Genomic DNA, 72,089 nt, shown 5'->3' on the forward strand with positions numbered 1-72,089 from the left:
TGTCAATATTAAACTTTTGTTTTGAATCTTATGGATATGAACATTCATGCCACAATGAAGAAAATTACATCGATAAATATGTTAGGTAGCATTCCACATCAAAAATTCTGTTTTTATCATTTACCTATTCGAGGACGAGCAGGAATTAAGCTTGGGGATGCTTGATACGTCTCCAATGTATCTATAATTTTTTATTATTCCATGCTATTATATTATCTGTTTTGGATGTTTTATATGCATTATTATCCTATTTTATATTATTTTTTGGACTAACTTATTAACCTAGAGCCCAGTGCCAGTTTCTGTTTTTCCTTGTTTTTGAGTTTCACAGAAAAGGAATACCAAATGGATTCCAAACGGAATGAAACTTCATGATGATTTTTCTTGGACCAGAAGACACCCAGGGGACTTGGAGTCCAAGCCAGAAGAGCCATGAGGTGGCGACAAGGGTGGAGGGCGCGCCCCCTACCTTGTGGATTTTTTCTGGACCAGAAGACACCAGATGGGCCAAGAAAGTATCTGAGGGGTGCTCTGAGGGGAGCACAACCCACCAAGGCATGCCTGGGGGCCCAGGCGCGCCCAGGTGGGTTGTGCCCACCTCGGTGGCCTCCTGCACCGCCTCTTTGCTCTATAAATACCCCAATATTCCAGAAACCCTAGGGGAGTCGATGAAATTCTATTCCAACCGCCGCAAGTTCCAGAACCACCAGATCCAATTTAGACACCATCACGGAGGGGTTCATCATCCTCATTGGTGCCTCTCCGATGATGCGTGAGTAGTCTTTTGTAGACCTACGGGTCCGTAGTTAGTAGCTAGATGGCTTCCTCTCTCTCTCTTTTGATTCTCAATACAATGGTCTCTTGGAGATCCATATGATGTAACTCTTTTTGCGGTGTGTTTGTTGGGATCCGATGAACTTTGAGTTCATGATTAGATCAATCTTTTTATCCATGAAAGTTATTTGAGTCTTCTTTGATCTCTTATATGCATGATTGCTTATAGCCTCATATTTCTTCTCCGATATTTGGGTTATGTTTGGCCAACTTGATCTATTTATCTTGCAATGGGAAGAGGTGCTTTGTGATGGGTTCGATCTTACGGTGCTTGATCCAGTGATAGAAGGGGAACCGACACGTATGTATCGCTGCTATTAAGGGTAACAAGCTGGGAGTCTATTTCTACATAAATAGATCTTGTCTACATCATGTCATCGTTCTTATTGCATTACTCCATTTTTTTCGTGAACTTAATACACTAGATGCATGTTGTATAGCGGTCGATGTGTGGAGCAATAGTAGTAGATGTAGGCAGGAGTCGGTCTACTAATCTTGGACGTGATGCCTATATAATGATCATTGCCTGGATACGTCATGATTATTTGAAGTTCTAGCAATTGCCCAACCGTAATTTGTTCACCCACCATTTGCTATTTTTCTCGAGAGAAGCCACTAGTGAAATCTACAGCCCCCGGGTCTCTTCTTTATTATATTTGCCTTTGCGGTCTATTTTTATTTGCTTTTATTTTCAGATCTATTAATCAAAAAATACAAAAATACCTTGCTGCAATTTATTGTTATTTATTTTATCTCGCGTTCCCGCGAGATCTATTTATCCAATCTACTGCAAATTTATCTATTCTTTTAGCCGTGAGGGATTGACAACCCCTCTCTTACGTCGGGTTGCAAGTATTTGGTCTTTGTCTGCAGGAGCTGTTTACGTGGTGTTGCGTGGTTCTCCTACTGGTTCGATAACCTTGGTCTCATCACTGAGGGAAATACCTACCGTTGATGTGCTGCATCATCCCTTCCGCTCTAGGGAAATACCGACATAGTTCTAGCAAACATCAAAAGGAATTTTTGGCGCCGTTGCCAGGGACATCATCAACATCTACCAGGTTCCTAATCACAAATCTCATCTCCTTGCAATTTACATTATTTGCCATTTGCCTCTCGTTTTCATCTCCCCCACTTCACAAAAAATTTCCGTTTTATTCACCTTCTTTTTCGTTCGCCTTTTTCTCGTCAGCTCTCTTGTTTGCTATCTTTGCTTGTGTGCCATGAGTCTTCTATTTGCTTGTATCTTTGCTTGCTAAAAATCTATTTATATGGATCCTCATCCACTTGCTAATCTTTTCAAAAGATCCAATTATGATGAACCAATTGCTAGTGAATTGAGTTCACTAGATTATCTTTATGAAGTTTTGCTTGAGTTTTATGAATCTGAAAATTGTGATGAAGTGTTAAACGAAGAAATTTATAAAGTGATTCATGATAGATCCTTGAATGAAAAGCATGATTGTAATGATCTTATTATAAATTCTATTAATGTCAATTGTGTTAATGATATGCAAAACCCCAAGCTTGGGGATGCTTGTTTTGTTATGTCCACTACTTATTGCAATGATCATGATTGGGGTGATAATGATTCTTATGATCTTAAAAATTTATTCAAACCTCATGATGAATATGCTTGGGATAATATTAAAAGTGGGTTTGGAAGAGTGTCAACTTTAGCTAAAAATAATCCCACTATTTTGGAAGAGTGTCAACTTTGCATGCATGTGGATCATGAAGAGAATATTTTATGTGATAGTTATATTGTTGAATTTGATTATGATCATACCTGTAATTATTATGAGAGAGGAAAATATAGTTGTAGAATTTTTCATGTTACTAAATTACCTCTTGTTATGTTGAGATCGTCAATGTTTTATTCCTCTTCTTTGCATATGTTAGATGATAATTTGTTTGCTTATAAAATTCCTATGCATTCCCGCGAGATCTATTTATCCAATCTACCACAATTTGATCTATCTTTTTACCCGTGAGGGATTGACAACCCCTCTCTTACGTCGGGTTGCAAGTATTTGTTCTTTATGTGCAGGAGTTGTTTACGAGGTGTTGTGTGGTTCTCCTACTGGTTCGATAACCTTGGTCTCATCACTAAAGGAAATACCTACCGTTGCTATGCTGCATCATCCCTTCCTCTTTGGGGAAATACCGACATAGTCCTAGCAGACATCAGAGTCCACAAAAATACTTTACTGAAGGAAATATGCCCTTGAGGCAATAATAAAGTTGTTATTTATATTTCCTTATATCATGATAAATGTTTATTATTCATGCTAGAATTGTATTAACCGGAAACTTAGTACATGTGAATACATAGACAAACAGAGTGTCCCTAGTATGCCTCTACTTGACTAGCTCGTTAATAAAAGATGCTTAAGTTTCCTGACCATAGACATGTGTTGTCATTTGATGAATGGGATCACATCATTAGAGCATGATGTGATGTACAAGACCCATCCGTTAGCTTAGCATAATGATCGTTAAGTTTTATTGCTATTGCTTTCTTCATGACTTATACATATTCATCTGACCATGAGATTATGCAACTCCCGAATACCGGAGGAACACCTTATGTGCTATCAAACGCCACAACGTAACTGGGTAATTATAAATATGCTCTACAGCTATCTCCGAAGGTGTTTGTTGGGTTGGCATAGATCGAGATTAGGATTTGTCACTCCGAGTATCGGAGAGGTATCTCTGGTCCCGCTCGGTAATGCACATCACTATAAGCCTTGCAAGCAATGTGACTAATGAGTTAGTTGCGGGATGGTGCATTACGGAACGAGTAAAGAGACTTGCCGGTAATGAGATTGAACTAGGTATGATGATACAGACGATCGAATCTCGGGCAAGTAACATACCGATGACGAAGGGAATAACGTATGTTGTTATTGCGGTTTGACCAATAAAGATCTTCGTAGAATATGGAGGAGCCACTATGAGCATCCAGGTTCCGCTATTGGTTATTGACCGGAGATGTGTCTCGGTCATGTCTACATAGTTCTCGAACCCGTAGGGTCCGCACGCTTAACGTTCGATGACGATTTGTATTATGAGTTATGTGTTTTGGTGATCGAAGTTTGTTCGGAGTCCCGGATGAGATCACGGACATGACGAGGAGTCTCGAAATGGTCGAGAGGTAAAGATTCATATATTGTAAGGTAGTATTCGGACATCGAAATGGTTTCGAGTGGTTCGGGTATTTTACCGGAGTACCGAGGGGTTACCGGAACCCCCCGGGGAAGTATTGGGCCTACATGGGCCCTAAGGGAGAGAAAGGGAAGCCCGCGGGGGGGGGGGGGGGGTGGCGTGTGCCCCCCTCCTAGGGAGTCCGAATAGGACAAGGAGGAGGGGCGCGGCCCCCCTTTCCTCTCCCTCTCCCTCTTCTTCCTTTTCCCTCCGGTGAAGAAAGGAAAAAGAAGGGGGGCCGAATCCTACTCCTAGTAGGACTCCCCCCATGGCGCGCGCCTCCTGGCCGGCCTCCTCCTCCTCCCCTCCTTTATATACGGGGGCAGGGGCACCCATGGGACATCAATTGTTCTCTTAGCCGTGTGCGGTGCCCCCTCCACAGTTTACTCCTCCAGTCATAGCGTCGTAGTGCTTAGGTGAAGCCCTGCGCGGATCACATCACCATCACCGTCGTGCTGATGGAACTCTCCCTCGACCCTCTGCTGGATCAAGAGTTCGAGGGACGTCATCGAGCTAAACGTGTGCTAAACTCGGAGGTGCCGTACGTTCGGTACTAAGATCGGTTGGATCATGAAGACGTTTGACTACATCGACCGCGTTAACCTAACGCTTCCGCTTTCAGTCTACGAGGGTACGTGGACACACTCTCCCCCTCTCATTGCTATGCATCTCCTAGATAGATCTTACATGAGCATAGGATTTTTTTTGAAATTGCATGTTGCGTTCCCCAACAGTGGCATCCGAGCCAGGTCTATGCGTAGATGATATGCACGAGTAGAACACAAAGAGTTGTGGGCGATAATAGTCATACTACTTACCACCAACATCTTATTTTGATTCGGCGGTATTGTTGGATGAAGCGACCCGGACCAACATTACATGACCATGTTCATGAGACCGGTTCTACCGACGTGCTTTGCACACAGGTGGCTGGCGGGTGTCTGTTTCTCCAACTTTAGTTGAATCAAATTTGACTACGGCCGTTCCTTGTTGAAGGTTAAAACAACACACTTGACGAAAAATCGTTGTGGTTTTGATGCGTAGGTAAGAACGGTTCTTGCTAGAAGCCCGTAGCAGCCACGTAAAACTTGCAACAACAAAGTAGAGGACGTCTAACTTGTTTTTGCAGGGCATGTTGTGATATGATATGGCCAAGACGTGATGAGATATAAGTTGTTGTATGAGATGATCATGTTTTGTAGAAGTTATCGGCAACTGGCAGGAGCCTTATGGTTGTCGCTTTATTGTATGAAATGCAATCACCATGTAATTGCTTTACTTTATCACTATGCGGTAGCGATAGTCGTAGAAGCAATAGTTGGCGTGACGACAACGACGCTGCAATGGAGATCAAGGTGTCAAGCCGGTGACGATGGACATCATGACGGTGCTTTGGAGATGGAGATCAAAGGCACAAGATGATGATGGCCATATCATGTCACATATTTTGATTGCATGTGATGTTTATCTTTTATGCATCTTATTTTGCTTAGTACGGCGGTAGCATTATAAGATGACCCCTGACTAAATTTCAAGGTATAAGTGTTCTCCCTAAGTATGCACCGTTCCTACAGTTCGTCGTGCCGAGACACCACGTGATGATCGGGTGTGATAAGCTCTACGTTCACATACAACAGGTGCAAGCCAGTTTTGCACGTGCAGAATACTCGGGTTAAACTTGACGAGCCTAGCATATGCAAATATGGCCTCGGAACACTGAGATCGAAAGGTCGAACATGAATCATATAGTAGATATGATCAACATAGAGATGTTCACCATTGAAAACTACTCCATCTCACGTGATGATCGGACATGGTTTAGTTGATATGGATCACGTGATCATTTAGATGACTAGAGGGATGTCTATCTAAGTGGGAGTTCTTAAGTAATATGATTAATTGAACTTTAATTTATCATGAACTTAGTCCTGATAGTTTTTGCACATCTATGTTGTTGTAGATCAATGGTCCGTGCTATCGTTCCCTTGAATTTTAATGCGTTCCTAGAGAAAGCTAAGTTGAAAGATGATGGTAGCAACTACATGGACTAGGTCCATAACTTGAGGATTATCCTCATTGCTGCACAGAAGAATTATGTCCTGGAAGCACCTAGGTGCAAGGCCCGCTGCAGGAGCAACTCCGGACGTTATGAACGTCTGGCAGACTAAAGCTGATGACTACTCGATAGTTCAGTGTGCCATGCTTTACGGCTTAGAATCGGGACTTCAAAGACGTTTTGAACGTCATGGAGCATATGAGATGTTCCAGGAGTTGAATTTAATATTTCAAGCAAATGCCCGAGTTGAGAGATATGAAGTCTCCAACAAGTTCTATAGCTGCAAGATGGAGGAGAATAGTTCTGCCAGTGAACAGATACTCAGAATGTCTGGGTACCATAACCACTTGACTCAGCTCGGAGTTAATCTTCCTGATGATAATGTCATTGACAGAGTTCTTCAATCACTGCCGCCAAGCTATAAAGGCTTCGTGATGAACTATAACATGCAAGGGATGGAAAATACAATTCCCGAGCTCTTCACGATGCTTAAAGCTGCGGAAGTAGAAATCAAGAAGGAGCATCAAGTGTTGATGGTTAACAAGACCACTAGTTTCAAGAAAAAGGGCCAAGGGAAGAAGGGGAACTTCAAGAAGAATAGCAAGCAAGTTGCTGCTCCCAGGAAGAAGCCCAAGTATGGACCTAAGCTTGAAACTGAGTGCTTCTATTGCAAAGGGACTGGTCACTGGAAGCGGAACTGCCCCAAGTATTTGGCGGATAAGAAGGATGGCAAATTGAAAGGTATATTTGATATACATGTTATTGATGTGTACCTTACTAATGCTCATAGTAGCGCCTGGGTATTTGATACTGGTTCTGTTGCTCATATTTGCAACTCAAAACAGGGGCTACGGATTAAACAAAGATTGGCTAAGGACGAGGTGATGATGCACGTCGGAAATGGTTCCAAGGTCGATGTGATCGCCGTCGGCATGCTACCTCTACATCTACCTTCGGGATTAGTTTTAGACCTGAATAATTATTATTTGGTGCCAGCGTTGAGCATGAACATTATATCTGGATCTTGTTTGATGCGAGATGGTTATTCATTTAAATCGGAGAATAATGGTTGTTCTATTTATATGAGTAATATATTTTATGGTCATGCACCCTTGATGAGTGGTCTATTTTTGTTGAATCTCGATCGTAGTGATACACATATTTATAATATTGAAGCCAAAAGATGCAAAGTTAATAATGATAGTGCAACTTATTTGTGGCACTGCCGTTTGGGTCATATTGGTGTAAAGCGCATGAAGAAACTCCATGCTGATGGGCTTTTAGAATCACTTGATGCTTGCAAACCATGCCTCAGGCAAGATAACTAAGACTCCGTTCTCCGGAACAATGGAGCGAGCAACTGACTTATTGGAAATAATACATACTGATGTACGTGGTCCGATGAGTATTGAGGCTCGCGGCGGGTACGTTATTTTCTGACCTTCACAGATGATTTGAGCAGATATGGGTATATCTACTTAATGAAACATAAGTCTGAAACATTTGAAAAGTTCCAAGAATTTCAGAGTGAAGTAGAAAATCATCGTAACAAGAAAATAAAGTTTCTACGATCTGATCATGGAGGTGAATATTTGAGTTACGAGTTTGGTATTCATTTGAAACAATGTGGAATAGTTTCACAACTCACGCCACCCAGAACACCACAGCGTAATGGTGTGTCCGAACATCGTAACCATACTTTATTAGATATGGTGCGATCTATGATGTCTCTTACCGATTTACCGCTATCATTTTGGGGTTATACTTTAGAGATGGCTGCATTCACGTTAAATAGGGCACCATCTAAATCCGTTGAGACGACACCATATGAACTATGGTTTGGCAAGAAACCTAAGCTGTCGTTTCTTAAAGTTTGGGGCTGCGATTGTTATGTGAAAAAGCTTCAACCTGATAAGTTCGAACCCAAATCGGAGAAATGTGTCTTCATAGGATACCCAAAGGAAACTATTGGGTACACCTTCTATCACAGATCCGAAGGCAAGATATTTGTTGCTAAGAATGGATCCTTTCTAGAGAAGGAGTTTCTCTCGAAAGAAGTGAGTGGGAGGAAAGTAGAACTTGATGAGGTAAATGTACCTTCTCCCAAATTGGAAAGTAGTTCATCATAGAAATCAGTTCTATTGATTACTACACCAATTAGTGAGGAAGCTAATGATGATGATCATCAAACTTCAGATCAAGTTACCACCGAACCTCGTAGGTCAACCAGAGTACGGTCCACACCAGAGTGGTATGGTAATGTTGTTATGGAAGTCATGTTACTTGACCATGATGAACCTACGAACTATGAGGAAGCGATGATGAGCCCAGATTCCGCAAAATGGCTTGAGGCCATGAAACCTGAGATGAGATCCATGTATGAGAACAAAGTGTGGACTTTGGTTGACTTGCCCGATGATCGGCAAGCCATAGAGAATAAATGGATCTTCAAGAAGAAGACTGACGCTGACGGTAATGTTACTATTTACAAAGCTCGACTTGTTGCGAAAGGTTTTCGACAAGTTCAAGGAGTTGACTACGATGAGACCTTCTCACCAGTAGCGATTCTTAAGTCTGTCCGAATCATGTTAGCAATTGCCGCATTTTATGATTATGAAATTTGGCAAATGAATGTCAAAACTGCATTCCTTAATGGATTTCTTAAAGAAGAATTGTATATGATGCAACCAGAAGGTTTTGTCGATCCTAAAGGTGCTAACAAAGTGTGCAAGCTCCAGCGATCCATTTATGGACAGGTGCAAGCCTCTCGGAGTTGGAATATACGCTTTGATAGTGTGATCAAAGCATATGGTTTTATACAGACTTTTGGAGAAGCCTGTATTTACAAGAAAGTGAGTGGGAGCTCTGTAGCATTTCTAATGTTATATGTGGATGACATATTGTTGATTGGAAATAATACAGAATTTCTGGATAGCATAAAAGGATACTTGAATAAGAATTTTTCAATGAAAGACCTCGGTGAAGATGCTTATATATTGGGCATCAAGATCTATAGAGATAGATCAAGACGCTTAATTGGACTTTCACAAATCACATACCTTGATAAAGTTTTGAAGAACTTCAAAATGGATCAGTTAAAGAAATGGTTCTTGCCTGTGTTACAAGGTGTGAAGTTGAGTCAGACTCAATGCCCGACCACTCCAGAAGATAGAGAGAAAATGAAAGTCATTCCCTATGCCTCAGCCATAGGTTCTATCATGTATGCAATACTGTGTACTAGACCTGATGTGTGCCTTGCTATAAATTTAGCAGGAAGGTACCAAAGTAATCCAGGAGTGGATCACTGGACAGCGGTCAAGAACATCCTGAGATACCGGAAAATGACTAAGGATATGTTTCTCGGTTATGGAGGTGACAAAGAGCTTTGTCGTAAATGGTTATGTCGATACAAGCTTTGACACTGATCCGGATGACTCTAAGTCACAAACCGGATACGTATTTATATTGAATGGTGGAGCTGTCAGTTGGTGCAGTTCCAAGTAGAGCGTCGTGGCGGGATCTACGTGTGAAGTGGAGTACATAGCTGCTTCGGAAGCAGCAAATGAAGGAGTCTGGATGAAGGAGTTCATATCCGATCTAGGTGTAATACCTAGTGCATCGGGTCCAATGAATTTTTTTGTGACAATACTGGAGAAATAGCCTTGGCGAAGGAATCCAGATTTCACAAGAGAACCAAACACATCAAGAGAGACTTCAATTCCATCCGCGATCAAGTCAAGGAGGGAGACATACAGATTTGCAAAATACATACGGATCTGAATGTTGCAGACCCGTTGACTAAGCCTCTTCCACGAGCAAAACATGATCAGCACCAAGACTCCATGGGTGTTAGAATCATTACTATGTAATCTAGATTATTGACTCTAGTGCAAGTGGGAGACTGAAGGAAATATGCCCTAGAGGCAATAATAAAGTTGTTATTTATATTACCTTATATCATGATAAATGTTTATTATTCATGCTAGAATTGTATTAACCGGAAACTTAGTACATGTGTGAATACATAGACAAACAGAGTGTCCCTAGTATGCGTCTACTTGACTAGCTCGTTAATCAAAGATAGTTAAGTTTCCTGACCATAGACATGTGTTGTCATTTGATGAATGGGATCACATCATTAGAGAATGATGTGATGGATAAGACCCATCCGTTAGCTTAGCATAATGATCGTTAAGTTTTATTGCTATTGCTTTCTTCATGACTTATACATATTCCTCTGACTATGAGATTATGCAACTCTCGAATACCGGAGGAATACCTTGTGTGCTATCAAACGTCACAACGTAACTGGGTGATTATAAAGATGCTCTACAGGTGTCTCCGAAGGTGTTTGTTGGGTTGGCATAGATCGAGATTAGGATTTGTCACTCCGAGTATCGGAGAGGTATCTCTGGGCCCTCTCGGTAATGCACATCACTATAAGCCTTGCAAGCAATGTGACTAATGAGTTAGCTGCGGGATGATGCATTACGAAACGAGTAAAGAGACTTGCCGGTAACGAGATTGAACTAGGTATGATGATACAGACGATCGAATCTCGGGCAAGTAACATACCGATGACAAAGGGAACAACGTATGTTGTTATTGCGGTTTGACCGATAAAGATCTTCGTAGAATATGTAGGAGCCAATATGAGCATCCAGGTTCCGCTATTGATTATTGACCGGAGATGTGTCTCGGTCATGTCTACATAGTTCTCGAACCCGTAGGGTCCGCACGCTTAACCTTCGATGATGATTTGTATTATGAGTTATGTGTTTTGGTGACCGAAGTTTTTTCGGAGTCCCGGATGAGATCACGGACATGACGAGGAGTCTCGAAATGGTCGAGAGGTAAAGATTCATATATTGGAAGGTAGTATTCGGACATCGAAATGGTTTCGAGTGGTTCGGGTATTTTACCGAAGTACCGAGGGGTTACCAGAACCCCCTGGGGAAGTATTGGGCCTACATGGGCCCTAAGGGAGAGAGAGGGAAGCCCGGGGGGGTGGCGCATGCCCCCCTCATAGGGAGTCTGAACAGGACAAGGAGGAGGGGGTGCGGCCCCCCTTTCCTCTCCCTCTCCCTCTCCTTCCTTTTCCCTCCGGTGAATAAAGGAAAAGGAGGGGTTGTCGAATCCTACTCCTAGTAGGATCCCCCCATAGCGCGCGCCTCCTGGCTGGCCTCCTCCTCCTCCCCTTCTTTATATACGGGGGCAGGGGGGCACCCCATGGGACATCAATTGTTCTCTTAGCCGTGTGTGGTGCCCCCCTCCACAGTTTACTCCTCCAGTCATAGCGTCGTAGTGCTTAGGCGAAGCCCTGCGCGGATCACATCACCATCACCATCATGCTGACGGAACTCTCCCTCGACCATCTGCTAGATAAAGAGTTCGAGGGACGTCGTCGAGCTGAACGTGTGCTAAACTCGGAGGTGTCGTACATTCAGTACTAAGATCGGTTGGATCATGAAGACGTTCGACTACATCAACCGCGTTAACCTAACGCTTCCGCTTTCGGTCTACGAGGGTACGTGGACACACTCTCCCCCTCTCGTTGCTATGCATCTCCTAGATAGATCTTGCATGAGTGTAGGATTTTTTTTAAATTGCATGCTGCGTTCCCCAACATTTACCACCGTCGCAACCTTCTGTTCCCGTGAGATCCCATCTTGGGGCCTTTTCCGGCATCCTGCCGGAGGGGGATTCGATCACGGAGGGCATCTACATCAACTCTATTGCCCTTCCGATGAAGCATGAGTAGTTTACCCCAGACCTACGGGTCCATAGCTAGTAGCTAGATGGCTTCTTCTCTCTCTTTGATTCTCAATACCATATTCTCCTCGATGTTCTCGAAGATCTATCCGACGTAATCTTTTTTGCGGTGTGTTTGTCGAGATCCAATGAATTGTGGATTTATGATCAACTTATCTATGAATATTATTTGAATCTTCTCTGAATTCTTATATGCATGATTTGATATCTTTGTATTTCTCTTTGAATTATCGGTTTGGTTTGGCCAACTAGGTTGGTTTTTCTTGCAATGGGAGAAGTGCTTAGCTTTGGGTTCAATCTTGCATGATTTTCACCCAGTGAAAAAGTAGGGGTAGCGAGACACGTATTGAATTGTTGCCATCGAGGATAAAAAGATGGGATTTTCATCATATTGCTTGAGTTTATTCCTCTACATCATGTTATCTTACCTAAGGCATTACTCCGTTCTTTATGAACTTAATACTCTAGATGCATGCTGGATAGCGGTCGATGTGTGGAGTAATAGTAGTAGATGCAGGCAGGAGTCGGTCTACTTGACACGGAGGTGATGCCTATATGCATACTCATTGCCTTGGATATCGTCATAACTTTGCGCTTTTCTATCAATTGCTCGACAGTAATTTGTTCACCCACCGTATTATTTGCCTTCAAGAGAGAAGCCTCTAGTGAAACCTATGGCCCCAGGTCTATTTTTCATCATATTTATTTCCGATCTACTATTTTGCAATCTTTTATTTTTAGATCTATAAACCCAAAAATCCAAAAATATTTAGTTATTTTTTATTTAGTTTTATGTATCTCTATCAGATCTCACCTTTGCAAGTAACCGTGAAGGGATTGACAACCCCTTTATCGTGTTGGGTGCAAGTGTTTGATTGTTTGTGTAGGTGCATCTATTGGGGACTTACGCGTTTCTCCTACTGGATTGATACCTTGGTTCTTAACTGAGGTAAATACTTATCTCTACTGTGCTGCATCACCCTTTCCTCTTCAAGAGAAAACCAACGCAAGCTCAAGAAGTAGCACCCCTCCCCTGCTTGCCGGAGAACCTTCCCCGCTAGTCAATTTCAGTTGCAACTCTACACCGGACAGTTCCAACTCCACTGTCAATCGGTTGCAACCCCGGTCGTCGACACTCCATGGTTGCAACCCCTGGGGCACCGCTGCCGCCACTCACCGTCGACGCTCGCTGCACGGGATTGCGTGAATGACGGCCACCAATAAATGCCTTTGAATGGCTGTAGAAAAAAAAACATCGCCCGTAGTAGCAAAATCCAACAACGATTGCAGCAAAAATACGGTCGTCATCGTCGTGGTGGCAGCTCTGCCATGTTGGATGTAGCAAAATCACTCGTTGGTAGTAGCAGAATCCGACGACGGTTGCAGCAAAAAGTCGCCGCTGGCACGGGGGCCGTAGCTCCGTCGCAACATGGACGTCACCGGATCAAAAACGATGGTAGCGAAAAAAGGTGCTGGTTCCAGCAAAACACAAAGCCAGTAGTAGCAAAAAAAAAGGAGGGGTTGGTTTCCAGCAAAAAATGACACCGGATGCAGCAAAAATCCCCGCCGGTTCCAGCATACCATGCAGCTGGTTGCAGCAACCTTGCCCCATAGCTGCAGCAAAAAAAAATCCATGGCTGGGAGGTGGCCTCCCTCGCAGCGTCTTGTGACCGTGGTTCCAGCTTTTTCCTTGGCCGATCCAACAATTTTCACCACGGTTGCAACAACCACTTGCTCTGCCTTGTGGATATCAGCATGGCGGGGAGGTCTTCCCACACAAGGGCCCCGCCGCCGATGAGTGAGCTTTGTGGTGGTTCGCGGCAGCGCGGGAGGAGGAGGAGAAACGCGTCGTTGAAGACGAAGACTGGAGGTAGGGGATGAAGTGGTGGAGAAGATAAGGTATGATAGGGCCAGTCTGCACGGGCCCCGCCGTATAGACACGTCTCAGTAGAGGGCGGTTTCATGGGTGCGCAAGGCCAGCGTGGCACAAAACCGAGGGAATTTTCGTCCGGCGCACCGTACATAAGCGTTTCCTTTTTGGAATTGGCAAGCAAAATCTGAAAACTCCAACAAATATTTCCGGATAGAGGGAGTACCTATTTAATCCTCCATCCCAGTTCAGTACAAGCAAACATGTTGATTTTGGAATTGGCAAAGCAAAACCCATGAACTCCGATGACGGGTGCCAAAATGCCAAACATCCCTTCAACCCGATGGACTCTAAGTCCAGCAACGGCTGGATGTTGCATCGTATCAAATCTGACAAGGCATGCTCGTACGTGTAGTAGTTTCGATCCGTTATCTGGTGCTGTCCTCTCCGCCCCACCCTCCCCCGGCTTCCATCTCCACAAACACGCACAAAAAAGGGGCCAAACTCCACCAGGAAAAGGGTAAAGCGGGGGAAGCCATGGCGCTCTCCAGCTGGAGCATGCGCCTCCCCTACAGCCCCTCCCGCCCCACCCTGAACCCTCGCCGCAGCCGCCTCCTCTTCAGCCCCTCCGTCCCCATCCTGAACCCTCGCCCCAGCCGCCTCCCCGCCACGTCCCACGTGGCCGATTCCGGCCGACGCCGCTGCCTCCGCCTGGGCCGCCCGCCCCATGCGTACATCTCGGCGCCGGCGCCCGGCCCCGACGCCTACCAGTCCCCCTCCTTCGACGCCGCAGAGGCGGCTGCCGATGTGGCCGCCGCCATCTCCTCAACTGACGCCATCACCTGGGCTGGCGTCTGGGCCCTCCTGTCGCAGCACAAGGCCCGCTTGGCGATCTCCCTGGCCGCGCTCCTGGCGTGCACGACCAGCACCCTCTCCATGCCGCTCTTCTCAGGTATGGTACATATATATGCTTCAGCCTTCAGCCCCCCTCCGTCGATGGATGCGGCCTGTTTCTGAAATGTGGTGGTTGGATGTTCACAGGGAGGTTCTTCGAAACCCTGATAGGGAGGGGGTCCGAACCCCTAACGAGGCTCTTGTCCAAAATCGCGGTATTATACACACTGGAGCCGATATTTACCATCGTCTTTGTGATCAACATGACGGTGGTCTGGGAGAAAGTGATGGGGAGACTGCGGAGCCAGATATTTCGGAGGATTCTGATCCAAAAGGTAAATGTTGGAACACAACGCTGTAGTTGCTGCTGCCAAATTTGCAGGTGGAAGTACTTCGCATGACATCTTTGATTGCTTGGTGTATCGCTGTTATGTTGTTATCGAACTTAGCTAAGCATGTTTGGTGTGCTTTTATAGCTATTGCAGTAGATTTATGTTTCCGATTTTGTTAGGTTGCTGTTGTTATCACTTCTGTGGTCTGTGCAGCTGATTTAGTTCGTAGTTGTGCTGAATTGGAAGCATTAAGTGCCATTGTACCAGTAGTGTTTTGGTGATGAGAATTTTGACCACTGCTAAGGGGCTGGTGATTCCAGTACATATGCAAATATGTTGATTGTTCACTATTGCTGCCAACAGATTTGTTTGACATTCCTTTGTTACTTTAAACATCTAACACAATAACTATGAAATTATCTTAGCATTATGATGAAATGGTTCATGAATGCTATTCCATTCCTAGGCTGAACCAGCTCTTAGTACGGTTTTACTGCACCATTTGATGCACTTTAGAGGTGGCAGCAAGCTAGCTGCAAGTATTTATGTTGAGTCAGTCGACTCTGCTTTAGGCATTGTAAACGATGGAGTTATAAGGACTAGAATTGACACAGGTGCATACTGTGATGTGATATGGTTTTATCTGTCTATAGCCATGCACCATGAAGTGTAATAAACTAATTAATCTGCACGGAAGTGATACATTAAGCTCATAACCTGCTAAACTCCTTTGCTATGCAGTCTCATTGCTCCTTTTCTTTTGGTCAAATTTATACTACTTCTCATATGCACATTATGTTATTTAAATGGTAATAAATGCCCTTTTCTTTTCTTGCAGATGGTATTTTTTGATCGTCACAAGGTATGCCAGTTGACATACAATGTTCATGATTATTAGTTGGAGAAAAACATGTCAACCATAAATTTCAAGTTTCCCATCCAATTCAAAAACTTTGTAGTACTGTTAAATATACAATGGGAGGAAGTTAAATGTCGCTTGTTCATATAATATCTGGTAAGATGTTAAATTTTGACATGTGACTATTATTCAACCATGAAAGTAATAGAATTAAATTTAGGCTGTTCGGTGTGTGTGTATGTTAAAGCATGATACACGGTTTATTGAAGATTATTGAAGATTAAATAAGAACCACATTTCAGTATAAAAAAGGTTACTGAGCAAATGTTGCATCGGATTTTTCACTTTATTTGTTACACATTTTGTGAATATATCTTAGGAAAGAGAAAATATATTGTTTATTTATGTTTAAAAACCATTGTACAGTGGCATGATTTAGTTTGGTCTGTCATAAAATTGTACTGTCTACTCTTTTGTAGAAAGGCATACTTCTCTTCAAATTATGTCAACCAAAAGATGTCTTGATAGATGCACACCTATGTTCTGAGTACTAACAAACTAGTTAGTAGATGCCAAGAAGCTATTCCATTATTTCATCTCTAGCAAGTTATACCATGATGTTTTTATGGTTTTGTGTTACTTGACTTTAGTGTCAGTCATAGACACTTATTTCTATGTACCTTCCAAGAGAGCATAGGAGAACGGTGATATATTGTTGTGGTTGTCTCAATAAATTGGCAGTTATTAGTCTGCTTCATGTCTTGGTGCAGATATCTTAATATCATTTATGGCAGGTCGGCGAGTTAACTGGATTGTTGACATCTGATTTAGGTTCTTTGAAGGGTGTAGTAAGTGACAACATATCAAGAGATCGTGGGCTAAGGGCATTCTCTGAGGCAAGAAATTTTACATTATGAGAATGTAAGCTTGATGCTGCTAAATGTTAAGAGTTTGATCGGTATAGTATAATTATATAATCTCTCAGGGCTAATTGTAATGCTCTTAACTACTCCCTTCAGTTCTACCCATTGTTTACATGTAGCCTACTATTCCATTCATATCATGTACTTGATATTAATTTAATGATCTTACTTACTTGCACTCTGTCTCATGCTGGCCTCATAAAGCATTTTTCTATTCTATTTTCAGATCACTGGTACACTGTGTATACTTTTCACATTATCCACTGAGCTTGCTCCTGTTCTAGGACTCCTCATAGTCTCTGTCTCCGTAATAGTTGGTAATTTTCTGAAAGCTATATGCGTGGGGCATGTCCTTTGTTGTTTATACTGTGTATGACATTTCCTTCAGATTGCTAGAGTAGTTTTCATCATTTGGAAATGTTAAAGCATGTGTTGAAAATGGGCTATTATTTGTGGTAAATAACCATAACAGGTTTGCTAAGGACCTATGTTTGGAGGATGATCCCTCGTATCCTATACCTTTTTAAATTTTGTTTCGAGCCTCTGAAGAACCTGAATATAATCTTGGTATTAGATTTGTGATTTCCCTTAAAGTAACATGTATGTCTTATGCTCAAAGCTTGAATGTCCTTTGTGTTCAGCTAATGAAAATTCTTTCTATTTATGTGTTCCCTATGAGTTCTCAAACCACGTTAATATAGAGCTCCAGGTAAAAAAAAAACGTTAATATAGAGCTTTTGTTAGAATCATGAATAATTGAGTGCCAACTGCCAACTGATCGTGCATTGAATTATTTGGTTTTTAAAAACAGCCACGAGATAATTTGTGCCTTTGAAATATAAAATTGTCTTTTTCTTTTGATGTTTGTGTTTATCTTTTTGTTAATAATTTATTTTTTGTCAGAGATGATCACCACATTTAATAGGCTTCCAAGACTTTGCTTCTTAGGTCTTGAATAAGTGAATTTGGTTTTCTAGGAAATTAGTTGTATTAAATAATTTCGAGTTCTTTTCCCCAGAATTTTTTCCCTAGGGTTGTAATTAGGCGATTTGGTTTTTGAAAGATTTATTACATATCGCCTTTGACAAGGTAATTTTTCTAACCAGCTATTTTCAAGAGGTCAACTGTCCCCACCTTTAAATCTTACGGAATTGTCCAAGCTCATATATCAGACTGCGTGTCAGAAACATTTTCAGCCATCCGTACTGTGAGTACCCTTTGTCAGAATGCTTATTTGAACTTCTGTTGAACTTTAATATGGTTCTGTTAGACACATGCTCAACTGTTTGGATTATCCCTGTTTAACGCAAACGTACATATGCAGGTTAGGTCATTTGGTGGCGAGAAACGACAAATTTCTATGTTTGACAACTTGGTATGTCACGTCACTTATGGACTTCTTTTTTCTTGGAAACAGTGGGGAACGTCATTATTCTACCGGCCGTAGTTTCTTTGTATCAGATTCCAAAGAAAGGATCCAAACAGAAACTACAGCCCGTAGAAATAATGACGTTCTCAATGTTCCTTTTGCCAGTTCTATATAATAGATAAAATTACAAATTACAAATTACAAAGGAATGATCCGGGCGAAAACTACAACCATAAGAATAATAACTCTCTAAATGTCTGCTGTTAAGGAAATAGTAACTTGTATTTACAGGGGGCCAAAGGCCATTATCTATATACAATGTACAGGTGGCAAATATGCAGGGAGCCCCTTATATTATGGGGAAACTATACAAGCTACATGGAAACGTAATATAACTATTAACACCCCCCCCCCCCCCTCAAACTGAAGGTGGATCCACAACACTGAGTTTGAAGAGATGAAGTCCATGCTGCGCTTTAATCTGGGCCTTTGTAAAGAAATTTGCCAACTGTAACTCGGAAGGTACATACTGAAGAGCAATAAAATTATCATGGAAAATAACGCACACAAAAAAAAAAAATGCATGGTGAGCTCATGCTTCACAGGGTCACGTGCAATACTAATAGCACATGTACCATCTGACAAGAGCAGGGTAGCTGTAGTGACAGAAACGCCAAACTACTAGAGTAACCACGGTAACCAAGTCACCTATGCCGTCAAAAGAGCCATAGCTCACAACTCAGCCTCTGCACTCAAACGGGAAACTGCAATTTGTTTCTTTGTCTTTCAGGCAATGAGAGAACCACCAAGAAAAACATTAAGCAGAAAGTGAACGGCTATCCAAGGGATCACTAGCCCACGTAGCATCCGAATAGATGTGAAGCTGTGACAAACTGGAGTGGGGAAAGAAAAGACAGTGAGAGATCGTGCCATGATATCGGAGAACACAAAGAAGGTAACTATAGTGAACCGAAGTGGGTGCAGAAACAAACTGACTCAAAATATGGACATGATAGGGGATATCTGGACGAGTGACAGCTAGACTGACAAGACTCCCAACAAGATGGCGATAACGTGTCGGATCATACAAGGGGTCACCATAAGAAGCACAGAGGTGAACATTGAGCTCCATGGGTGAAAAAAAAAATACTTGGGGGCCAATGGCCAGTGTGTATATATATATATGCAAGGAACCCCTTATACTGTGGGGGAAATATACAGGCTATACATGGAAACATAATATAACTCTAACAAGCCAAATGGTAAATTAGGCAAAAGCTGGTGGGCAATCGGGATTATGAGAATCAACCACAATTTAATTGCAACTGGTCCTAACAGTTATAGCCCACCTGCAGGTCTACATAAGACCTTGGCACATTCAATCCCCTCCAAAGCATCAACCGTATGCACTGTCCCAAACCCACTAAGGCCAGCATCAATGGTTCACATCTCGCAGCACGAGGGCATGTCTGGGGGCAATGATCCCATCTCCTGTTGTGTACTATGAGGAGATGCACTCGTGTGTCCTTTAGTCAGTATGAGGCTACTCCCAGCCTCGGTTTATGGTGCACTGGTTAGTGTGTCGCACCAATGGGGGCTTATGCAAGTTTGCAAGTGGGCCTTGGTTGTCACTTCTTAGGACCCATTACAATGAAAAAGAAGGTTAAAACTAGTAAGTTCTTTGATTCAAAATAGTGGTAAACTGTAGCTCCTTGAAGTAGTCTCATACATATACAAACTATTTATAAAATCTAGTAAAACTGTGTATAGAAGGTAGTAATTCCAAAATGATTTTTTTACTAGTTAAGTCACTAATTACTATATTTTGTACACTAGTTTAATATATGTTGTGCACTTTTTACTAGGGTTATAGAATAAGCTATTCTACACTCATGCTTAGAATAGGGTTTCTATGCATATGTATGCCTGATAGTTTGTGAAAAGAGTTACAATCCTCGAGGAAATGAGGGTCTAACCTCTCCACCTCTCGCGACCGCGTTGCCCCCGCGTGCGACTGGCCGCGCGGCGACCTCTCCTCCTCCAGCCCCCCCTCTCCCCTTCCTCCCCGCCGTCGTCGCTGGCGCCCACGGCCGCCCTGGCCCCGGGGACGCTGGTGGCGGCAGCCCCCTGACCTTTTCCTCCTGGTGGCACTCCAGCCTGGGGCGGAGCTGCACCGGGGGGGTGCTCCTAGGCGGTGCGGCCTGGCTGGCGGCGGGGTTCCTCATCGCGGCGTGGGCGGGCGGCTGGGCGGCGGCGCTCGGATCTGGGCCTGGGCGGGCCGGCGGCGGGACGGTGCTGCGGCGTGACTCCCGGGAGGTGGGGGAGCGGCGATGAACGGCGGGGGCTGGCGGCGCCATCGCCAGCTTGCTGCAGCGTGGCCGGCGGGGCTTAGCGGGCCCGTTTCGGGCCTGGCCGGGCCAGGGGTGGCCTTGCATGCCCCGCTGCCGTGTCCGGACGGCTACCGTGACGGTGCCGGAGGCCCGGGCCTCTCGCACGACGGCGGTGGAGGTGGTTTCCTCCCGCTTGGCCTTGGTGCTGCTGCTCCCGTCGCTTGGATCTTCTCTCCGGTCTTCTTGGCCTCGTGGTGGTGCTCGCAGCGAGACGGCGTTGGTGGCGGCGCAACCGTGATGGCGCATGGTGTTGGGCGGTGGTTTGGTTGGTCGGCTCCGGTTGGACGGTGGGGTTTGGAGTGCGGGAGAAATCCTTGCCGGTTCGTCCAGCTCCGATGCGGTGACACCGGCGGGTGCCACTATCCCTTCTTGGAGGGTGTCGGTTGTAGCTATCCCCCACCTCCCTCCGCGTACTGGGGGAAACCCTAGGACTTGTCCGGGCAGCAGCGTCGTTGGCGTCGCATCCCTTCTTGGAGGTGCTGCTTAGTTCGCGGTAGATCGGAGCCTCGGGCTGTGGTGGTTTGTTTGGAGGGCGCAGCGGTCGCGGGTCTTCAGCGCTTTGTTGAGCTGCCGCTGTTGGCATTTATTTCTTCTTCTTTTTCTTTGGGCTTGATGTGCTGCTCGCCCCAGCATTGCGATGTGTACAATGGTGGTTTTCTTTGGAATACAAAGCGGGGGGAAACCCTTTTTCGGTAAAAGAGTTACAATAATTTCTAAGTGAATTTACGATCCAAAATTCTACAGCAGAAGTTATGATTTTACTATCCACCATCACATTTGTAAAATTACGTCTGCTTCTACAAAATTTACGATCTACTTAACACAATCTTAGGACCGCATGCAAAATAACTCATTGTACTCAGGCCCGTCCCTGGGGCAGGGTAGCTAGGACGACCACCCTGGACCCTAAACCTCAGGGGCCCCAACTGAGCTATCTCTTAGAGCCCAAGGGCCTATTTACTCAAGTGAAAATGACAGTGAATCGGCAGCAATAGCTTTGCTCATACAGAACAAAGGTCACCTCGCCCGCTCTTCTTTTTCTTTGCAAAAAATAACACGCACATGCCTAGATAGAGCATAAGAAAGCTTCGGAGCACTTACCACCGTCTCTAACAAGAGGGGTTCTTCTTCTTTTATTGAAAAAAGACTCATACTGGCGTGAGCAATATGTCTAAAAATTAAGTATCATACCATTTATTTTGTGGCATTTGCACACTAAAATCAAACATAGCTCCCCATTTTTTTTCATGCATACTACAATCACTTTTTTCTTCACATGAACTAAAAGACACATAGTTCCTTCTATTATTTAGATGCATTATTATTTTGTTTTTTGGATTTTTAAATTTGTCCTTTGCTACTTTTTAAATAAAGGGAGCACACGTTACTCGGACCCGGGTGTACCAAAACAACACCCACACAAGCCTCGCCTAAAAGCCTAGCGACAGTTTCTCAGGTTGTCACAACTATAGAAGATAGGTGAATGGACTAACTAGCCTTCTGCAAGAGCATTATTTGAAGGAGGAAGTGATCGTTAAGACTACGATTGTTTTTTTTACCAGGTTAACTTATTATTAGAGTTTGTTTATCTACCTTTTTCCAATGTTTTGTGACTACCAACTTCTATGGTGTATAAATGGATAGTATTTTTACAGTTCATAGGGATGGCCTTGAGTTATTGTCTTGCCCTGGCCCCCTGATATGTCAGGGCCTGCCCTGATTGTACTTGCAGTCGCAAGAGTAGAATAGCAGATATTAATTTGAAGACTGAAATGATCTAATGAACCTAAACGCTGACCAAACTTCCCTAAGGAAAAGCCCTGGCCAAACTCAAGAAGCATAGCGAACAGACTTCTCAATGGGACTATAGAGTGTTTCTTTTTCAGAGTATTGCAATGTTCGATTATTCCTTTTGGTGGTTATATTCTTATACCGATGTTATGCTGGTCACACAGGCTTTCTTACCTTGTTAACACTTTTTTTTTGTTTGATAGGCACTTTCTTTTCAAAATAGCGGCACAAAGCTAGGAGTGCTGAAAGCTGCCAATGAGTCATTGACTCGAGTGGTAGTTTATGTTTCCCTAATGGCGCTTTACATTCTTGGTGGAAGCAAAGTCAGTGCGGTAAGCCTCTGAATACATTGTGTATAAGATACTAATTACAATTGCCTGACATGCAATACTCTTTTCTAAAGATTGCAACTGCTGCTGTTTAGTTATGTACTCCCTCCATTCCTAAATGTATGTCTTTTTAGAGATTCCACTACAAACTACATACGGATGTATATAGACATATTTTAGAGTGTAGATACTCATTTTGCTCCGTATGTAGTCCATAGTGGAATCTCTAAAAAGACTTATATTTAGGAACGGAGGGAGTAATAAAGTTAGATGCAACGAGATGGAACGTCATGGTTAGATGCAACGAGATGGAGTGGTTCTGTCTCAGCATTTGGTTGGGGAGATAGAATAGGGTGAATTTGATTCAATTTACCTTTCGTATAGGAATGGTGAGGTTATCTCTGTCGTATATACAAATTTTCACATTAACTCACTTGCATTTTTAGCTGCAACTTATTCGAAGTTTAGTTATATTTTATTTGTATTCAACACTTGATCATAAGTTGCACACACAAGAGCAGTAAACGGCCAACGTGTGTATAACATGCGAAAGACATACGTACATTCTATCACAAAATAGATAATGTCACAAACTTAATCAGCCAGGCACCGAACAATGTGTTACATCCATCCTGATCTCGCTAGCTTGCCCTGCTCGCATTGATGATGTGCGCCAGAATCACCACCACCCAGCAGCAGTCGCCCACGACCTGCCACAACCAACGCCGGCTGTGCCCAAGCTCTAGCTGCTGCCACTTGAGAGACAGTGAGGGAGACGGTCTGGCCGACACTGCTCTGCTCTGGTCCCCGTCAAACCGGTCCCCGCCAACATGTCGTTGCTGCTTGGCGCTGCTGCTTGGATGGTGGAGATTCTGAACTAAGCCGGAACAGGTGTCACTGCCTGCTGCTGCTGCTGCTTCGCCGTGCATGATTTGATCCGCCACCTCCTTGCCATTTTCTGGCATGATGTGCTTTTTGCTCTTATAACATTTAAGGTCAAAGCTTTGGCAGAGGGGTTTATATTAGACACATGTACAGTTTTATTGGCTGAGGATGTAATCCAGCCACTTACCGTAGACCTTAGGATGTCTAACTTCTTCCTGTATACAACACTAAATCATCTACAACATTGAAGCCTACTACATAGCTTGAGTTGTTTGCATTGCACTGTTTTTGTTACTGAGTGGTTTACTGCTTACCAGTAGCCACTAGTTTGTTATAAAGAAAGAAAGAAAGGAAAAGACATTTTACTATTGAGCGGGTTACTAGTAGTTTGGAACTTTAGCTAATCTCTTTGACACCACTGTGACATCCTAGCTTAAAGGACTGATAGTACTGCTCATATCAACAAGACGGATCATCTTTTCTGGAAGCTCATCTCCTAAGAACCTCTGAGTTAAACATGCTTGGCTCGGAGTAATTTGGGGATGGCTGACCGACCAGGGAAGTTCCCCTCTGTGACCAGTCTAGAGCCTAGAGGATGATAGCCAGTAACTGGTGCCAGTCTGGGAGTGGTTGGGGTGTTACAACCACTAGCAACAAGCATAGTGCAGTGCTAGACTTTAGCACTTTAGCACCAATATTGACAAGTTTCTCTTCCATTTTGACCTTTAGTTTGAAAAATAAAATGTAAACAATGTTCTCATTGTCTTTTAGGTTTAACATGGTGTTACTAGCCGCATTTTTACACTGCTGAAATATATCATTTCACAAATAACACTACTTGCTTCATCCAAAAATTAATCAATTCAAAAGTGCCTTAGCACCATGTAAGCTTCTGTTGCTGAAACTGATTCTGTACACAATCATTCATTTGTTTTACTTTTTTTTTTGCGAGTATTCATTTGTCTTACTTCGAGAACACATTTTATGTCTATCCAAGGTACATGCACTCAATAGCTTGGCTTTACACTTTCACTCATCAGCATGCATGTTAATTCATGTTATGAATTTCATTGTGCCATGAGGCTTGTATTGTCTGGTTGGAATCAGAAGAATATGATTATTTTACTATTTCAGGGCAAGTTGTCTATTGGAACCATGGCATCTTTTATTGGTTACACATTCACACTGACCTTTGCTGTAAGTAGCAAATCTTGCTTATTGAGTATTTTGTTGTAGCTTCATTTGTTGTTCATTGCATATATATAGGTACAAGATAAAAACATGTATTTTAGGTTCAAGGAGCTGTTAATACCCTAGGTGATCTGCGTGGGACATTTGCTTCTATAGAGAGAATAAATTCTGTTCTGTCAGCAAAGGACATTGATGATTCACTTGCGTATGGTTTAGCCAAAGAACTTGACAATAAAGAAACTGAAGATTCTAATGGTAGAGTGCATGAAAAGGGCACTGTTAACACACGTTACATGTCAGCATTGAAATCTTCAAGCAGCTGTAGTGATCTAGCCTGGTCTGGAGACATTCACCTGGAAGGTAGGATTCCCGTTTTATATATCTATTCAATTAATGCAGGAGTTCCCTCCATATTACATAGATCCATATAATTTCCATATTATGCATTACCATCTGCTATATTCCATTATTATTTTTCCATATTGTGAAATGTGAGTGTGCAGCTTAATTTTCTAAGATTAAGTTTCAGGTTTGAATTTATTTGTAATTTAGTCTATGTTCTGTAATAAGCTCGTCATGGTGTCCCCAAGTTTCACTTGTTTTTGTTGAAAACATAATTTGATGGGGTATGTTTTCTGATAATTTTTGAAGTCTGTTTAACTTTAATGAGAGCAGCTCAATGATTTTCATTTTGAGTTTGTTTGAGATGTCCAAAAGACATCGTTGACCACTGGCATACAACTGATACTCATATATCTGGCAGATGTTCATTTCTCCTATCCACTGAGATCTGATGTGGATGTCTTAAATGGGCTTGATCTTGTAATTGAGTGTGGAAAAGTCACAGCACTTGTTGGCTCTAGTGGTGCTGGGAAAAGTACAGTGGTGCAACTTTTAGCGCGGTACTATGAGGTAAGTACCGCTGTATATCCATAGCAAACATTACTGTTATCTGCTTGTGTTTCATGAATGTAGCAACATCATAGATTTGTTCCAATCTTGCAGCCTACTCAAGGTCGCATCACGGTGGCAGGGGAAGACATTCGTGTATTTGATAAAAGAGAATGGTCTCAAATTGTATCCCTAGTGAATCAGGTATGCTGTATACCAAATCACCAATCTTTTCATGCCATTTATCACTAGTTCATAGTAGTACACATGTATCAGTTATTCCCATTGATTCATTTGAACTGCTAGATTTTGTCGGCAATCATTCCACAATTACTGTAAATAAGGGATACAAAATTTACCATTTCAAAGTTAGTAATTCTGTTAAGTCTTTTTCGTATGAAAATATCAGGACCCTGTCCTATTCTCGGCATCTGTCGGCGAAAACATTGCTTATGGTCTTCCAGATGACGTTGTCTCCAAGGATGAGATAATAAAAGCTGCCAAAGCTGCCAATGCTCATGAATTCATCATCTCGCTTCCACAGGTTTGACAGCCTATCATTAACTGGCGCTAGTTATAGTCTCTTATCTCCGATGATATGCTCATACCCATTTCCTCATTTATTTGCAATTCAGGGCTATGATACTCTTGTGGGAGAACGAGGTAGCCTCCTAAGTGGGGGACAGAGACAGGTAATTTGCAGTCTTAATATTTGCGTTGATGAATGAATGAATGACAATATTGTTGTTACTTTGATTAAGGAATCATTGGTGCTTTATCCTTACTACTGTCAATTTATTGTGTTGCTTTATTGAAACTGAATGAATGACACTTCTTCTGTTGCATTACAGAGAATTGCAATTGCCCGAGCTCTTCTGAAAAATGCTCCTTTTCTAATACTTGATGAGGTACCTCGCAGAAACCGAACCTTGTGTACTGCACAGGCTGCATGAGATAATAATCCTTCTCCGCAAATTTTGTTGGGATGACTCACCTTATGTTCACTCAAGGAACTCATGCTATTTACAGGCTACAAGTGCACTGGACACAACAAGTGAGCGGCTTGTGCAGGAAGCTCTCGATCTCTTGATGAAGGGTAGGACTTCTTTGGTGATCGCCCACAGGTTGAGCACCGTGCAAAACGCGCACCGAATCGCCGTCTGCTCAGATGGCAAGATCATGGAACTTGGGACGCACGCGGAATTGGTCGCCAAGGGAGGCAGTTATGCAGCACTTGTAGGCACGCAAAGGCTTGCGTTTGAGTAAACACCTTGCTAACATTTTTTGTTCCACACATGACGTTATAGGCTGCAACCGGTTTGCGATATACATGTAACAAAGATTAAAGGTTGAAGAAGATTTACGAAATTATACATTAATTGTGCAGTGCATGCATGTAACAAAAGTGAAACTCAAACAAGAATAGAGCACTTTGTATTGTGTGTGTCCTCATCGAGTGCAATGTTTATAGTGAAGCAGAAAAGAAGTTTTGTTTCAAGAGTCAGTGTGAGCTGATCATCACTAGGTATATTGGAGTGGTTTGCTGTGTGCGCTATTAGTCTAACCCCATCAGCATTCTATGCAATGCTCAGCCTAGCCAGACCTAACTAAGATAGGAAGTGATGGAGGACACTGCTCGGTAGCTTGGAAGACGGGTCTGCATGCCGAGAGGAAATTACACATAACAACCTTGTGAGCTAGGGTAACCAGTTGGTACCACATTTGGAACTACTCATGCCGAGGCATCGTCTTTTAGTTTTACCAGTAACACATAGCACTGATCCGTCAGATAAGCTCATGAAAACAGCAAAACTGACCAGTCGGGTCCGTTTGCAGGGTTAGAGCAACTCCAATGTGCTGACCTATTTCGTCTGCGGGCGTTCGTTTGGGTCGTGGCGGACAGAAAAGTCAGCTCAACGCGCCAACCCAAACGGACGCGTGTCCGCTTTTCGTCTGCCTGCTGACCCATTCCCGGCTTATTTTTGAGCCTGATTTACGTCGACGTGGACACGAGACGGACGCGTGCACTGCACGGCAACTACTCCTCCTGGCCCGCCAGTCGGTGGCAAAGCATCCACCATTACCTCCAATTTTCAACCCCCCCCGCCCGCGCGCTCCCGGCCGCTCGCCATGGACGACGCCCTTGATGCCGCCGCCGGCCTCGCCTCCGCCCCTCCGGCAAAGGCAAGCCCCGCGCCCCTCGCAAGACCGTCGCGCCGCCCAAGAAGAAGCTGACGCCGGAGGAGCGGGCCGTGCAGTCGGCCAAGAGGAAGGGCCGGAGGCACGCGGCGGACGCAAGGGACGAAGCAGCGGCCGCCGCCGGCCTCGCCGCCGCTGCGCAGCAGGAGGACACCAACGCCCGTGTCGCGGCGGCAACGAGGGAGACCCTATTCTACCTAGGGTTAAACCTGAAGGAAATATGCCCTAGAGGCAATAATAAAGTTGTCATTTTATATTTCCTTATATCATGATAAATGTTTATTATTCATGCTATAATTGTATTAACCGGAAACTTGATACATGTGTGGATACATAGACAAAACACACTGTCCCTAGTAAGCCTCTACTAGACTAGCTCGTTAATCAAAGATGGTTAAGATTCCTAACCATAGACATGTGTTATCATTTGATGAACGTGATCACGTCACTAGAAGAATGATGTGATGGACAAGACCCATCCGTTAGCTTAGCATAATGATTGTTAAGTTTTATTGCTATTGCTTTTTTCATGACTTATACATATTCCTCTGACCATGAGATTATGCAACTCCCGGATACCGGAGGAATACCTTGTGTGCTATCAAACGTCACAACGTAACTGGGTGATTATAAAGATGCTCTATAGGTATCTCCGAAGGTGTTTGTTGGGTTGGCATAGATCGAGATTAGGATTTGTCACTCCGAGTATCGGAGAGGTATCTCTGGGCCCTCTCGGTAATGCACATCATAATAAGCCTTGCAGCAATATGACTAATGAGTTAGTTACGGGATGATGCATTACGGAACGAGTAAAGAGACTTGCCGGTAACGAGATTGAACTAGGTATGAAGATACCGACGATCGAATCTCAGGCAAGTAACATACTGATGACAAAGGGAATTACGTATGTTGTCATTGCGGTACGACCGATAAAGATCTTCGTAGAATATGTAGGAACCAATATGAGCATCCAGGTTCCGCTGTTGGTTATTTACCAGAGAGGTGTCTCGGTCATGTCTACATAGTTCTCAAACCCGTAGGGTCCGCACGCTTAACATTTGATGACGATTTTGTATTATATGAGTTATGTGATTTGGTGACCAAATGTTGTTCGGAGTCCTGGATGAGATCACGGATATGACGAGGAGTCTCGAAATGGTCGAGAGGTAAAGATTCATATATAGGATGATAGTATTTGGACACCGGAAGTGTTCCGGGGGTACCGGGTACGTATCGGGTCACCGGAAGGGGTTCCGGGCTACCCCCGGCAAACTATATGGGCTTATTGGGCCAAGAGGGGAAACGCAGCAGCCAGCATGGGCTGCCGCGCCCCCCTTGCTGGCCGAATAGGAAGGGGAAGGGAAAGGGGGAAGAGAGAAGGAAGGGGAGGCAATTCGGCCTCCCCCTTCCTTCCCTCCCCTCTCCCCCTTCCTTCCCTCTCCGGAAAAGATGGTAAGGGGGCCGAATACAAGGCCCCCAAGTAGGATTCCTCCTACTTGGGGCACCCCATGGCTGCCCCCTCCCCTTCCCACCTATATATATGTGGGGAGGGGGCGCCTAGAACACACAACAAACATTGTTAGCCGTGTGCGGCGCCCCCCTCCACAGTTTACGCCTCCGGTCATATTCACGTAGTTCTTAGGCGAAGCCCTGCGCGGATCACTTCACCATCACCGTCACCACGCTGTCGTGCTGACGGAACTCTCCCTTGACACTTTGCTGGATCAAGAGTTCGAGGGACGTCATCGAGCTGAACGTGTGCAGAACTCGGAGGCGCTGTACGTTCGGTGCTTGATCGGTCAGATCGAGAAGAAGTTCGACTACATCAACCGCGTTAAACAAATGCTTCCGCTTTTGGTCTACGAGGGTACGTGGACACACCCTCCCCTTCTCGTTGCTATGCATCTCCTAGATAGATCTTGCATGAGCGTAGGATTTTTTTTGAAATTGCTTGCTACGTTTCCCCAACAATGGTATCAGAGCCAGGTCTATGCGTAGATGATATGCACGAGTAGAACACAAAGAGTTGTGGGCAGTGATTGTCATACTGCTTACCACCAATGTCTTTATTTTGATTCGGCGGTATTGTTGGATGAAGCGGCCCGGACCAACCTTACACGACCACGTTCATGAGACCGGTTCCACCGACAGACATGCAACTAGTTTTGCATAAAGGTGGTTGGCGGGTGTCTGTTTCTCCAACTTTAGTTGAATCAAATTTGACTGCGGCCGGTCCTTGTTGAAGGTTAAAACAGCAAACTTGATGAAACACCGTTGTGGTTTCGATGCGTAGGTAAGAATGGTTTTTGCTAGAAGCCCGTAGCAGCCACGTAAAACTTGCAACAACAAAGTAGAGGACGTCTAACTTGTTTTTGCAGGGCATCTTGTGATGTGAGGTTAAGACATGATGTGATATACATTGTTGTATGAGATGATCATGTTTTGTAAAAGTTATCGGCAACTGGCAGGAGCCTTATAGTTGTCGCTTTATTGTATGAAATGCAATCGCCATGTAATTGCTTTACTTTATCACTATGCGTTAGCGATAGTTGTAGAAGCAATAGTTGGCGAGACGACAACTACGCTACGATGAAGATCAAGGTGTCAAGCCGGTGACGATGGAAATCATGACGGTGCTTTGAAGATGGAGATCAACGGCACAAGATGATGATGGCCATATCATGTCACATATTTTGATTGCATGTGATGTTTATCTTTTATGCATCTTATTTTGCTTAGTACAGCGGTAGCATTATAAGATGACCCCTTACTAAAATTTCAAGGTATAAGTGTTCTCCCTGAGTATGCACCGCTGCGACAGTTCGTTGTGCTGAGACACCACGTGATGATCGGATGTGATAAGCTCTATGTCATGGACTTAACACGACAGATGCCCTAGCGAAAGGACTTAGGTGTGGAACCATTGCAGCTGGGTTAGCTTGAAGGGGTTAATCGGGACAAAGGACACAGATAGTTTATACTGGTTCGGCCCCTCACAACGAGGTAAAGTCTTACTCCAGTTTGGGATTGTATTGCTTGGATTCGATTACCAGGGAGCGAATACGCTTGACCTAGTTCTCGATCTCTTCTTTCTTGTCTTAACCCGCTGCCAGGTCACCCCTTTATATACACAGGTTGATGCCCGGCGGCTTACAGAGTCCCGACCGGCTCATACACAACGTGTCCGTCTCGGTGACTAACTAAGCTTGCCTTACAATACAAGTTACACATATGGCGGTTTATCCTCTTGGGCCTCAAACCGCCCCTGGGTCTTGGGCCTTCAGTAGGCTTGCTTTATAACCCGCCATCTTCATCCTTAATTCGCCAGTGGCATGACCCGGCCCCTCCTGGGCGGGTCATACCCAATAGTTATATCACCAACATTAGGCCCCAGGTTGATTTGAACTTCTTCACATCAATCTTCAGTGCTTGACTTGGCCAAATCTTCCATCTTCAATCTTTATGATCTTGATATAACCCGCCATGACGTCAGCTCACAGAATTGTGTTAACCCGCCATGACGTCATCTCACATTAACTTTGCACGAGACCCAGAACATCTCATCATGTCTTTGACTTTAATGGACTTTCCGAAATTCGAGGCGCCCGTGCAGCCACATAATCATTTTTTGGCCTCCTCGATTCCTGTGCATGCCTTTTATCTATCCCCTTATAAATAGGGACATGGGTCCTTTTCATTTTCCCCCTTGCCTCCTTGTCTTCGTCTCCTTCCTCACAACGCCCACGTGTGTCCGAGCTCCGCCGCCGTCGACCTCGTCAACTGCCTCAACTCCGGCCGCTGCATCGACCTGAACGAACCAGAGCACCGCGACGCACCTCCGCTACCCAGTATCCCCAACAGGTACTCCTCCTTTCTCATAGTAGGATCTCCATTAGGGTTTGCCCCAGTTCATCGGAGTTCATCTCCATTCTTCTTTGTTCTTCCCTAGATCATGTGGTTGAATCTGAACCTGACGCTGAAGACGCACGTTAGTAGTTTTAGCATCCTTTTTCCAATCGTAGTAGACCTTTTTTCTGCATAAGATCCATCCGAACACATGAGTTCTTCCACTGCCTTTGCTTTAGGTATTGAATTTTTTATTTTCAAACTGCCATAGATCGAAAATTATAGCACCGATCTGCAGAATCTGTTTGTCATCACTTAGAAAATCCTCACTCATAGATTTGAAATATGGCAACTGTTCGGGCGGCTTAACTGATAAACCATAACCCGCAATGTACCATTAGTCCCCTTTTAAGCCGCCAATTCATGTATCTACATAACTCAGTGTTATCTTCCGGCTTAACACGTTGGCTCTTATATCACTTACTTTTGAATCAATGGCCAGCTTAACAGTATAGTTTTAAACCGGCAATATTTGATTTTTAGATCTTCAAAAATGACCAAGACTATCACCTCTTGCAACCGGGTCGCTTCCCGGGTTGCCGAACAAACGTTGAACGAGCATATTCAAGTAGGCGTTTTAGCCACAAAAAACGTCATTCATTGGAGAGCCCCAGGAACAGAAACCGTCCCTGAACCCAAGGAGGGCGAAGTAGTCGTCTTCACTGATCATATGCTCCGGGGGTTCACTCCACCCGGATCAAAAATTTTCTGTGACGTATTGCACTTTTTCCAACTCCATCCTCAAGACATCAGACCCAATTCCGTCACAAACATTTGCAATTTTCAAGTATTTTGCGAAGTATACCTTCAACAGGAGCCCACTGTAGAACTATTCAGAGAGTTCTATTATTTAAACCGCCAGACTAAATTTACGGATGGGCTGAGCCTAGAATTAGGCGGCATTTCAATCCAGAGGCAGAAAGACGCCACTTTCCCAGCCGCCAAGCTATCCAGTCACCCCAAAGACTAGAATCAAACATGGTTTTACTGTCAAGACACCTCTCCACAAGGGGAAAACCCTCTGCCGGGTTATCGTGAGAGCCAGCTCAGCAACAGGCACCCCCTCCCCAATCGGATTAGCACAGCCGAAAGGGCCAAATATATGCCCATCTTTTCAAAGATCAGAGCTTTAATGGCCATCGGTTTGACCGAAATCGATCTGGTCCGTTGCTGGGTCGCCTGGAGAGTTTTGCCCTTAAGTCGCTGCCCCGGCTTAATGTGCGAGTACACCGGCGACTTAAAAGATCCACAACGGCATTGTCAGATTCAGTTGACTGATGATGACATCAATGATATGATCAAGTCTCTTCTAAACGAGAGCTTGGCAGATTGCAGCAAAACTGGGCTGAATCCTTTCTGCACCCTGAACAAGCCGCCAGCTATAAGCTTTTAAACAATTTCCATTTTAACCATTTCTTCAATTAAACTGTCATCTTACACCCACTTGATTTTTGCAGGCCGATTCTCCTTTTTGGAATAGGAAGCTGCAGGATAAGCAGGTCAAGAAGACCCGGACGAAGAACAAGGCTCAGAAAAAGCCGGCGAAGAAGAAAACCAACACCTCTGAGCTGTTTGACTTGGATGACATTGAGTCGGAGGTAGAACTTGACTCCCTTGGCTCATTTTTTATACATCTTATTGACAATGATCACTATCAGGATGATGCGGAAAGTAAGGTTTTCTCATCCTTTAGCTTATTTGGATCCCAACTTTATTTTGAAGAAGCAGCAACATGAAGCTCGCCGCACGACCCGGAATAGTGGCGACGGGATTCTCTCCTCCAGTTTACCAAATACACCGGCTCCTCGCAAGCGTCGTCCAGAGGTTTCACAGATTTCCAACTTAGCTTATCCCAAAGCAGGTCTTTTTCGATAGCCTCTTAACCCTTCCGACTCAAATTACCAAGGAACATCTCATTCCTCCTCCGGCGACTCAACTGGGACCCAAATCCTAGTCTTCAAGACCGTGCCCGGGTGAGAATGTTAAATTTATCCGCTTTCAATCATGCACTTAATTGTCGTATTAACCCTGTCTTGTGCTTCATTTTCAGCGCTATGGCAAAGCCCAGCAAGAAGCTGAAGGTGACCAAAATAGCGGAAGATTCGAATCTCAATGAACCGGAGAAGCAAACAACAGAAACTTCTCTCCAAGCTGCTGAGGCCACCATTGATGACCCGCCACCAGAGGAGCACAACGTCACCATCGACCATATGGATGTTGAACCGGCCACTACCAAGCCGCCAAGTCCCATCAAGCCTACCGAAGAAAAGGCTGATGATGTTGTCATTACTGGGCTTGGTTACACGGCACCGGGCAACCCCACTGTCTTGTCAAAGCACAGTGCTAAGGATGAAATATCCGTTGCTGACAAAGGCAAATGGTCAGTGAATTTAGAGAGCTATGCCCAATACAGCGCTCAAGAGATCCACTCTGGGTATCTGAACCGTCTTCATACAAGTCGTGACTTTGAGGCCAGCTTAGTCAATCTTATGAAGGAACGCATTGAGGTAAATACCACAATCTTCTTTGTGTAATTATACTTCTATCAGCCGCCAAGTCTACTGGATATGATAGAATTGAATATGCTGTAGACTTTAGATAGCCTTATATATGTCAAGATTAAATCCAGAAGCCCCCAAGGGCCGGCTTAAACTGTCAAGTTAAGCCGGGACTTCAAATAGCAGTAATCAATTTTGCACTTGTAGCCCCTAAGGGCCGGCTTAAACTATCAAGTTAACACTACAAAAAAAATACACTTCCATGATGATGCATGTTTGTCACAGTAGGTCACGTTTTCTGTCATGCATGTACATCCATGACAAATTTATGACAGAATCAAGATAGTCATACCTGTGCTGTCGTAGAAGTGTTCCATGACATTACCAAAATTATCATCATGGAAGTGTCCACTTCCATGACGATAAATCGCGCGTCACAGAAGTGCTTTCGTCAAGGGTGACCGACACGTGGCATCCACCGTAACGGAACGCCATTAAGCTATCGGGTCCGGTTTTGGATCCAATAACCCGTTAACAGCCCCGACCAATGGGGATTTTCCATGCGTAAAATCATCATTGGCTGGAGGAAACACGTGTCAGCTCCGTGTTGGCACAGGTGTCACTCATCCAATGGGCGAGATGCGCCTATGATATGTTAACACGTGGACCGGCCCAAAAGTGGCCCATAAAGTTTAAATGGGCTGGCCCAACTAAAGGTCCACAAGATTTTGCGGACCATAATGGGCTGGCCCAGCTAAAGGCCCACAAGATTTTGCGGGTCATAATGGGCCGGCCCAGGTAAAGGCCCACAAGATTTTTGCAGGCCATAATGGGCCGGCCCAGGTGAAGGCCCACAAGATTTTTGTGGATCACAATGGGCAGGCCCAGCTCAAGGCCCACGAGATTTCGCCGACATTAATGGGCCGGCCCAGCTGTAGGCCCACAAGATTTTGAGGACCCTAGTAGGCCGGCCCATTAACTGGCTGCCATGTTTTGGGCCAAATGTCGGCCCATATTTGATCCGGTCCATTAATGGCCTGCCACGTTCCGGGCCTAATAATGGCCCATATGAGATCCGGCCCGTTAAAAGCCTACCACGTTCTGGGCCAAATTACGGCCCAGATCAGGTCCGACCCTTTAAGAGGCTTTGGGCTAAATTATGGCCCATATCAGATTCAACCCGTCAACTGGACGCTACGCTTTTGGGCCCATTTAGTAATTTGGCCTGATATTAGTTTCGGCCTGTTAAGGGCCCGTTTAACATTTCGGCCCTATATTAATTTCGGCCTGTTAAAAGCCCGTCATATAGTTGGGCCTAACTACGGCCCGGTTTGCATCCGGCCTGCTCGGAGCTGATAATTTGATTGGGCCAAACAAGGACCGAGATAATTTTGGCCTGTTATAAGCCCATGATTTGATTGGCACATTCATCGGTCGGGGTCTATTTCGGCCTGCTGCCGGCCCGTGAGCTGTTCGACACGTTTCAGGCCCAACCTACTTTTCAGCCTCCTAAAGGCCCATTGAGTTTTCTTGGGATAATAGGGCGGGCGGTTTACTCGGCCTATTAAAGGCCCGAATCTACTAGTGGGCCAGTTTACATTTAGGCCTGTTAACGGACCAAGATGACGGGGCCCATGTTGCGGATCATACATGGTGATTTGCATGACGGCCCGATTATGTACCGTAATTTTACGGTTTGGCCGGTTTACTGCGAAGACAGGATATATATACAGTAAAATAACTGCAGCATCATGAATAAGAAAAAAACCTAGACTATACAATAAAGAAATTACGGCATATTACATCCATTGGGCATCAAAGTTCGCCACTATGATAATAAAGCACAAGCAGACAGCAGATTACATACACTGGGGATCAAAGATCGCCACCAGTGCAACTAAACACCCCGACAAAATAATATACAAAACTGACAGCACTTCAATAGAGTTCAAGAAAGGTTAGCCCTGCTCGGGAGCTGTAGCGCAAGCAGCTGAGCAAGCTGGTGAGACTGCACTTGTTTGACACTTATATCCTCCTCACTCTGAAAGATAAACAAGCAAACAGATGACAGGTTTTGCACATATAAGTATCAGTGCTGACAATTCATCACATTTCTTACTGACGAATAAAGTGACACAGTTTAAAATAGCATTAACACAATATGGTATTGTTCAGGTCAAGACATGGCAGGAAATGACATTGTGAAGGAGTTGGCAGCTTCACGACACCACTGGATTACAGATCAAGAACTCATAAGTATCAATGGTTAGTGTGCTGTCAATTTATCCTATTTCAGATTGACAAAATAAGATCACTTGCTCTGTATAGTTTAATTTACATGGTATGAAGAAGGAACTTGGTTGTACAACTAAAAACTTAAATTGAGAAGGACAAACTTTTGTTTATGAACTGGAGTACATAATAAACTTTAAACATGCAATTTGATGCAAACACCAAAAATAAACAGCTGTTGCAGTCATGCCTAACCAAATATACACAACAAAGTTTGAAGGCTTGAGAAGGACAAACTTACATTATTGGTGAAGGCAGGCTCGATAAAGCCCTTGTCCATGCTGATGGGGGGGGGCAATTCAAGAAGTTTACCACAGAATCTTCTTCATAAGCATTGCCTTTATTCTACATTTTGTTAAGAGTAAATATAGATGTGACAATATAAGAAAAAATGGAGAATATTTAAGATAAGATGAAGAGTGATGCTACATAACCAAGTAGCTATAAATGTAAGTACAACGATACAGGCAAAAGGTACAGCCAAGAGCAACGCAGAGCTAAACTTCTTCAATACCATCGGTGTTATCCAACCTTATGGTAAGAGTAAATATAGATCTTATGTGTAGAAAATGGAGGGCAAAGGAAAATAAGCTGCAGAGTGATGGTACATGAACAACTACCTATCAATATAAGTACACTCATAAAGGACAGTAGGTACTTACAAGAACAATGCAGAGCTAAAAAATTTCATTGGCATTGGATATATTCTACACTAATGTAACCATTCATATAGATCAGATAATTTGGAGCGAACAATTGATAAGCAAGCTATCATGCATACTGCTGTCACATAATGAACCAGGTATGTATGCAAGTACAGTGATACAGGACAACAGGTACTAACAAGAGCAAAGCAACGGGCAACATATTTGCGATATCCTGTCGTTCTTTTCAAACCGGAATTCTTTTTCAAGCAGATTTCCTGCAAAAAAGATCCATAAGGCACATGCGGAAAAGTAGAAGTTCAAATTGTCATGCGATATCATAGACAGTACCTCATCCTCGGAACGAGACCAGTGCATAACAAGGTTTTTCCATTCAATGTCTTCTAAATTTGGCACAGGAGACTTCACCAGAAATTCGTTTATAGACTTGCTATCGAAGTGTGATTTCCTCAGGTAACACCGATACTGCTGCAATGCTTCCTTGAAAAGCGCAAGCAAGCTTTGCTCGTCATGACTATCCAGATTGACCCTCGCTACTTACAACAATGTAATGTAAATCATTAATGTGTTCAATCAGCAGAAAATAGGAAAATAATCACCATGAATAATAGCACTTACACGTAAGTGGGACAGGAAGATGTGAAAATGGTGTTTGTCTTCACTATAATCTTCCCATGATGGGAATATATGCACGTAGTCCCTAACAACATTGAAAGCATTGTCTTTTAAACTGGGAATAACTGGAATGGGGTTCCAATCTGCAGGAATTGGCCGTCTCTGCAGTAGGGATAGGTCTTCGGCCGGTGGACTTGCTGTACTTTTTGCTGGAGTGGGATTTTTCTGTGGTACGGCTGGTGCTATGGCAACTGAAATCGGCATACCTTTTGCTGGAGTGCAGGTCATGTGTGGTGCGGCCAGTGGTGTGGCCAGTAAAGTATGGGTACAGTCTGCTGGAGTCGGTCCTACGTTTTGTGTCACTAGTTGTACAACCAATATAAGTGGGGTGCTGTCTGATTTCTCCGGCACAACCATGTTTTTCAAGGACTTTGCTGGTGCTCCTTCAGGTTCGGCAATCACCCTCTTCCTTTTTAATATCTGATGCACAAGAACAACTTCTGAGTGAAAAAACATGGTATGATGACAGATGGAATATGTATTGATAATGGATGGGCATGGCATCTCGACATATATGATGAGTAAACTAAGCAGATGGTGGTGCAACAAAGTAGAAGAAATGCAAGACAACATATGCAAGATACGCGCAATCTATAAAACCTTGCCAAATTAGAACAGGCACCTTGATGGGTGAACAGGACATGCCATCTGCCTTTGACTCCTCGAGGTTAGAATAATCATTAGGATCATATTCTGAACAAGAATCAATAGGTGGTGAGCGTATGAGTTTCATTGCATCCAGAATGGCACTCAATGCCTTGGTGCCAATTTTGTAAGTCATTGCGGTGTTTAGCTTCAAGAGTGGTCTGCTGCTAGTGCGACACAAAGCAGCTAAACAGATCATACTGTAGATATAACGGGAAAACTGTAAGCATCAGAGTAAAATCAGCAAAGTGGAACTTGCTGGAATATATGTGCTAGTATTGACGGTACGGCTAGAAAGCCTTTGGATACTAGCTCTCTTCAACTGAAGGTGCGGTACTGTTAATATCAGTGTAACTCTCAAAGGCGACACAGCTCCCCGCATTTCCTTGCTATTCTTATAGGATTCAAGTGGGCAGACCACTACAAATCCTATTCCCATGTTTACAAAATCCTACGAATCAAAGAGGCCCGACGAGTTCAAAGTGTCCATACCAACCGACCGTATAGACCTCTACACTGCATATGTCCCTGCTCATATTCACTACAAGGAACATACTGTACTACTATCATACTCCCTCCGTTCCAAAATATAAGTCTTGGTAGAGATTTCCACTATGGATCACATACAGATGTATCCAAATACATTTTAGAGTGTAGATTCACTCATTTTGCTCCATATGTAGTCCATGGGGGAATCTATACAAAGACTTGTATTTAGGAACAGAGAGAGTACTTATTAAAGAAGAATGGAAGAGGAACATGGTAAAGAAGAGCAAGCAGATTTTGGATAATAAAATGTTTGTTGCGCAGTGCGCACACATGATGAACCAGAGCGCATTAAGAAAGCAACTCCGTGCTGTCTCTCTATATGTGGTGCACATGATTTTTCGAAAGTAAAGTAGGAACATTAGCTGATCAATTAAATGTATCTGTTTTAGTAATATCAGCATCATATCAGATTCCTACTTGAGCAACAAGTTTGGAATTATGAGTGGCACGTTGTTTAGCTTGATGGATTCAGGAGCAGTGCTAAGCAGGTACGATGATGGTACTGAATATAAAGGCATGTCTGCATTTGGGTCAGTCGACCATTTTAGGCGGTTGGATGAAGATCCTACGTCTCCTAACCCTTCTTCTTCCTCGTCTCTGATTCTTCCCATACAGAACACCGCACGGGCCGCCGGCCGGACCATCGGCCCCCACCACCTGTGTTCCTTCGACACCCCCACCCCCACCCCCACCCGCGTCGAGTTTTCTTCATTCGGCGAGGCCCCACCACCGCCCCCCAACAACCAAAGTCCCTACCCGAGCCCCTTCGTTCGCACCGGCGAACTCCGGCGAGCTCTGAAAAATCGACTGACCCAATTTTGAAATTTAGTCTACTGTGATTTAACTAGTGTGGAATATAAAAGGCGAAAACCATAAGCATTGGGAGTATAGTGTTGAGCGTGCCATGGAGGATCTGAAGGTGCAAACCGGACAAAGGCAACTTCGCAACCAATGTTTGCTCTCAACTAGCAAGTAAGTGATGGACAAGAAATCAGAGTAAAGCAGTGGCGATCTATTTTCTTGCTGCGATAAATAAGTTGAGCAGATACGAAAGAGTACCGCCTCTAGTGCGGCACCGTGTATGCATCTGTTGAGAACTTGACGGTGCTGTGATAGTGATGGCTGTCGGCGGCGTGGAAGCAGATCTAGGAGGGTAGCCGGGGGCGGCGGGGCGCGGTGGACGAGACGGTCATAGGAGTGGAGCCGGCAAGGTGGACGACGGCGGGGATGAAGCGAGAGGACGGGATGCAAGGATCCCGGTCCGAAGCCGTGGATGAGAGAGGTCGATCTCTTGTAATGGACGGCGGTGTCGGGGTATCAGCTCCAGCATGGTGGAGGAGGACGGCGGTGGATGGGGTGGCGGGCGGAGGAGGCTGGGGTGGAGAGGGTGTTTTGGCGCCCACGGAGGACGAATGGGGAAATGGAGGTGGAGAGGAAGGGGGAACCATGTCTTCAGGGCGCGCTTGTCTCAAATGCGAGGAAATTTACAAACTTAGCCCCCGTTTCAAATTTCCTACATCACAACAATATTAGTCGATTGGGGATAGGACGGTAATCTCGCATACACCGAATATTTGCCGACGAGAGTTTGTTTTTGGCGCCCACCGTGTATGAATCAGGGAGGGAGTCGATTTTGGCCGAGGACACACTGTGTTTTGGCGCCCACCGTGTATGAATCCGGGTGAGAGGCGGTTATGTCACGTTCGAGTGAAATTACAAACCTACCCCTATCAAAACATATAGAAATCGAGCAGATAGGCTTTGCGTGGCGGGGATAGGCAGTAGTAATTTCCATCTCGCAGATTTTGGTTTCGGGCGGTTACTGCGACTTTCCCCGCTTCATTCAAATTTTGCAGAGTGCACGTTTACCGTGCCAACTCAATTCGAATCCCATTTGTATTCTATTTTTTTCGGGCGGGATCCATCTTTGATTGGAATAAAATTCTATATACATCATTTTTTAATATATACTTTCAAAAGCACAACAAAGAATTCTGCTCCTTTATATGTATAATATGATTTACAAATACAATGATCTCAAAATCATAAGGTTGAATTCAAAAAATTAAACCAAATTATGTTCTACTAAAATGTATGGATCAGTAATATCTACATATTAAATAACATAGATGCGCGTGAATTCATATGAGTATGCATGTTTGATAGATCAATTTTGGTTCGAGTATGGATTACATGTATCATCATCTCGAATTCAAATATTTGAATCCCTTTTATGTTCACTCCTTTCATGCCCATCTCTCTCGCATGCATGCTCCTTCATGTAGCTATCACTCTCTTTTCTCCAGCTCACCCGCACGCTCACTTCATGTTTCTCCTATCCTCGCAAACATGGTCTCTCGACGTCTCCCTTGAGAAGTGTTACACTCTCCCTATCATTATACATTACACGGTTTTCATTATCTCTCACGTCTCTACCGTTCTCTCGTATCACTAGGTACCTAAGCTTTCTTTTTCACCACCACACACACAGTCTCCACTTGTCTTTCACTTTGTCTTTCTCACTATGGGATTCTCTCACACACCCTATATGTCACTAGATATGAATCATACCACTAAAATTACTCTCTCTCTCTCTCTCTCTCTCTCTCTCCTGTAGACACAACATTTGTTGCGGTCTCCTTTTCGTCTCCATCCCAGGATGAGATTATTCATTTGTTTACCGATCACACAAACTCCCCCCCTCTCTCTCTCACACACACACACAACTCCTGCTTCCACTCCCCTTCCCGACTACCGTCTCTCTCTCTCACACACACAAAACTCTCGCTTTCGCACCCCCGTCTCGTATTTCTCTCACAAACATTTATCGACTAGCCTCTAGATAGGTTTATACACCCGCACACTCGTGCTTCCACTATCGCATACATGTCTCTTTCCCTCTCCTTGTATCTATGTAGATTTTTCTTCCCTTCTTGAGACACGCCCTCTCAATCATGCACACACACACTATCGCCTCATTTTAAGCTGATACCTCTCGCACACACACTCTTTGTGTCTTTGTCACACATGCACTCCGTCCTCCTCTCTCCCTCTCTCTCTCTCTCACACACACATGGGATTTTTGCAACAACTAGCAAGATGCCCATGCAATGCACGGAACATGAAGATGCATTTGTATGAGTAGTTTATCTTGTGGGAGAAAAGGATGAACAAGGGAAGGCCTTATTTGCAAGTGTGGAGAGGGGTGTGGGTATCTTTTTGCAAAATTGCCATAGTTTTCTTCCTATCCGTCAGATATAGATCGGACGGCCTATATTGCAGGATGGCAGGCACACGATCATCACCAACTATGCTTTTTATAAGAGTAGGGATAAAAACAGAGTTGGTGATGATGGTGGGCCTGCCATCCTGCAATATAGGTCGTTCAATTTATATCTGATGGATAGGAACTAAACTATGGCAATTTACCTACACTCCTCTCCACATTTGCAGATAAGGCCTTCCCTCGTTCATCCTTTTCTCCCACAAGATCTTGATGTTCCGTGCAACGCACGGGCATCTTGCTAGTAAGAGTAGAAATTAGACATATACCACTTCTCGAATCTTGAAACCAACAACATTCCTCCCTTATCTCATCAAAACCACCAAAGGAATACATTTTGAGTGAAACATAACATTATTTTAGTGATATACGTATTTCAAAACTAGACTTTTTTTCTATCAAATCGGTGAATATGTATTAATCTACTCAAATCGTGTGGCAATGCATTGGCGCATTGCTAGTAGTTATTATAATTTTGTGGACACCAGACAAACGGTGGAGTACATATACGAAGAGAAGAGGCGCACGCACGCAGTCGGTCTCTCGCTGTCTCGCACACATTAGTGTTACGTAAAGGCAAAGTTAACAAATAAACCCTAAAACCCTAGGTGCACGATTGCTGCATTCGCGGGTACCGGGTACGTGGTGGAGCGCACCTTTGTAGGAATAGTCAGCTCGCGTGATAATTTGATCCATAGGAGTTGATGGTCGGGACCACAGGTGAACGATTTGGAGGCGGTGGCTCGCCAGTTGCCACAGATCGAGTAGCCACGTTTAAAATATCATTTTTAGCGGGGTTAAGAGTTCCGATTTTCAATGGCGCGTTATAAGTACTAAATACTCCATCTGTCCCAAAATATAAGGACGTTTTTAACACTACACTAATGTCAAAAACGTTCTTATATTATGGGACGGAGGGAGTAGTTTTTAGAACGATTGGTATGGAGTGAAAATGGAATTCATAGTACTACCTACTATGCACCTCCTTGGCGTATGGTTGTATGGGTTTATGTTGCGAGATGTTGAACCTGGTAGATCTAGGGCAAATACTATGTTTAGATTTAGATGTTGGTTTTCAATAATGAAAATCGGAAGGGGGAAACCCTTCTTTGATTAAAAAAAACTACTACCTCCGTTCTGGTTTACCAGTCCCCATCGTTTTTTGGGTCAAAGTTTGTCCACGAATTTTACTTGTAAAATGTGAATGGAAAATGAGATTTTGTTATATGCAAACAAAAAAGGACTGGAGGGAGTGATTGCTCTGACACGGACGCGACCTCTCATAGCGTAGGCATTGAACCGGCGCGCCGGCCAAGAGGGTCCCACTCGCTGCAGGCCCGGCTGAACACGCCTCCTCGCCGCATGCAACCGGCTTCAGACTGCCCCGCCTGCCTTCATTGAATCCGCGTGTGTGCTGGCAACACGTTCTTCCGCGAGCCCGCCGACATTTTAGAACACAAAAAGTGACCAAAATATAATTAATTACGCATGGTCTTGACTTGTTGTGCTCGCACTGGTAGCAGGAACTAGAGGTTTTTCTTTATTCATAACTCTCCTCAATTTTTTTGGCTTTGAAGTGAATCATGGTTGTGGACATTATGTACGAATGTGGAGATATCTGTGAACATGAGTTTGATGTGGAAGTTGAACTTGGAATGTCGGGCTTGCGCGTGAACTATACCATGTCCAATGCTTCGTCTGTTATTGTTTGGAAAGTAATTGCTGTTATTACATGACCTGAAAAAATATATTTTGTGCCACATCAGTAGATGCACGGACATCACAACAGGCATGCTGATTGGATAAACATTTGAACCTAGCTACTATGAAGGAAATTTTGTATTAACAACAGTTTTAGATAGCAGGAGACGCCTAGCCTGCTCTGCCTCTGCTAGCTTATTTCTGGCTTCTTCCATCTCTTCTTTGGCATGGGTGAAGAGAGCATCTGATTGCACTTTTTGCTTCTTCAGGAACTCGGCTAAATTCTCAAGGGCTGCTGCACGCTTTCTTTCAGCCTTTACTAGAGCCACGAGGACACGAACAGCTGACGACTCCACCTAGCTTGTGTGTAATCCAGCATCATCTGGGAATTTGCACCTTGTGTCTAATCCAGCATCATTAGGGAACTGGCACCTTGTGTGTAATCCAGCCTCATTCTGGAAACATGATCTCGAGGTTGACCATACTTCTCTCCTCGCAGGAACTGCATCCTGAGATGAAGTTACTTATTTTTTAGATAATTACTCAGAGCAACCCAGATCCATTTAGTAGAAGCCAGATAAACATAACTAGGAGAAGTGAATTCAAAAGGAAAAAAATATAAAAACAGACTACAAGGTGAGAACACCCACTTCCTACATCAAGCTAAAAATGAAAGCATTAGGACGATTAAGAATCTTCTTATGACACATCAAAGAACACGAGGCTTAAGAGAAACAGAAACTACAACATATACACATCGAAGAACACGAGGCTAAATGAAAGTAATTGAAAGGGTGTTACTTACCAAAGCTCGTTTTACAGGTTCGGTGCAGCTCCTCTTTAACTTGCCACGCTCCTTGAAGATGTCCCCAATATCCCGTGTTTGGTCTTCATTGCTCCTCTGCATGTTCGCACTCGTGGTTTTAAAATCTCAACATGGCAAGAAAAATATACTACTAGTAATACTCGCGCATCTTGTGGGCAACATTAAAGCACTCGTCTGCCATGTTAGAGCATCTCCAATAGAATCGCAACGCGCGGCGCTTTAAAAAAGCGTTTACAGTGCTAAGATCGAGAAGCAGAGATAGAGAGTAGAGGATAGTTCTCAGCATAGATAGATAAAAAAATAGATTATTCAACTACTCCTCGTCGTCCGACTCCTCCTCGGTGATGTCCTCCTCCTACGTCTGACTGTAGGCGTGAAGATACCGATCGTCGTCGGATTCCCAGGGCGACGCTGCTCCTAGCCTCATGTTGAATTGAGCTCGCTTTTCGCCTACGCTTGTCCTCGCGATAGGCGGCTCGCTCCGCCCTCCTCTTATCCCTCTCCGCCCTCCTTTGCTCCTAGAACTCGCGCTCGTTGATGATGTCCTGCGGGAAGCGTTGGCGCCACAACGCCATGGCTTCCTCGTCCATCTCGGCGATGCCGAGACGGTGCTCCTGCCTCCGGTTGTCGCGACGATCCTCGTCGGTGATAAGCCGCGGCAGAGGCATGAGCTCCTGTGCCCGCTCCCGCGTCGGCACGTTGGGGAAGTTTAATGTTCTATGAGGCCACCGGAGGTGCCACGCCGCCGCGTCGTACGCGCGGGCGGCCTTGTTGGCGGTGTCGAAATTGTCGAGGCCGAGGCGCATCCCGCGGAACCGGATCTCGGCGGAGAAGCCGCCGGAGGGGCGCGCGCGGACGCCGCGGTATCCCCAAGTTTCCCGGCGATGCGGCGGCATTGTGGCGCGGCGGGGGCGAGGCGAGAAAGAGCAGGGAAAGAGCGGTGGCGAGGCACAGAGCGGGGAGAGAGCGGTGGCAAGGCACAGAGCGGTGGGAGGGCGTTGGATTTTATAAAGTGCGCCGGACGCCACGCGCCAAAACTAGCGCACGCCCGGCCGCTTTTTCCCGCGCGCGCAATCCTTTCCCAACGTCCGTGCTATCTCTACTCTCTTCTCTACCGTTATATTTATTTTATATTTAATATTTATCTCTACTTCTCTACTCTCTATTTTTTGTCTACTTTTTCCCTACTCTTATAAAAAACAGAGTTGGTGATGATGGTGTTCCTGCCATCCTGCAATATAGGCCATCCGATTTATATCCGACGGATAGGAAGGAAACTGTGGCAATTTTGCAAAAAGATACCCACACCCCTCTCCGCATTTGCAAATAAGGCATTCCCTCGTTCATCCTTTTCTCCCACAAGATAAACTACTCATACAAATGCATCTTGATGCGTGCAACGCATGGGCATCTTGCTAGTTCTAAAAAACTATCCATCATTTGCCACACTACTGGTTGCAGATGAAATACCTACCCAAGCACAGCGCGATACAGGAGCGATGCACAATTACAAGCTGATATTCTGTTGGACAATGGAGGCTATAACCAATTACTTTTACGGGAACAATAGCACCCAGGAAATTTGAAGGGTAGGTATGAACAAAATTGGAACTGCACATGTACTGCTAAGTGATTCAATACACACATTACCAATCGAGGAGGAGAACGATGGTTGCGGCGGACTCTGTGAGTCATGGTCGACAACGGGAGTCAGTTCATTGTCCACGATGGTGGTGCTTCTGTGCTTGGCGTCGGCTTCCGGGAAGCAGATCCGAGACCGTGGAAGACGGTGCCGGGGAAGAGGCTCCGTGTACGACGACGACGGTGGACCGGCTCCAGTGCGGGGTACGAGGTTGTCGATGAGGCAGATGCGCTGCGGTGGACGAGTGCGCTGATGTAGAAGGGGAGGAGCACGAAGGCTGCGGTGCTGTGGAGAAGTCTATTTTGCGGTGGGGATAGAAAATGGGGAGTATTCAGGTGTACTACTCTGGGTGCCGGGGTGGGGTTGCTGGGTAGGGTGAACCTGAAGTTACGAAAACAGCTCCCTACCAACCATCATCCGTAGGCCTGTTTCGAAGGCTATGATGGTAACTTCCCACTGCTCGAATCAGGGTCGCGGGAGATTTTCCTGCCGACCTCAAAATTTTGTGACACTGAACTCCCCGTGTGGCGTGTTGGGTGATTCGGCTAAGCAATTAGCGAGTAGTACTAGTAAACTCTGCATATTAGGTTTGACCGAAGTCAAACTTCCTAAAGTTTGACCAAGTTTATAGAAAAATATAAACATTTACCATAACAGATATGTATGATGTGAAAGTACATTCAATAATGAATCTAATGGCATTTATTTGTTATTGTATATGTTAATATTTTTTGTTATAAACTTTCTGAGAGTTTACAAAACTTGACTTTGACCAATGCTAATACGCAGACTTAAATAAAAATGGAGGGTGTTCACATTTGTTTTCTTAGTATGTAGTGAATTAATCATTTGTTGAAATTGTGAAATAAATATATTAGGCTACTGACTTCGAATGTAATGGTCTATACAATTCAATAGTTACAATCATTGTCGAATTCCAAGATGTATACGAGGTCTATAGTACTTCACAACATGCTCAAACTCGCATAATCCTAGTCAAATGACAATCAAAATGCATTTCATAGTTATTACTTTGTAGGATGCAACAAAACCAACAATAACTCTACATCAGCCATTATAAAAGCAACATTTTGAACATATCCCAATGTGTGAATGAAACATGCAGAGAGAGCTTGCGAAGATGGAGCAGATAGGGCGGGAAAGATTGTATGTATGTGGACGAGAGAGTAGGAGACAAACCTAACGAAACAGAAAGAGGGAGATAGAGAGAGAAAGAGAGAGGAAGAAGTTAGGTCTGTGAGAAAGATGGAGACATGTAACATACGTGAGATGCGTGTGCATCCGGATTCTGTACACGTGGAAGGAGAAGAGACAACAGGTTTGATGAGAGAGCTGGAAAAACATGGACGAGAGGGGAAGGTCTCGTGGGTTGAGGGATTGATAAATTTGTGCGGGGGAGAGAGGGATTGGTAATTTTGTGCGAGAGAGAGAGGGTGGGGGGAGGAGTCGGTCAGCCGTCGTCACATCATCCTGCTTCCAAATGGCCCCGCATTCTCTAGCGCAGTGTGGTCGCCGTCTTCGATCTCCTCGATGCCCTCTTTGAAGATTGAGGTGTTGTGCATGCCGGGGTGCGAAGAAGCACAAGCGAGAGTGGTCGCCATATAACCTTGGATGGGGATGAATTGTGTGCTCGGGGGAGGGGTGTGTGTGTGATGTGTGCTGTGTGTGTGTGTGTGTGTCAGATATTGAGAGAAAACAAACCTAAGGAGAGAAATGTGTGTGTATGTGACGGAAAGCTACTTGCTAAACAGGGTATTCACGAAGAGATTGTGCGTGCGAGATAGAGAGCGATGTGCGGGCCTTGAGGTGGGTAGGGGTCGGGTGAGGGTGTCAAAATGTGCGCATTGATGCATGTGTTGCATGCGATCGTGTGAGGGACGGACGAATCGAGAGAGATGGTTGTTGTGTTACGGATGCTCCTCTCTCTCTCTCTCTCACACACACACACAAGTAAAATAGAAGACCGTTCTCTCATGTATACACAACGTATCGGTATCTGTCTATGTGTCACTCATGCATGATCATTTGCACATTTGCACCTCTCTATGTCTCTATCACACGCACACCGTCTCCACATTGCCCTTCCGCCACAACACACATATGGACACATACACACGTTCTCTCTCAGTCACACACACAGGGGCTGTTTGGTTTGAGACTAAGTTTGCCTAAGGTTGCCACACCTAAGGTTAGGCAAGTTTGACCAACTTAGGTGGGTGTTTGGTTCAAGCCACACCTTAGGCAAGCCACATTAGGGTCCCACATTACATACACTCAAAAAGTGTGGCAAGATTCCCTTAGGCTTGCCAACTTGTGGCTCTCATTTTGAAGAACTAAGGGTTGTTTGGTTCTAGGCCTAGCATTGCCATACTTTTCCACACATTTTTGCCAACCTTGCCTAAGCTTAGTTCATCAAAATGAGAGCCACAAGTTGGCAAGCCTAAGGGAATCTTGCCAACACTTTTTGTGTGTATGCCATGTGGGGCTCAAGTGTGGCTTGCCTAAGGTATGGCTTGAACCAAACACTCACCTAAGTTAGTCAAACTTGCATAACCTTAGGTGTGGCAACCTTTGGCAAAGTTAGTCACAAACCAAACAGCCCCTAACCTTAGGCAAGTGTGGCAACATTGTCTCTATGACAAGTGGGCCATAGGGCAAATAAAGTGTGGCAAAAACCAAACACATGCCAACTAAACTGTGGCTGCCAAATTTTGGCTTGGCAAACGGTGGCTGGGAACCAAACAGCCCCAAAATCAATATTAAAAAAAACTAGGGCGCACCTAAAACGTCCAAATCCAAATAAACATGAACTGGAGCTAAATTCAAATATATGGAAATATTGTAGCATCAAGAACTTTTCCCGGAAAAAAGTTGAGTAATATTCGGGGATTGTTTTCACACACACAAAAAGGTTCGGTGGATGTCCTTCGAGCGCGACACGGTGACGCACCGTTCGATCGACCGCGCGGCCGCGGTTCACGCGCTTGCACAGGATTCCGTGTCGTGGCTGTGGTAACTAATAAAAGCGCTGCCTAAGTCTAATATTTACCTGTACTAGTACGGTTTTCTTTTAAGTTTGACCAACCCTATATAAAACTAAACTAAGCTCCCATACGCGCACTCATCAATATGTCGCCGCCGCCGTTGTGCATGCCGGTGCCCGCCTGCTCCGGCCAACAATTTCTCGCCCGTCACTGCCGTGTCGCCGCCAAGCCGAAGGCTCGTCCGCTCACGTCGTCTGCAGTCCCTCCTTGCGATGCCGCCGCGCTGCCAAGCACGCGAGCAGCTGGTGGAGCCGCGTCAATGCACGCAGCATATGAAGAGGAGGACGAGCGCGTGCTCCAGCACGCCGACGAGGAGGAACTAGCGTGTCATTGTCGTCTCTGCCCGCGCGGAGGAGGCGCGCATGCTGGCTGTCACGGCGGAAGCCGGTCGCACGCGCGTCGAGCCCGCAAATCGGGTGCGGACGCGGAATCTACCTTCAAGACCTTGAATGCCACGTGGATCCTGCAATCTGAAGGAGCAATTTGGGTCAGTTGACTCTTGTGAGATGTTTGATGCAACATGGATGACTAGAAGGGCTTCTTCAACCTCTGAAATAGATGCACGGTTCATCTTCTCAGCCCGCCACACGCCTAACCGCCTGCCGCACCCTCCCCTGAACCGCCTGCCACCGCCATGCTCCCCCCACCCCCGCCATCCGTTTAACCCCGGGCAAGATCCATTTTTTTCCAGCGAACTGCATTCCACACCCAACACTCATAAGATAGATCATGGGCACCCTGCCGTCTTCTTCCTTCACTCCGTCAAATTTCTTTCACAAATCGACTGACCCAAATTATACTACTAGTACGAACGTATTAACTACAGTAGGAACATGAAGATACGAGCAGTAGTACCAACTGCGAAGAACAGTAGTAAGACATAGTACTAGTACTACTGTACATACTAAAGAGTTCAAATAACGAGAAAGAACATAAACATAGTTCTGCTAGGGCCTCAGCACAACACACACTTGAAAATAAACTAAGCAACTAGTCCGCTTGACACTGCAGTAGAACCAGCATGAGCGATGACACTGCCACCTACTCGGAGTCCGAGTCCACGTCCTCGACTTCGTCCTCGTCCCTCTTCCTCTTCGCCGACGCTTCTTTGCTTGAACCCGACACTGGGCTCTGCTTCTTCATCCAACCCTTGTAGATATTTAAACAAAGGTAGGCATCCATTGCTGCGTACAGGATGTGATCTTCATCTAATGTCTTCGACTCCCATGCATGATGAAACTCGTGATGAGGTTTCTTTAGTTTAGCGTACGAACGATCAAACATGGCTGCTGCCAGGGTCAGCATTGAAGGCTGAGAGGAGGACACCAGCCCTTCCTTCTGGAGGTCGAAGGGGTCGCCTACAACGAGGCCTATCCGACCCAGGATTTCCTTGTCGTTCCTAAAGTCTACAGTAACGAATTTGACTCAGCCACCCTTGAGGAACTTCTTAAATTCCTCGCACTCAACGTCAGCATGGCATATGTGGTAGACCAAGCATAAGTCATGCACGCAAACCTGGATCACGGCGGGCTTCTTATTCTCTGCCTCCTTTAGTTTCTTCTCGCTTCCCAGGACTGTGGTGTACTCAACATCTAGCCCAGCGACCACTCATCATTTGAGTTTTCGAACATGCGTTTGAAGCGAGCAAGGCATTCTTTCACCGTTGCGGAAGAACGGGTGTAGATGACGTCGAACTCATCGCCGATGATGGTTCTAACCTTGTACTCACCACCGATCATGGAGATTTGGGACGCCATGGATTTGGGAGGAGGTTTAGGATTAGTGGAACTGCCATAATGTGAAAGGACGGGACGACTGGGAGCGAACTGTTGTAAGGTATTGTACTAGTAGAAAACAGGGACGAGTAGGGCGTGCGAACGGCGTGGGGTTGCTGGCTTGCCCGGTGGATAAACGGCTGCAAGCCCCCAAAGAGTTCTCGAGAACTATGCGGGACCCACTAGATGTCATGTCTACTAGACCCATATCGTAGGCCTGACGGTATAGCTTCTGCCTGTTCGCACGCCATGCCAGCTTGTGTGTAACTTCAATTAATTCCGTCAACCGTCGCGCCTCCCATGACCTTTGCCTCCCTCGCGCGGTCGCGCCCTTTGAGACTTCGACCGGCTATAAATGAGCAATTTTTTTTGCCTACTCTGCATGCATGATACTCCCTCTGGTCCTTTTTACTTCCGTCAACCGTTTATACTAAAAATATCAATATCTACAATACTGATCATAATGAGTATAAAGCACCTCTTGGGTGGGTTAGATTTTTTTTGGTTTAGTTGAGTTCAAACTAACCCAAACTAACTCTAACACATGGATCCAAACAGGGCCAAGGTTAGCTATTAGAGTACTACTACCTTCCTTCTAGTTTAAAGGGCTCGATTCAAAATTTTGACCTACTCTTAGCAAGATAGAGGCGGTGGAATAGTTTTTGTAGTTCTTCACAAAAAAATGTGTTTACCAATGCATGCATGAACACTAGTTACTCTAACCCCCCCCCTCTTCTTTAATTCTTTGCCACATCAGCATGTTTGCTATTCCCGTGTGCATGATACCAGCTAAGATACCACCATTATGGCCAGCCTTAATCATCGCATGCAATAATTTAGTGCACCTTGAAATATGAACATGTGTGGGGCGTGTATGTTTTTAATGACTTGAGACTATACCTAGCCCGGCATGCAAGATGAGACTTATTATGCACCGTTCCCCATACCTGCAGGAAGCCCATTCGTCTCCAAATCTTTTTCTCTCCATGTGTGGAAACAATATGCCTGCCAGACTCTCCTTCTCCCTCCGGTGGTCCCACCACTCCACCCCGTGTGGAAAAAATCTGCATGCATGACTCCCCCCCCCCCGCGCTCGTCCAATCCGTTGTGACCAGCAATATTTCCACCCCTTCCCTCCCCCGTAATTTACTCCAACAAATATGCCCACGTAGCTGTTACTTAACTGCAGGTGCATTGGGTCACTGACATATGGGCCCAACAGGGGTCTGGCCCACATGTCAGTGACGCAACTGGACCTGCAGTTAAGTCAGTGCAGCTCAGTCCATATCTTACGTAGGTGTGCCATTGCTCGCTATAAATACTGGGCCTCCCACGACATCGCTATCTCCTCCCCCTCACGTTCACGTTCATCGCTATCTCCTCCCCCTCCCTGGCTCCCTCTCACGTCGACCACCATGGCATCGGCCCTCCCAAGCCCTAAGCGCCCCTCGCTGCACCGCGCGGACAGTCACGCGTCGCCGTTCCGTTCCTCGCCGCCACTAGTCGAGGAGGACGCGTCGCCGTTCCGTTCCTCGCCGTGACGCGACGCGTCGCCGTTCCGTTCCTCGCCGCCACTAGTCGAGGAGGATGCGTCGGCGTTCCGCTCCTCGCTGCGACGCGTCGAGGTGGACGCGTCGGCGTTCCCAATCTCGCCAGCACGCGCGTCGGAGGACGCGTCGGCTCCCCGCTACGAGGAGAACGCCGCGCCGCCCGCCGAGCCCCCCAGCCTTGAGGAGCTTTGGAAAGAAATGGATGTCGCCTTGTGGGAGGCTTTGCCTCCAGCAGAGCGCGCCAAAATAGAGGCGGAGAAGAAGGCCGAGGAAGAGAAGTGCACCACGGAACAAGCTGCCTGGGAGGCCTATGTCGCGTCCGAGAGAGTCAGGCAATTGGCTCTTTGGCAGAAGGCTCATGCGAGGGCCGTGAGGGTGGCGGAGGACGCCCGTGCCGATGCCCTGAGTGCAGTCGGGCCCAAGCGCCTCATCTACGCTTGGCAGTACGTGGACAGGGTGCACGCTTCCAGCAAGGAGGAGTACCTGTTGGCGCCGGATCACCACACCGGTGAGATCGCGCTCGCCCGCCGGCAAGCCGCCAATTGTAGGGTAACGCAGCAGAAAACAAAAAAATTCCGACCTACGCACCAGCCCAGGACCACTATGAAGACTGCATACAAGGTTTGATCTTTTTCGTTACCGACTCGTAGCGCAGCGGAAGTAGAGTCGATGACGATCGGCGGTGCAGATCCCCGCAGCTAGGATTTACAACCTCCCAACCGCGAGGATATACCCTCATCCGCCATACGGACAGCCCTCCGAGAGGTGGTCGAACAGTCCCTCGGACGGTGTCGCGGACAGCCCTTCGGGAGGACCTTCGAAACTTGAACGGTCACTCGGACAGCCCTCCGGGAGGACCCACAGAACTCGGACCGTCACTTGGACAGCCCTTCGGGTGGCACTCTCGAACAGCCCCTCAGGGCACTAAGATCAAAACTACGACCTCTCTACAGAGTTGCACACATACGGTGTCAGCTATCCGGCAGGGCTTCGCCGTCCAGAACTAGTTCCTGCCGGAACCCAGACAGCCTTTCGGCTCTACGAAACTATTTCGCTGGGAGGGAGAGAAGAAGCCAGATCATTGCAATGGCATGTATGTGAGAAAGAGTAAGTGTGGAGGGCTGCCCCTCCACCTCTATTTATAGGAAATCCCAAGGGGTAGGGTAGTTTCACACAAAAACCCAAAATGCACATGAATGAAGTCCTTCCACAAGGACCTAGGAGTGAAACCAATGAACAAGAGGGTCCCCAAGGGGGGATACCCCATGTGGCTGGCCACACCCCCACGAGGGGCCCAAAAAATGGCTCATATCCATCCATGTCATCCCCAAGATCTTTTGGAGCAAAGCCCCAAAAGGTGGCTTTCCATAAAGTAACCATAAAGCTGATTTTCACTATTCACGACGACATTTTTCAGCGTCTGATCGAACTGAAAATATTTATGTGGGCTTAGAACATTTCCAGTACCCACCAAAATTATTTTCAACGCGTTCCGAAACAATTCCGGTTTAGTGATTTTCATCTGCGAAAAGCATCTAAAGTGGTTCCGGCAGCTCCGGAGCATATCCGGTTATTATCCCAGAAAATTCCAGAAAGCTTCTAGAATGATTCTGGCACCCTCCAAGAATTATCAGGCATGTGCCGAAACCAATTTGACTTTATGGTATCCCCTAAAACAACTTTTCAGTTTCATCGAAACTCATCCGATGACCTCTTTCTGCGGAACCTTTTCCGTTGTCCGAAACTTTTCCGGTGTCCGAAACTTTTCCGGTGATTTTCTCTCAGACTCCTTGTCTAGTATTCAGCAGATAGATGACCCTTAAGCATGTGACCCTATAGGTTCGGTGAAGTATAGACATGACTATAACCCTTTCCGATCAATGATCAACATCGGAGCCGTGGACACCCATATTGACCCCTATACCCACACGAATAAATATTCGAGTGAACCTCCAGTTGCCGTGTGCTATTCCTGTTGCTTCGCAATATGTTACAAATACCCGAGGTGAGACATGTTGGCATTCCCGTGGATCAACAACTTGTCCACTATGCTAGTTACCTCGTTACCGGTATTGTTCTCTTTTCTCGTTATCGTGTTCCGGCATCCCCGTGATCAAATCACAAAGTGTCTGGCCAGACGATGATGGATACCATAACACCGAGAGGGCCCGAGTATATCTCTCCATCGTCGGAGGAGCAAATCCCAATCTCGAGCTATCAAGTTACTTAACATACTTTCCCATGAACCCGTAAGCCGCCGTAATAGCCATCCAGTTACGGATGACGTTTAACAAACCCCAAAGTTCAAGAAGCAAGCATGAAGAAACTCGATACTCTCATGGTCTAAGGAATTATGCAAACATTAACTATCTCTGTGTTATAAACCATTAACTTGTGACGAATGTATCTCATAGCATAACATCAATTCGGGTCGATTCAACACAAATGTCCTTCCTGACATTGTGCCCTCAAAGTTGCTTGGCATAGACATGCCCATGATTGGGAAAACATAATCATCATGCAACACTTGAGCTAGTCTTAGAGGCATGACTAGGAATACATTTTACTGTTTATTATTCCACACGTGCATATGGGTTCTCCCCAGAGCCTTTATGGATATACGGGCTCGGGAACCACAGCAGTTATAGCATGGAACATAAACATAATTATGAACAGGGAGATAATCAATAACATTTATTATTGCCTCTAGGGCATATCTCCTACAGACTCCCACTTGCACTAGAGACAATAATCTAGCTTATGCTAATGCACTTCACACCTGTGGCACACCGGTGTAAATATGCTTCGCTTGTGGTATAGCCTGATGTCCAACGGATCTGACGACTTCACCTCCGTGTGTATCTTTGCATGTCCTCGCGTTTTCACGTTTTCACAAAATTCATATTTTGTGTGGACTTGGCTTTGTATGTATGTGAATCACTGGTCGAACCTGGATTCCTCAGACTGAGTTATGGAGCAACTACCTGCAGTAGTGTCCCATTGTCAAAAGCCATCTTGGAACCATACTAAGTTCATGAATGAACTATATGATTCAACATCTTCTTTGTCGCTTCTAAAGCTTCAACATACTTAGCCCTTGTTATAGAATTCGCCACAGTAAATAGTTTGAACAAATTCCAACTAACTGTGCCACCACATTGTGTTACACAAAATCCTTAATTTAAATCGAAAATCGCATGGAGAAAAGATGAAGACTGTATCGATGTAACATTTTACAACAAACTCTTCATGATCTCTGCTTGCGAGAAAACCATGTCATCAGTACTTACTCTAGTACTCCGTGACATCTTTCACTGTTGTCCCATGATCAGTAATTTGATCACTTTGGTATCCATACTCGCAACACCTTGGGAGTATCGGACATATCTGGTTGTTTTACATTCCATGGAATACATGATTAATCCAAACACAAGAGTGTGTGGAATCTCCATCATGTATTTTACTCATCAGTGTTTTGGGACACCGAGTCTTGCAAAAACTCTTTCCATGTGACTTCGGCAAGAATCACTCCTTGGCGTTTTAAATGCTAAAAGGTTTTAGCATCTTTTCAATATGTATTCATTGCTTAGCCCCATTAGGTAAATCTATCTCCATAGGTCATCATGCCTAATATTGAGGCTATTTAGCCTAAGCACTTCATCGAAAAACTATTTTCAAATGAAGTCCTAATTCGTGTCAAGAAATTTATTTCCAATTACCAATGTGCCAAGCACATAAGGTTTTTAGAAATATTATTACGCTCCCACTTACTTTCCTGAATTATAAGCATCTTCGTTACCCATTGATGAAGTCAAAACCCCTTTGACCATTTCATCAAAACACGAAGATTCCAACTCCATTTTGCTCTCTTCTGTCCATTGCTGGAATTCTGAAGTTTGCATACCTACTAGCATCCTCTGGATCGACAAATTACTTTGGACTGTATCATATACAAGTCCTAGCTTCCATTTCCATCAGATGGAAATCCTTTTATCATCCATGTTTCATATCTCATGATTGAAATATGTATTAATTGCTAGTTCAACCCGAACCGACTTTAAGCATCGCTACGGTGAAACCACCTCATTGTAGTCAACTCCTTGAACTTGTTATTTCAACAAGTCGAGCTTTACGGATAAAACATTTTTATCCATACCAGTTTTAAGTTCCATAAATATTCGTTAGACTCTAAGTCTTCCGAAAGGTGTATCAAGGTTTTAATCTTGAATCACTTATATGGAAACTAACTCGGGTTGTATTGGCATTTAGCCAATTCCGGAGTCAGGGCCCATCAACGCTTCCTTGTGTATCGTAGGTATATTGTTGTCTAACGACAATATCTCGTTTGCGCACCTGAGAGGTTTGCACGAGCTTTGCCTACGTGGTTCAGCTGCAAGTTCGACCGAAGTCCATACATTTTATTGTAGAGACTTCCGTATCAGTCGCAGTAGGAAACTCTGGAATTTCTTCCAAGGTCTCTTTCCTTTGATCTGATGAAGATACTGTTTATCTCGTCGAGTTGCACTATTCTCCCACTCACCTTTTAGAAAGAACCATTCTCTTTAAAAGCATACCGTTCTTTGTGGCAAACCTATTTGCCTCGGTATAGTGAGGGAGGAATACCCAATGACTTGGGATAACCTACAAAGTAGCACTTGTATGATTTGGAATAGGTTTGTAACCTTTTACACAAGCCCCATATTCCAAATGTTAAGAAAAGATACAACATGGTTGGGCGTACCATACCATGGCTTCATTTCAACAGACCTGATGAAGCTCTTTTCAGTGTAAAAGTCGTAGTCTCTAAAGCATCACTCTTTAAAAGGGATAATGGCAAATTTATTTATGTCATCTTTGATCTTACCATGTCATAAATAGTTCGATTACATCTTCACGGACTTTCCACTTGAAGTGGTGTTTCGGGAGGTGCAAGTTTATAAAACCCCTTTCACAACTCATTAGACATTCGCTAAACTTGTAACTCAAACTTTCCTTTCTGCAATCGAATTGTAGAAATATAATTTTCTTGTTACAATAACTTCTACTTCATTTTTTAAAACCTTTCGAATGATTTCAAAAGATCCAGACTTACGTCTCATCAAGTAAATATCAACATATCTACTTGAGTCATTTATGAAGATAGAAAAATCCACTACTTGCAACAACATTTATTGAACTACATACATCAAATGTATGATCACCAATAAGCTTTGTTGCTCATTCCTTATGGCCTGTGAACGGTATTTCAGTCTCTTCACTTTTCGGAGGAAAGTTGCAAGCGTCAGATGATTCAAATTCAAAGGACTTCAAAATCCATCATAATGGAATTTTCCATGTGGGTTTCTCCAAGGTGACCAAATGCAGTGCCACACTTGTGTAGTATTCTTTTAGTCTTGCGACATTCAGTGTCAGTGTTTATGGATGTACCATATTACCATCAATATTCATAACATACGTCCCATCGATGATGGAAGTATGGCCCTTATGTTATTCATAATTCTGAACAACAATTGTTCTTTTCTGAACAACCCTCTTGCATCAAACATTGTGCAATGGCTAGAGTGTATGAAACTCTAAAATGAATTATGAAGGTAAACCCAGAGGTAATGTATTAATCAATATTCATAACATACATCTCATTCATAATGAAAGTATGGCCCTTATGTTATTCATAACACTGAACATGAAAAGTTCTCTTATGAACAACCTTCTTGCAAGATACCTTATGCAAAGGGCTAGAGTGTGAAACTCTAAAATGAATTATGAAAGTAAATACATGGGTAATACACCGATGGAAGGTATAGTAACATTTACTATGTTCCATGTGTGTATCTCAACCTCATTCCTGGCTAGTCTTTCAAGCCATAGTAGTTCTTACATCAAGTTGCAACAGAATGCAATTGAGCGGGCATTTTTGTGATTAACTCACAATACCCAAGAATTAGTGATTAACATGTTTAACCATAATTCGCAAGAACTATATCTTTGACTAGCCTTCTATACATCAAAAACTTGTATGACATTCATACATGAGCTGGATATTCCAGTCTCCTTTCCTTTTGCCTTTATACTTCTAATAGTTTAACTTTTAGTATTTCTCGTACTCTCAGAAGAAGCACCCAACTTAAGAGTGGCATTATCCCGGGACTTCCTAGGCGTGAAAGTCTTACTAACACCCTTCGGACACTTCCTTTCTCTTTAAGTTGTTGTTTTATTCACCTTTCATCATATGGCAGGCATTCTCCTGGATCCCTCTTTTATCAGTCTAATGCATAGTAAACACTTTTACTAATAGTTTGCAAACAAACATTGCTTTGGATATCTCATATCTTTTAGCTTTTGTCTGTCTCTGAAAATGATTTTCAGATTCCATGAATATCACATAACTATCCAAACTTTCGAAGTTCGGGTCTCATGGAAGCAAACATATTGCACTTGACTAAAACGGAATTATAGCTTTTGGATCGAAGGACGAGAGTCGCATGATCCATAGCATTAGCGGGATAATACCGAAAGCATGCGATAGAACAAAGTCCTTCTCGGCACTCTTGAGGACGATCCTCACATTACGTTACCAATCGTAAAGTTTTAACCAGATATTTAACAGCTATTCAATTTTAATAGGGAAGGTGGAAACGCGAGCCATTATTCTACAACTATTAGGCAAACCACACTTAGACAGTGTTCAAAATTAATTGCACTAAGAATTAAACATGTTAATTCAACAGTGCGCTCCCACTCAAATCAATATCTCTCAAAATTGATTGTGAGTGATATAAGACCCACATTTCAATTGTTCGCCATTGGTTAACACCACTGATGACGAAAAATCTCAACCGGTAGGCCAACTTGCCAATCACATCTCTATGTGACTCTTGTTCATCTTTCGATGCGTGTGTTCCGAGCTCATGACGGTCATGCCTAAACGTCAAGACAACCAAGTGATCTCGCTGCGAGGTCTCAACTCACCCGCCTCACACTTCTCTAATCGTTCGTACCCATGTGACACGGCGCACGCTGAAAAGATAGGTGCCATGACGGTGCTACACTTGGGAGAACACTAACTACTTGGTATTTTTGTGAGAGATCACCCTAATAAAAAGCGACTACCGCGCAATCAAGAAGGGTGCATCATAAGGGATAAACATCTTAGGCAATTCATAATAGCATGATATGGTATAGCCCTTTCTGACGAAGAAGTATTTCATTTCTTCGTCTTCGACATTCGTGTTGGTGTTCACCTTCGCGAAGATTGCCACCACCTTGTCGATGCACCAGATAATATTGCTATCTCCATAGCGTATAAAATTAATGCATTACTTAAGGTTGACACGCAGGTCATTAAAGTGCAATCATATGGCTCCAGCCATCATGCCGAATCATGACACGCAGGTCATGTTAATCAAATTACGTCATATAGTCATCTCATACATAATCGAATTAGTATGAGCACTGCTATACCACATCACATGCACATCCTGCAAAACTAAGTTAGACGCCTCTAATCGGGTTATGCAAAATTTATTTTACGTGGCTTCTAAGGTTTTGACTTAAACCGCAGCGACCAACGTTCATCATCAAGTATGATAGTTCATGTCGCTAGATTAACTTTGCAGGGTGTATGAAGCACGAGACAATAAAATCTCGAACCCCATACTAAACTTCGTCATACGCATGACCCCCATGCAGATCATATCTGCATTGCCCTGTCGTCTGCGAATTTCATCTTTCTTTTGACTACGGCAGAATCCAAAGAACTGATAGCACTTCCATGATCAATCAGGATCACGGATTGCCAGAACTTTGTCAAATTCCACCATGCTGTCTCGAGATTGAGCAAACGCAAATTCTAGGGAAGCAACAAGAACATCGTGTAACAGATTTCATCTGTCACCCGCATAAATAATTTTCAGCAATAGATATCATCTACTACCTAATTATATTATGCAATACCCATACATCTCTATGTATTCTAGATCGCAACCTGCATCTACGCATAGCACGACTCATGATGCCACTGTAGGGTAACGCAGCAGAAAACAAAAAAAATCCGACCTACGCACCAGCCCAGGACCACTATGAAGACTGCATACAAGGTTTGATCTTTTTCGTTACCGACTCGTAGCGCAGCGGAAGTAGAGTCGATGACGATCGGCGGTGCAGATCGCCGCAGCTAGGATTTACAACCTCCCAACCGCGAGGATGTATACCCTCATCCGCCATACGGACAGCCCTCCGGGAGGTGGTCGAACAGTCCCCCGGACGGTGTCGTGGACAGCCCTTCGGGAGGACCTTCGAAACTCGAACGGTCACTCGGACAGCCCTCCGGGAGGACCCACAGAACTCGGACCGTCACTTGGACAGCCCTTCGGGTGGCATTCTCGAACAGCCCCTTGGGGCACTAAGATCGAAACTACGACCTCTCTACAGAGTTGCACACATACGGTGTCAGCTATCCGGCAGGGCTTCGCCGTCCAGAACTAGTTCCTGCCGGAACCCAGACAGCCTTTCGGCTCTACGAAACTATTTTACTGGGAGGGAGAGAAGAAGCCAGATCATTGCAATGGCATGTATGTGAGAAAGAGTAAGTGTGGAGGGCTGCCCCTCCACCTCTATTTATAGGAAATCCCAAGGGGTAGGGTAGTTTCACACAAAAACCCAAAATGCACATGAATGAAGTCCTTCCACAAGGACCTAGGAGTGAAACCAATGAACAAGAGGGTCCCCAAGGGGGGATAACCCATGTGGCCGGCCACACCCCCATGAGGGGCCCAAAAAATGGCTCCTATCCATCCATGTCATCCCCAAGATCTTTTGGAGCAAAGCCCCAAAAAGTGGCTTTCCATAAAGTAACCGTAAAGCTGATTTTCACTATTCATGACGACATTTTTCAGCGTCTGATCGAACTGAAAATATTTATGTGGGCTTAGAACATTTCCAGTACCCACCAAAATTATTTTCAACGCGTTCCGAAACAATTCCGGTTTAGTGATTTTCATCTGCGAAAAGCATCTAAAGTGGTTCCGGCAGCTCCGGAGCATATCCGGTTATTATCCCGGAAAATTCCAGAATGATTCTGGCACCCTCAAAGAATTATCAGGCATGTGCCGAAACCAATTTGACTTTATGGTATCCCCTGAAACAACTTTTCAGTTTCATCGAAACTCATCCGATGACCTCTTTCTACGGAACCTTTTTCGTTGTCCGAAACTTTTCCGGTGTCCGAAACTTTTCCGGTGATTTTCTCTCAGACTCCTTGTCTAGTATTCAGCAGATAGATGACCGTTAAGCATGTGACCCTATAGGTTCGGTGAAGTATAGACATGAGTGGAACCCTTTCCGATCAATGATCAACATCGGAGCTGTGGACACCCATATTGACCCCTATACCCACACGAATAAATATTCGAGTGAACCTCCAGTTGCCGTGTGCTATTCCTGTTGCTTCGCGATATGTTACAAATACCCGAGGTGAGACATGTTGGCATTCCCGTGGATCAACAACTTGTCCACTATGCTAGTTACCTCGTTACCGGTATTGTTCTCTTTTCTCGTTATCGTGTTCCGGCATCCCCGTGATCAAATCACAAAGTGTCTGGCCATACGATGATGGATACCGTAACACTGAGAGGGCCCGAGTATATCTCTCCATCGTCGGAGGAGCAAATCCCAATCTTGAGCTATCAAGTTACTTAACATACTTTCCCATGAACCCGTAAGCCGCCGTAATAGCCATCCAGTTACGGATGACGTTTAACAAACCCCAAAGTTCAAGAAGCAAGCATGAAGAAACTCGATACTCTCATGTTCTAAGGAATTATGCAAACATTAACTATCTCTGTGTTATAAACCATTAACTTGTGACGAATGTATCTCATAGCATAACATCAATTCGGGTCGATTCAACACAAATGTCCTTCCTGACATTGTGCCCTCAAAGTTGCTTGGCATAGACATGCCCATGATTGGGAAAACATAATCATCATGCAACACTTGAGCTAGTCTTAGAGGCACGACTAGGAATACATTTTACCGTTTATTATTCCACACGTGCATATGGGTTCTCCCCAGAGCCTTTATGGATATACGGGCTCGGGAACCACAACAGTTATAGCATGGAACATAAACATAATTATGAACAGGGAGATAATCAATAACATTTATTATTGCCTCTAGGGCATATCTCCTGCACCAATAAGCACCTCGCGAGTTGCAAGGTTGAGGAAGAGGCGTTGTGTCGGCGCGCTGGGAAATGGCCGCGCACCAGGGTACTCGTGGCGCGCCGCAAGCGCTCCTGCGAGCGCCGTGGCTTTTAGGAGGAGTATAATTTTTGTTTCGTAAGGCGATCTGATTAGTTTTGGGACGCAAATGATAAATCCCCAATGTTCAGGAATTATTAGCGTCCTTAATTAAGTATGTAAAAGGGAAAGTTTGGAAACCTTGTGTATTCGTACGCATTTTGCAAGTGCGTGCATATAGCACAAACTTTACTATATACTATCGCACTACATGTCTCTCTCTATATATGCTTGCAGACTGTGCTACTCCCTCCGTCCAGGTCAATAAGTCATCTTTGGTTGTGCACCGTGACCAAGAAGGAGGGAAGACTTATACACCTAGACGGAGGGAGTACTACTATTACTTATGTACGTGCAAATGCACGTTTTAACATTAAGATGCGGTTTTTGTAAAAGTAGAAAAACAACACTAGTCAAGCTTGTGAAACGATTCAATGCAAAACAAATGCAAAAATGCTCGTTTGATTGTTTACTTTTAGCTTCCTTCTCTGTGGTTATTTCTCTGTCGTACTTTGTACGGAGTATCTCACTGGTTGGAAAGGCATGCAAACCGCTTCCTACACCCTGTATCGAATTTTTTTCCTAACAAGTTGTGCCGTGCAATTGGAATCCCAACTTGAGTACTACTACTAGTAGGAGTACCAGGGGCCAATTCTTTTAGGCTTCTAGATTAGTAATCCCACAACTACTACCTCCGTCCCTGTTTATTGGTCCCCATTGTAATATATGTAAAATTTTGATCATAAATTTAACTAATGAAATGTTAGTGCATGTCACATGCACTAACATTTTATCAGTTAAATCTTTGGTCAAAATTTAGCACAAATTACAATGGTGAGGAATAAAACAGGACGGAGGTACTACTAGTAGTAGTTTAGAAGCCCAAATAAATGAGTGAGGCGCCTTAATGTTACTCTCCACTGTGACTAGTCTTATGGGAAAAGCTAGGGAAGCCGCTAAAAGAACTGGCCCTAGGAGTAGTAGCTAGGGATACTAGGAGTAGTAGCTAGGGATCGAGTGTGCGAGATGAACCGGAGAAAGTAAATGCAGAGAGATGAAATGCAAAAAAGACGGAGGGATGTGATGGTTGCTTGTCCGTTTATTTTACCAGGCCACTTATTATTGGGAGTGGTTGGGTTTTGTGATATGACTGCTTTACTGCCGCGCCACGAGCGGGGTGAGACTCCCGTGCAGCGCCGCCCTCTACACTAGTACTACTACATCGGTCGTGGTTTATCCCCCATTGGATTTGACTGAAGATTTAACTGACAAACTGTTAGTGCATGTCAACAAAAACAATATCGTTGGATTCGTATTTGAACATAGTTTTCAATGATATAATTTTAGGTGACATGCATCATCATTTATCATACTATATATAATGTTAGTTCAATTTTTGGTCGTCCTAATCTATAGTAAGGTGCCCGTGCGTTGCACGGAAGAGTGAAATGCATTGATCGGGGAGTTGTTTATTTTGACAAAGGATGTGGGGGTCATCTCATGTGTAACGCGTATCGATAGGTTTGTTCGGATATTATTTCATCTCTAGAGCTCACAAACATCCGGGTGAAATAGATAAAAAAAGTATCTTTTGCAAACAAAAGCATTCAACTGTTCAACCTGCATCCAAAACTTGTGAAGAAATAACTCTTATTGTGCTTTGCAGGAAGTGATCTTCAAGAATTAGTTTTTGAGTATCCATTGTTATATATGTTGGCTACAGATGACATGGCACTTTCTTGTAGTCAACAGTTGGCTATACTATTTAAGTATTAACCATGCCCTTATACACCTAGACGGAGGGATTAAATCAGGATGACTTGGAAGGGGCAGAGGATATGTAAGAAATGGTTCATCATAAGTCTTTCACCAGTACTATAGTAAAAATTCATACATGGAATATTCTAGACTAAACCATAAATGGATACACTTTTATTCATGCGCGATACTCCAATAGAGCAAGATCATGCATGGAAGTCTCCACATGCTTAGACAGCGGATTACATTGAGCAAAGACTAATGATCAACATTTAACATGATAATGCAGATGTCTAGGTGAACCTCCTTGGAGTCCCCGTGCACATTGTTGGGGGTCACATAACACCGTGCGTCTTCCATGCCACATCGGCGGGAAAGTCCTAGCTCGGCAAAGTCCAAGTATGCTTGGCGTAGCCAGTGTCGCCGCCCATGTACCTCCGAGGGGTAGTAATAGTGAGCACGCACCCGTACATTAGCCTCATGTCAGTGTCAGTGTCAGTGGCATCGCCCCTGACGCACACTACAGAGATGTGGTGGCGGCCTGCGCGGGCCTCGCCGGTGGCCACGATCAAGAGGAAGACACTGTCGTCCTCCTCCGAGACTAGCAGGCGGCGCTGATCCTCCAGCGACTCCGGCACGGTGAACAGGTAGCACGTCTCGTACATGATGTTCTTCGCCAAGGGCCAGTAGTGGTTGTCGCACACCTGCGTCAGGTGCTGCACGATGTCCGCCGGCGAGCCCCAAAACGGCACCGGGCACTCATAGTAGTAGACGAAGGGCTCCTTGGAGGCATCGACCAGGCCGTCCATGAAATGGGAGTGGCTGTAGGGGACGTTCCGCCAGTTGAATATATGAGCAAGTTACTACGAGATTTAGTCCGAATAAGCACAAAATAAATCATGACGGCTATAACAGAGATTAAACTAATCATGCGGACTAGCATAGTAGATGAACAGATCGAATCTAGGACACAGACTAGAAACATGAATTCTACCACGATTTCGAACAGGAAGGACAAAAACAGATACGGTGCAACGGGAGCAGCACCATTGGCGTTGAGGTTGTCTCCCATGTCATTGAGGAAGAGGTTGCCGAGGTCGGGGAAGAAGTCGTCGTCGGTGAAGTCGTCGCTGCTAGCAGTCGTGAGAGTGCGCTCCCCAAATTTCAACAGCGCCCGTCGAATGGAGCGCAGGAGGGAGTGGATGTAGGGGACGTTGCGGCCGCCGAATGGAGCGCATGAGTAGCCCACGAAGCAGTAGATGGTGCTCCTCCCTAGTCTCTATTCTTATCTCTATCTCTACTACTCTTCTTTGTTTTTTATAATATACTAGTTGTAGTTGTCAAATCGAATAGTACTGCGCCGTCCACTGCACGCCCGGATGAACACGCGTCCTCGCCTCCATCAAACCCCTCCGTTAAACCCGCATGCAAACCGAGAAACCTACTTCGGCCCGCGGGAGGAAATTTGCCGGTTGCCGTTGGAGAATAATAGAGTCACGTCCAATCCATTTGAGTTAATTGCGTGTATGATTCTCCCTCTATAAAAAGTTAATTGCATCCTTAATCTTGTATTCTAAGTACTCTGTGGGTTCCACTGTCAGTACAGTGTACATGACTTGTAGGCTGGCTACAGATTCATACAGAAAGTTAAAAAGAAACAAATCCATGACTTGCAGGATTGGAGTTAGTACCGATGGCGGTTCATAGTTGTTCCACCCTCGGGCATTGAAGTTTGTAACTATTTTAGATTAGAACATACTACTCCTCTGGTGCTAGTAGTAGAGCAGAGTCCTACTCCACTACTACTCTACTCAAGCAAGTTAGGGCATAGTAGCAGGTACTGTAGGGAGTACCAGTACTGTGATCACTCAAGCAAGTTGTCTGACTTTGATATGACCCTACGCTGCTGGTATGTGTCTCGTAAGTCAAGCGGCATGCTGTAGTCATCATCACCTGTCCACTTCCCGCAGCACATATTCGCTTCTCCATCTTTGTCTGCTCTTCCATCCCCGCTAAGGCGCCTCCCCCTCGTCCAATCTTCCATCCCCGCTAAGGCGCCTTCCCCCCTCGTCTGAAACCCAAGCACTAACAATGGCAGAACCGAGCAGCATCCGCCGAAAGAGTGGCTGGAATTCGCTCCCCACAGAGGTAATCAAGCTCATTGTTTCGCGTGTGGACAATCTCAGTACCATGCCGCTCGCCGCGTGCTCGTCAGGGCTGTACCATTTACTCAAATCCCTCAGGCCGGAGCTTTTTAAGCCAGCTCCTTGATCTTTAGAAACGGCGTGTCATGCAGCATAACAATCGTAGGGTGGCGAGCATCAACCCCCTTGACTGCGATCCGATCCCCGTCACCCTCAACTACATTAACGATATGTACTGGGTCGGCATGAACACATCTTGGATGGTGCTCGTCGACGGTCGCGGCAGCTGGATGCTCGTGGAGGTCTACACCCGGCGATTGATCCCCCTTCCTTCGATTAACACTGCACTGCTTTGGCACCGCGGCCCAGAATACTCGGAATCTTACAGTAGCCAACATGATACCAAGTTTGATTTGCTCAAGGTTGTAATCTGCCAAGTGCCCACAAGATCTGCGAATTATAAAGACTTCAGGCTAATTGCGTTCTTCAACCGCGGTCTCGCCTATCTGACAGGTCATTGCGGTAAGTGGATAAATCTGCACGTCCATCGCAGGATCATACATCCTCCATGGTTCTCTGATGCCATTGAACACAAGGGCTTCATTTACGCTATCGACTCCTTCTATGGCTGGACGTATTGCTGGCCTACTCCAGTCATCGCTACAAACGGCTGGTACAGCAGTATGTTACTTTCCTATGATATCATGATGGCTTGCTTATATTACAGTCAACATTTACTGAAAAAATATTCATGCTCATAACATGTTGTTCTTAAGATTAACTACATCAAGAGCCCTTTTTTATTTGACTCCAACTTTTTTTTGAGGGTTATTCGACTCCAACTTGATATGATGTTGTAGGCCGCCTTGTGTCCCTACCCTTCCTAATCCCAGAACCTTTCAAAGAAAAGCGGCATGGCAGTTGCAGGTGGTTCTTGGCTCGATCAGACGACGGCGAACGATTGATGATCGTTCGCACGTACCGGACGTGTTGTTTCGCGGAATACAATCACAGTCACTGCAAGGTCTTTGAGCAGGATCCCAGCTTCTTTGGGCCTTCAGGAATTTTTGACTGGAGGTTGGTAAGTAGCCTTGGTACACGCTCTCTGTTTGTCGGACTGAATTATCCGATTAACCAAGAGATAACCGACGGCAAGGATCATGATGGCAGCGTGGTTTCGTTCATCAGGCAAAACTGTGTGTACACAGCGTACCATGCGTCTCTGCATGCACCATACCCTGATATGTGCCGCCACGCTCTGCAGCCCAAAGTAGGAGAGAGGGTCGCAAGTATCAGACTTCGACCTACTGGCTGGAGTTTCCCCCGTCAGGCACCCATCTGGTTCAAGCCGCCAGCCAATCTCCACAGCTTAATAAATAGTAACGTCTAACTGAGCTAGTTAGTTAGATGCGTACACTTGGTGTAGTAGGATCTTTATTTAGTTTGATGCATACACTTGTTCTTTTTTGGTAGCCCTTTTGTAATGATGGCTGATGTTTGGTTTGGAAGAGAGAGCTGCGCCTTCACTCTTCTGGCCTGCTTACTGCTTCTGTTGCACCCCCAGCCCTGGTTGCAGCAGCAGCTATTTTCAATGTACAATCAGTAGTATATTTTGTCTGTTGGTTGAATAAATATGTTGTTAGAACGACAAACACAATGTTTTGGAAGTCCTTGCATGGTTCGATCCTTTAGTGCCCCGTACCGTACGTAGCGCATACTATTTTTCGTATGGAACACATTTTCCACTTGTTGATAACATGCATCCCACTAATGAAGGCCCAATAGAGAAGCCCATAATTAACTAGAAGGGAGGCTCTCACATGAATCCGGCCCAGGTACATGCTCATGGTCCCCTAAACATAAATAAGTAAATAAATAAATAAAGCTAAATGCTCATGCACCAGTTCTTTAAATTCACGATTTAACAGGAGGATATTATTTCCTATGATAGTGTCGTTACATTCAGTCGATATTATTCTTCGGCAAAGATAGCGACCAGTCTTCTTTCTCCCAGCATTTTCTTCCTGCAACCAGCGGACCCATGCAAATCGTAGTCAACCTCATAAATAGATCCGGTCCATTTTTATTTTTCAATAAGAATGTCCAACCCAGCCCAGCACATTGGCGACAACACTTTATCCTCCGCCTTGGTGCGCTCGCCGGGGCGCCGCCGTCCGGCCCTGTCAACATAGTTTTTTTCGAAACGGTCCCTGTTAACATAGTGAATCAGGAGAGGACTGTAGTTGTGAGTATGACAGTACGGACCCACCAGGTCCACTCCCGAACACAAGCAAGCGCCTCTTTTACTACTCAGATGAACCCCTCGTTTTTCTACTCTAATCCACCCTGCTGATATCTGGGACCCACATCATTTTCAACGTATAGTCAATTCATGACAGAATTGCACAACTTTTTTTAGTAGTAATTCAGAGGAGCAAGCTAAAAACTGGGTTGTGCGGTCTCTGTGGCCCGTCTAACAACATGACCAGCCCAGCAGTTTTTTCTTTGGGAAAATAGGTAGCCCAGTATTTCTTTTTGAAGAATACCCAAGCTAGGCCTATTTGTTTTCTCCGACTTACTGGGCTGCAAATCTTTCAAGACGAGGAGGGATGCATTCCGGCCTGGCCAAAGAGTATGGTCAGTGTCTGTTAAAAGTAATATCAAAAGGGGTTGAAAATTCCAAAAAAAAATATAGCAAATGGGATATTAGTTTCTTTTTTTGTTTTTGTTCTTCACTGATATCTTATACGTATTTCATTGGATTTAACATGACATAGTACTAATTTATTTTTAATTTTTTTGTATGGCTACTAATTTTTGGATTAAAAATATTTTGTTCCCCACCAAAAAATTGTGAATTTTCAAAATTTCCCACATATTTAGTTAATTTTTTAACCCTGATACTAACAAGAAAATGGGCAACAATTCTAAAAATGGAAAACGGGCTGCAATAAATTCCATATGAATTAGAAAATGAGTAAAAATTATAAAAATAATAGCAAATGGGCTGTACACACCACAGATTTCAAGGCTGACTTGTTTACGCAAGGCTTTGTCAGTCAACACACGATTCTAGCAGCAGTGACTGTTGGATGTCCATCCAACGGCCGACGTGCTTCTTCAATCTCTGATCTTCCTGCTCCAGACGCCTAAACTAGCGCCGACGGGACTGCCTGCTCCCTCCTCTTGTGGCCCGCTGTGATGCCGCGCAGGCTTCCCCGGCCCACCCTACTCCCTCCGCAGGCCTGGCCGCACGCAATTAACTGCCTCCTTATTACGCGAAAAAATGATTCCTCCCACTGACATCTGGGGCGCACCGGTTAGGAGGCTGACCTGTGGGCCTACTAAGTTGACGCGTACGCAGGGCTTGTCAACTTAGTCAACAAACGATTCTAGCAGCAGTAACCGTTGGATTTGAATCGAACGGTCCTACTGCTTCTTCAATCGCTGCTCTTCTTGCACCAGCCGCCCAAACCAGCGCCGGCGAGACCGCCTGCTCCTGCCTCCAGTGGCCGGCTGTGCTGCCGTTGAGGCCTCATCGCCCCCTACTACTCCCACCGCTAGCCAGGCCCTGCGGCGACGGCAGCCTCACACCGCAGCCGAACCAGTGAACCCTCGTACTCCTCTCCGCGTGGGCATCCACTACCGCATCTTCCCCGGCTCTGCATCGTCCCCTTCCTAGGCCTCGCCATCGTCCACCGCCTTGGTGCTCTCGTCGCGGCGTGGTCAATGTGGTCAACGACCGACTTCCATCGAAAGAGTACTGTACGTGGAGAGGCTGACAGCTGGGTCCACGGCCACAACCCAGTTTTTTTGTGATTTGCCAAGTAAGTCGCTTTGTCAGGCCTGTTGGGCTGCAAATCTTTCAAGACGAGGAGAGCTTTCATTCGGCTGGCCGAGAAAATGGCCTATCAGTAATGAGAAATGGGCTGTACATTTTTAAAACACATCAAACCGGCAATTAGTTTCAAATTTCTTTTTTTCATTTCGAGATTTTAAATTACATTAATTTTTATGCGTGGACAATTTGTTGGATTTTATATTGATATACATTTATTTTTAAAATCAGTTTGAATGTGACTCGAAATTTCGGGATTAAAAACATTTCGGACCACACCAAAATATGCAAAATTTCGTATAATTTTTTAACCGTGGTCACAATATGGGCTGTAATGCTAACAAAAGAATGGGCTCCAAGAAAAACCTTAAGAATTAGCAAATGGGCTGTAAATTATTAGAAATAATGGCAGATGGGCTGTATGCCGCTTTCCACAGATTTGAGGCTTTCCTAAAAAAAGGTTGACGCACAAGCAGTGACTGTTGGATGTCCATCCAACGGCCGTCGTGCTTCTTCAATCTCTGCTCTTCCTGCTCTAGCCGCTCAAAAAAGCGCCGGCGGGACTGCCTGCTCCCTCCTCCCCGCGGCCGGCTGTGCTGCTGCGCAGGCCTCACCACCCCATCGTACTCCCATCGCTGGCCTAGCCATCCCTCTACTCACCCACACCTGCTGTTATTCTCCGGCGATGGCAGAAGAACCAGTAAACCCTCATACAGTCGTACTCCGCTCCGTGTGGGAAACAACTGCCGAGTTTTCCCTGCCTCCGTGTCGTTCCCTTCCTAGGCCTCGCCGTCGTCCACCGCCCTGGTGCTCTCGGCGCGGCGTGGTCAACGTGGTCAAGGAATGACTTCCATCGGAAGAGTACTGTACGTGGAGAGGCTGACAGCTGGGTCCACGGCAGCCGCAAGGAAGTGCCTCCTTATTACGCGGAAAATAACTATTCCTCCACCTGACAGCACGGACCCACCGGACGGGCCACCGTATTTGGCGAAAAAACATTCCCCCCTGACTGCTGGGACCCACCAAACGGGCCAACGTATTTCGCGAAAAAACCGTTCCCCCCGCTGTCAGCTCGGACCCACCGGAGGTGCCTCCTTATTACGCACAAAAAAAATGAATACTCCCCCTGCTAGTTGGGACCCACCTTGGTGGGAGGCTGACTTGTGGGCCTACTAAGTTGACGG

General features: G+C 44.9%; 1 protein-coding gene across 1 annotated transcript; it reads left to right on the forward strand.

The window, feature by feature from the left end:
- The first annotated feature begins 14,180 nt into the window (after nucleotides 1–14,180).
- On the forward strand, nucleotides 14,181–27,094 carry LOC109784562 (ABC transporter B family member 28). The gene is made up of 16 exons (XM_020343161.4): nucleotides 14,181–14,694; nucleotides 14,784–14,971; nucleotides 15,807–15,830; nucleotides 16,622–16,723; nucleotides 16,977–17,067; nucleotides 17,857–17,957; nucleotides 18,075–18,125; nucleotides 22,504–22,632; nucleotides 24,649–24,711; nucleotides 24,807–25,065; nucleotides 25,469–25,617; nucleotides 25,711–25,800; nucleotides 26,006–26,140; nucleotides 26,232–26,288; nucleotides 26,448–26,504; nucleotides 26,626–27,094. The coding sequence occupies exons 1-16, from the start codon at nucleotides 14,280–14,282 to the stop codon at nucleotides 26,860–26,862; spliced, it is 2,148 nt and encodes a 715-aa protein (XP_020198750.1). The 5' UTR covers nucleotides 14,181–14,279; the 3' UTR covers nucleotides 26,863–27,094.
- Nucleotides 27,095–72,089: the final 44,995 nt, after the last annotated feature.

Source organism: Aegilops tauschii, chromosome 7 (assembly GCF_002575655.3).
Source record: "Aegilops tauschii subsp. strangulata cultivar AL8/78 chromosome 7, Aet v6.0, whole genome shotgun sequence".
In the NCBI taxonomy this organism is placed as follows: domain Eukaryota; kingdom Viridiplantae; phylum Streptophyta; class Magnoliopsida; order Poales; family Poaceae; genus Aegilops; species Aegilops tauschii.

Bases quoted from the DNA above. Each gene is read 5' to 3' on its own strand.
- LOC109784562 (XM_020343161.4), top strand. From the start codon at position 14,280: ATGGCGCTCTCCAGCTGGAGCATGCGCCTCCCCTACAGCCCCTCCCGC. The intron at 17,068-17,856 runs GTAATTTTCTGA...TTTTCTAACCAG, and splicing joins CTCTGTCTCCGTAATAGTTG to CTATTTTCAAGAGGTCAACT. The intron at 26,141-26,231 runs GTTTGACAGCCT...TTTGCAATTCAG, and splicing joins TCATCATCTCGCTTCCACAG to GGCTATGATACTCTTGTGGG.